At 38.7% G+C, this 72,089-nt stretch overlaps 1 protein-coding gene across 1 annotated transcript; it reads left to right on the forward strand.

Moving 5' to 3' along the window:
- Positions 1–11,851: 11,851 nt before the first annotated feature.
- ANKRD50 (ankyrin repeat domain containing 50) lies at positions 11,852–54,723 on the forward strand. The gene is made up of 5 exons (XM_065062099.1): positions 11,852–12,056; positions 13,195–14,453; positions 37,239–37,468; positions 46,169–49,716; positions 51,731–54,723. Exons 2-4 carry the CDS (start codon positions 13,975–13,977, stop codon positions 49,711–49,713), a joined length of 4,254 nt encoding a protein of 1,417 aa, XP_064918171.1. The 5' UTR covers positions 11,852–12,056; positions 13,195–13,974; the 3' UTR covers positions 49,714–49,716; positions 51,731–54,723.
- The last annotated feature ends 17,366 nt before the right edge of the window (positions 54,724–72,089 follow it).

Raw genomic sequence — 72,089 nt, forward strand, 5'->3', positions numbered from 1 at the left:
TACAAATGCAAATCCCTCCTTTCTGATTTGGCTGGCAGTTTCAGAACTGTCTGTACATACACAGCAAACGTTTTGCCTTTTCAATATCAACCGCCTACCTCCTGAGCATCTGATTAAACCTTCTCATCTATGGCATTCAAAAAATACCTATTGCCATAGCATAATTAAATTTGCCGATTAAATATAATTTTATTTCATTTGGAGGGAATTACTCTCCATGGTGTGGGTGGATCTCAAGGAGCATTTAGAAAAATTGAGCCAGCTACTTAATAAGCTAGTAGCAGATTTAGTGGTGGTAACCCTCTGTTGAGAGTGCTGTCCACAATGCTAAAGGACAGACACATGGTTTGGCTGCTAAGTTTAAACCAAGAAGAAAATTTAAGTATGAAATTATTGAAGATAAACATTTCAACTTACTGAGAGCAGAAAGTCTTGCTGGATGATAAGGCTGGGACAACTGCTGTGGTCAGCACACTTGTATACTAGTCACATCTGACTTGGTTTATGTCAATAGGATTATAGAGCAGTTGATACACATGAATGCTATTACCTTCAGTAATAAGACACTGAATTACTAGTGAAACACTTAATCCCCTTCCACAGAATTTAATGCTGTGAATATAGTGCAAGAGAAAATATGGATGAGTCTAAAATTCCTTGAAAACAGTCACTTAACTATTTACTTTCCTTAAAGGCAAAGAAGAAAACATCTACTTGACTTTCAATTGATTTCTGAAATCTGGAACACCTGTCAAAGAAGAGAAACAATTATTCTTTTCCTCTATTATGGGCATGACACTAAGTAGTGTCTTAATATAGGAAGTTAATATAGCAGCTAAATATAGGGACACCTTTTTTCACTTTAAATTAATTTATTTTCTATTTTTTTTTTCTGTCAAAACCTGACACAACTTCTGATAAAGCTGGCTTTAATCTGTTTAGTTTGATTTACTAGAAGGGCAATGGTGATTACCCTCTTGATTAGCTGTCAATAGGGAAGAATATAAACACATTCTAAAAACTATAGCAAAACATGGCAGATATTATAACAGTCACAGCCACCAAAGAGATTCTTACCACTTGAAAAATACAGATCGATCTGAAAACAGTTGCAAAATTATTCTAAAATGAGATGCACAGCAACAAGATTGAAAACCTGCTGATGACATGAATATGGATACAATCCATGTAATTGATTTCTACCAATATTTGCAGCATGCCTATCCACTGCATAGCCAGCTCTCTTGGTTTTCTTCAGACTAGTTTCAATTGTCTCCATCATAGTAATATTGTCTTTACCACAGTGACTAATGACTTTTTCCAATGTATGTTAAGGTTGGTCTTTCTGTTGCCCTTGTCTTTAATCTAATTGAGTCTCTAGTGAGATACTAATGGTTCCTTCCCTTCTCATGCTAAGAATTATTCCCAGTCCTTATATAATACATATGCAGGTAGACAGAGCTCCAAGCAGTTGCACTACTGTGACGGTGTCATGTGAAGAGAACTTATCTTACAACAGCAAATACAAAAATCCCTTTAGTCCCTGCACTTCCCCAGTAATTCACACCTGCTTCCCACACAGGTAATTTAATCTGTGGAGGCTTCAGGACTCTGTTCATCATCTCTCACTCTTCTCATTTACTAAATAGTTAATGTTATCTCCACTTCCTTCTGCCTGAGTCCCACCACCCACTTAATCCATTTAAATTCTTCTATTATTTTTTTTTTTTCTTCTGCTAAATCCTCAGCTTCAAGGTCCTGTGTGCTGCCTCTTGATGGGTCTATGTATACCCAGCACAAAGTTAGTGGAGTGTTCCTGCTAAGACTCAGCAGACATAGCAAATTAAAGACAAATTATCTTTTGCTCTTTGTTCGCTTCTCATGACTATGCAAAAAAATTGACTTTGTGCTTTTTTCCAGTCTTCCTGCAGGTTCAGGATCACAGGAATTCACCTATAAGGAGGTGAACAGGTCAGACTAGTAAAGTTTAGCTTAATATGCTATTTTCAACACACACCAGTATTAATTTTTTTTCAGAGGAACTGTATCATTATTTTTTTTTTCTCCTTTAACCTCAACTCCATTTGTATTACATTATTTTAGACTTATTTTTTTTAATGAGACTTGCTTTTCAGAGAAAGCTAAAATAAAAAAAATATTAGCCTAGCTCTACATCTAAATATCTTTAATCCTTTTGGGCAGTGTATTCCATAGTCATAAAACATTGTCATAAACCATCTGCTGCATAAGCCAGATCTTCATCTCCCCTCGCAGGTTTAAATTCCATTGTCTGCTTCATAAGTGTTTACAGGATTGTATGAAGATGAGACACTCATGAAGACAACCTGTACACAAGCCCTTCGAGCTTTAACAGTGTGGCCTGGATTTTTACTTCACTTCCACACAGATTTCTACAGAGTGCTAACGCAATGCAGAAGAAGAAGGATATTTGGTAATGCAAGCTGAACAGTAGGAGATGGTTAATAATGAACAGTAAGATGTTCAGTAATGCACCACCCCACCGAATGCTGCTGATGAGCTGCTTCAAGGCCATCATCACGTTTGTTTTCCAGGTTCTCAGTGCACTAGGCTGGTCCAAAACAAATGACATTGAAATCCACCCTACTTTGGAAAAGTCTGTGCCTGTCAATTTAGGGGAACTTTTTGTCAATTACTGTGAAATAAAGTATTTGTGGAAGCTGTTGCTGTTACCAGTATTACTGGTACTATTTAGGTGGCAGTGGCTTACTGCACACTTCACAGGCACAGAAAATATTATGTTTCTCGGACTGCTGCTTCCATGGAAGAAAGCTGTCTGCATTTTCTGCTGCTTACCACAGTGTTTACCGTAGTTTTATACGCATTCTCACGGATGCCATCTATGCACCTGCAGGCATTGCCTGTTGGAGAACAGTGGGTTTTGTGAATTTCTACAAATAATACCATTTAACATCCAAAGTTAGTATCTACCCTGAATCAACTTTTTAACTTAAGCTTTCTGAATCTCTCCTAAGTAACCTTCACCTGGTAAGTTAATAATATAAGTAAAACATCTGACTTCGGTGTTTAGTAGGTACAGAAAGTCTTATTTTACTATTACAATGGGCCAAACTAAATTTTAGCGCATAAACAACTTATTTTGTCCTACTGGAAAACAGCAAGAGGAAAAGTTAGTTTCTTTGATATGAGTCTTCTCTTTCAGTATGTATATAAAGTCCTGAATGATTTTACAGTTTTTGCATGAGGAAACATGACTTGATTCTTCCCTTTTTATCCCCTTTTTAAAAGGAATTACTTTGGATTTTTAAAATCCATTAGAATAGAGACTCTGGAAGATAGAGTGAGTTTCTTATTTAGAGGAAGTGAATCAAGGGACATTAATGACCAAAATAATTCACTTCCACACAAAATTCCAATGCTTTTGTTCAATCAACATTAATTTGTCTTTCCCATTTTATTTTCAAAGTCTAATAGGACATCTCTAGGAATGTATTTTAGCTTCCTCTTCTGGATCCATAACGGCTGCAATTAATCTAAGTAAACTTATCCAAAACATGCTCTAAAAATCAATTATGTCACGAGGTATTTTTTCCATGTTTAGAAATGTGTCAGAAAAGCACTAATCAAGTGATTGCACAGATGCAGCAAAACAGATAAAAAAATAAATCTCTCTTGTAACATTATCCCTGTTGATTACAATTTGCTATTCATAATTTCATTTTCTGAGTGCCTATAACACTGTAGTGGCTTCAGACTGTAAAAAATATAATGTATAGTACAGGTTTTTTTAGAACTACGCTGACTACTTCTATTTATTAACTTTGTAAAACACAATACTACAGGCAATGTGTATGACTTTTTAAATAGACCTCAATGCAGCTATGAAAGATGCCAGAATAGAGTTTTACCTTCGTTGCTGCCTCACCCTGAGCAGGGCACAGGCCAGGGCTGCCCCGTGACCCTGTGAGCAACATTGCCATCAAGAGCCACCAGGCAGCTTGGACCTACTCCTGGCTGCTCCCATGGTTTCACTCAAATGTTGCATGTACTTTGTGTTCCTTGAGTCCCCTAAATAAGGAGGATCTAGTATTTGCTATTTTAAGCACGCCTTATGTTAAGGAATAAAGATGAGCACGATTGCATTCCGTATTCTTTTCCAAAGTGCTGATACCTCTGGATGCTTAGCTTATAGATAAAGCCAAATTTGCATTTGATAGCTGTAGTAGTCTGGCAGCTAATGCAATGAATGGTAGAATGCCTACCTAGCTTTGGAGGGAGCAGGCTGCTCCCCGGTCAGGTGGAGTTTGTTTAAAAGGACAGGCAAAATTAAATCCTGCAATTTTATCACTTCTAAAAAGATGACTTACAGAGTGCCCACAAATTCAAAGGAACAGCAGAAGTGCAACAGCAAGTACTTACTGACCTGAGGGATTCTGTCAAATGGGCAGCTTGTCTGCAGAAGGCTTGCAAAATAGTGTTTAAAATGCATATATTCATAAATAACAAGAAATGGTCTTGAGACATGGTAAACTACATGGTGAGAAAATGAGTTACATTGACTCTATGGTATATCAGCATGAATTCTCACACAAAAGCTTATGAGCTATTATAGGCTTTGGACACAGGTTTGTAAGAGCACACACACAGCAAAAAGTATTTTGATTATTTATTACTTATGGTTTAGTCTGGAGAGTTTTACACTGATTCAATGACACATCAGTCAAACTTAGCCAGTTACAGCAAGTTTATGGCTACATGTGTTACTGAAGTGGTACATAAGATTTTGGCAAATCTTGCTTTAGCTTGTAGTTTGACCAGGCATAAGAAAGGAGATAGGAAAGATTTACTATTTCTATTGTACTGATAGGGAAATAGAAGCAGGTAAGGTGACACGAGTTGCTCAAGATCACAGAGCAGGTCAGGGCAAGCAGTGCTTATGACACAAACTTCTGGGAACAGTGAGAATGCACAGGGAATATATAGTATGCACTTAAGCTATTTATACATAAAATTTCCCAAATCTTACGGTTTCTTCATTTTGCACATCAATCAAATAACATGTTAGATTTCATTAAATCTTGTGTCAGCATAAAGTCTTCTGTTATTGTAGTAATTCTGGTTATTCATATAAGTATTATATTCTTGGGCAACTGGTTATCTTCTTCATACTCAACCTGAGAATGACACTGAACATATTTCTGGTCCAACTCACATAAAAGGTGACTTTTTTGATTTAGTTTTCTCTTATGGCTTACTGCTGCAAATTTTTTCTTTCCACTAGATAGACATTTTCATGCCATCATTTAATGACATTTAAATTCTTCCTAGTTCCTCATATGTTTTCATACAACAGAACTAGTTATCAACTGCTGCACCTGTTTTCCAGAATATTATACTTTATTATTAATTTTGACTGGCCTTGTGTGTTGTCAGCTGTTATTAAATGGAATGGTAATGTTATACAGTAATTCATGTTGCACAAATACTGGGTAACAAGTTCCCTCAGCTTCCTCCTACCAGAGAGTATATTCATGTTCCTGTGTACACAGCAATATTCAAGGTTAGAATGACCCACACCAGACAGACTATAGCACTCCAAGGCACTACATCAACACACTTAGATGCAAAAACCTCTAATTTTGGAGTTGTTTTGTTTAGCTGTCTAACAATTGCAATGCACTTTCCAGACACCCAGCTAAACCCATGCCCAATTAGTATCAGAGGTTGAGTATCAATTATTAAATAGAAGATTCATCTCTTCCTAGTTTTATACAGATATATATTTGGAGATATATATATACGCATATGATGCTGCAGCAAATCTTGAAAGACAATGCCTGGCATTTTGCCCAAGAGGCATAAAAGTGTCTCACAGCCCATTGGCTAAATTTAGTGCACAGTCCAAGGGCTGAAATTGGGAGGCTGGTGCTCTCCTGTCAAAAGAGGAAGAGAAAGGCTACTCCAGAAGCAATTCAGAGCATTTAAACCAAGCTCCTACTTTGAATAGCCATCTGGAGAAGCATTTTTATTGACAGCGTAGCGGTGATGAGCAATTGTAGTACTAGGGTGACAGTATGCCGTGGTAGTAGACATAATCACAGTTATAACTTGTCAATTGATACAAAAGATACTCAAGCTACCAGGCATCCATATCCTTATGGTATCTGCAATGCTGCTGCTGTTTTGCTCTGGTTTTGGCAGCTCAGCTGGGCTATACTTTGATGTATTAATTCTTGCTGATGCTCCTGTCCAGGTAGGGCCGCCTGTCCTGTCTCTTTGCTCCTGTGTTGGGCAGCAGGGTGAGCTGCCAGGCCAGGCAGTGTGGGTGCCTCTCCCCACCCACCGTGTTTTCCAGGCATGGGCAGCAGGTCATTTGAGTTTGTCTCAGTTCTGTTTTTAGCTACAAAATGACCATCTACTACTGCTGGGGTATTTGATGCACATATGTACTTGCACAAAGGATGATGATAAGTGCATGTAAGCCTCCTCCTTTCCCTTTTTTGTGGCTGCAGGACAGATGTGTTTGACGGAGGCCACAGATCCTGGCCCTTGTTTATCAAGGAGCAGTTAATTGCCTTTTCTGATTCAAAGCACAGTTGCTATTTTTCCACCAAAGTGCAACTAGAATATGTTGTGGTGGCAGCTCTGTAATGACCCAGAAATTAATGCTGTCAGCCTGGAAATGGGAACAATTTCCTTTTCAGGGGGAATTAGAATACAGGTCCCTCCTCTCCCAGGCAAGTGTTCCAGCCACCACATTATCCTATCCGGGATCTTTTGTTTAATTTTGCTTCAGCTCAATCATTTTGTGGCCTTTGTTCACAGATATGCAGTTTCAATAGACAGGATAGATAGTACTCCTACCCAAATTACTGGGTAATGAGGGAGACTTGAGGAAGAAGTTGAAAGGAACTATTATATTTCCTAGCTATATTCTTATGTAAAAGAACATTATTGCCTTCATCTATTGAAAATCACAGCGATGATGGGAAGTCCCCGATAACTAGGAAAATAAGAAAAAAAAAAAAAAGGCATTATGTTCTTCTTTTAAAAAAGGCAAGAAGGATGCAGCGAACTAGACGGTCAGTCTCGCACATGAAGCACATCCTCTTAGAGTCCATCTCCAGGTATGTGACGGACAAGAACGTAGCCAGGCAGCCTGCTTTAGCAGCACAACTGACTGAGTGCCTCTGCAGGTGATAACTGGCTGCTGAATGTGATCTAACCGGACCTCATCAAGGCTTTTGACACATCCCCTGTAGCATTCTCATTTAGGAGCTGAGGAGTTATGGCCTGCAGGAACGGACCATCAGATGGGTTAGAAACCGGCTGTACTGCTTGGTTCAGAAAATGGTGACTGGTGGCGCAACGTCTGTGTGGCAGCTAGTGACTCACAGGGGGCTCCAAGACCAATGCCAGGAGCTGGTGTCTTCCCAAATATTCATCACTAGCCTGGAGGATTACACATCAACTCATGGAAGAGCACTTTGCTATGCTGGTGGAGTGGCTGGCCTGGCAAATGGCAGAGCTTCAGTCCAGAGGGAGCCTGCTGAATTTCAAAACCAGACTGGCAGCAGCCTTATGAGGTTCAATCCAGAGAGGTGCAGAGCTCTGTGCGTGGGACAGAGCAAGCCCCAGCATCTCTGTAGGCTGGGATGCAAACAGTGGAGCAGCTGCCCTGCCCAAAAGGGACCCACAAACACTGCAGTGGGTCCAAGCTGAATGGGACACCCCACCTACAGGACTTACAGATCATTTTTGTGAAGGCACCTTATATGATACTGAGAGGCCCAAGACAAAAGTGCATCTAGCCCTAGATAGATTTTGGGACTGAGACCTGAAATATCGGTATTGGAGAAATGCCCATGTCTAAATATTTCATGTGATAAAACTTTCACTATTTGCTTGGAAATTATAGAAATTTTATGTTATGTTCTCATGTTAAACTAAGTCTACACTACCTTTATTTACCATCAGCTTCACTAATTTTATCTGTCATAGAACGAAAGTATCTAAATTAATACATAATTATGCAGGAAGAATGAGTAACTTAAAGTTAGAAAAGTAGTTAAAATAACTACTACATTTTTAAGCGGATAATCATGCCTCAGGCCCACCCTTGCGAAACATTTATTTTTGGATGTGAATCACTGCCTACCAAAGGCTTTACCAATGACATTACGAGCTTGCGAGGATTTGCAGCTCTGCTCTCTTTGTGTGCAGAGCTGGCTCCGAGCTGGCTGTAACACGCCGGCACTTGGACCATGGGACCCGCAGTGGGTCTGAGTCATGCACGAAACAGAAAATGGACAAACTGATAAAAGTGCTCTGAACTAAAGCAAACAAAGCAAACAAAATTTCATATATGAATGTGGTGGGCCAGATTGTGATGACTTCAAGTATCAGCCTCATGCTGCCTTTCTCATCGTAATCAATTATGTTCTCTTGCCCATCAGGTTTGACTACTTTCATATCCAAATAACATCACATTGGAACTGTTAAAATACTTTAAAAACCACATAATAGTATATTCTAATATCCTGTCAAGCCATTTAGAAAGTGTAACAGACTTTTGTTTCATGCACCCCTTAGGTTTTTCAGTGTTGTCATAGATTTCGTAATGTTGTTACTTTTTGTGCAATATTTTTACTAAAAGTTTCTTCTCAGCATTAACTAGTATTTAATTAGCATAAGTACAAAACCATACCTAAAACCTTGCACGACAGAAACTTCTCGTATTTTGAAAAAAGGCCCTGCAATGTGGCTTGGGTTAGGCAGGAAGGTTGCTACAGCTTCAGACCACTGAAACTACAAGAGAGTTGCTTTTTTTTTCTAAGATAAGAAATTTTGATCTGTTTCATCTTCTTTGTGTCTCTTTTCGGTCTTATCTGTCAGTCTTGTAGCCTGCAAGGCTGCATCCAATTATATCCTGGTTGGTTTGCCATCTATGTCAAACTGAGTTATACAAAACCACAAAATAAGGTTTGGTTCTTAACCTGATACTGTCTCATTAACTACAACATTGCACAATTGTATCAGTAATATCTGACTCTCAGCTATAATAATTCACTAGGATGATGTCATCTAAGCTGTCATGTTATATATAGGAGGTACTATGCAAATAAACTTGATAACAAAATGCCTTGCTTTTGAAAGGTGACTTCGAGGTCTTAGTTTTTGTGTACAGATGAAAGATCCTAGCATAAGCAGCTGAGCCTCTTCGTGACAATCTTTTTTTTTTTTAACCCTTTTAACTTTTTTTAGTAGTTTTTTAACTTAAAACAATCATCAAAAGTGCCTATATGCTTTTGCTTCCTGATAGTAATACAGGGGCTCAATGCATGGCCACTACCAGCCTTCACCTTTAGGTCATACATACAACCTTTTGGAAAAAAGTGTGTAGATCAGGCTTTGGATCTTGCAATATTTTGAATTCTTTGGAAAGAAAGACTAAAAATCCACCCAGTGATAAGGGTATAATTATATTGTAGGCCTGCTGCATTTTATTCTCCCCTCCCTTCCCCCTTCCTTCTTCTCCTTGACATTCCCACAAGTACTTAATGCTCCTCATGTTAGTTGTAGGAGTGATGTCCTGAAGTGAAGCTTTGCTCAGTGCACTACCCACAAGTTATCTTTTGTGTGGGTAGTTATTTTGTGTCCTCTGTCCCATGCTAAAATCAAATTACCATCCTCTGCTTGCTTTTAGGATTTACGTATTAGTACGGAAAGGTTAGTATTTTCACAATTATTATCTAGAACTCCATTATGACTACAGTTAAATATCTCTGATTTTAGCAAACCATGCTATTACTACTCCTGCTGCAGTACACTCACATCAGATGATGTGAAATCAGACAGCACCTTTTAATGTGAATCTGGTTTTCATTTGCCTTGGCCATCAGAAAAGCAGAAGCTCTGCTTTCCCTTGGGTCTTACCATTGTCCAATTTATTTTTTTTCCTGGAACATCTACCAGTCTAATATTTGTGTCAAATATCTGTCTCTTAAGATGTCAAATCTGCAATTATTTCCTGTGTTTCTTTAATTACAGTTTCTTTTCCTTTGTCAACCTCTGTTTTGTCTCTAGCCAGCTCGGCTGTCCAGACCTGCAATTTCATCACTCCAAATGCTATCTACCTCTAATCCTCTAGTGTTAAAAGAAATAAAAAGAAAATATTTTACAGTTCAAAGTCTCTTGGAACTTGTGTTAGCATCAGTTTTGGAAGTCTTGAGTTTCCACTAGATTTCAAAATGGGAGGTGCAGCTGGGAAAAAAACCCCACACCACAGAGAAGACTATTTGCCTAAAGTACGTGGTTAAAAAATCCAACCAAGTAAGAAAGCTTAAAAACAAAACAGCCACACAACGTTTCCTTACTTTTAATCTTATTTCTGTTTCTCCCCCACTCCCAATTGCTTTGCGAATTTGTAATTCACTGCTTCCAAAGGTTCTTCAAACTTGTTCTACTGGTTTTCAGAAGCAGGCAGACTTGTTTTTCTAAGCTCTTCAGTATACTAAGCGAATTTATTTAATTTTTTCATTTTGCTCCTACAAAGAATCTTAGGACACTCCTTGAAGGGCCCTAAATCACTCTGTTGTAGCATATGGATATATTCAGTGTGTACTCCACAATACTTTAATTACCTGGTATATGAAACCATACAGAGCTGTGCTAAAATGAAGGCACTATTTAGCAATCATAGAGACCTTGATCCAGCAGTTAATGGAAAGGTGCCTCATCATAAATAACACAGCCACCTCCAATAGGTGCATATTTTAATGTAAACCTTTTCCCCGCTATCATGCAGCCAAAATAAAGGGAAGCTCTACTTTTCTTCTCATGGGTGGAGGTGGCTTCACAGGGGCCTCCCAAAAGTGGCCAGGATGAGTTCTACCCTATTTTCACCCCTATCAAGGCCCATGTTTCCAACGAGATGCACAAACTATAAAGGCGGACAGTCACAATTTTAAGGTGGTGCAAGACAAGGGCCAGGCTGCCCTGACCTCTTGTCTGGGACTGGTCCCTGGCTTCAGCAGCCTGGGAGACATGACTTGTGCCCATCACCAGAAGCAAGAGGGTGGAGGTAGAATTGCTGCTTGTGTTTTGTGAGGCTGCGCTTCCTCCATCGGCATAATGAAAGTCTGGCCGAAACGGGAAAAATGAGAAAAGACAATGGTGTGGCAGAAGGGAGAAAAAATGCTATTAGGCATGAGCTTGGTCAAAAAAAATAAAGATCTTGCCCTGGAGAGCCTGTGCACGCTACTCTCACACCAGCGTTGGGCTGGGAAGTGAGGCGTCCCGGGGCGGGTGTGACGGCTGGTTTGCCCCCAAACGGAACCTTTGTTCTTCGTTTTTCACATGGGGCTGCTCCCGGGCAGGGCCCGGCCGGCGGGTACCGCCGGAGCAGCGCTGGAGGGCCCGGGCCGCGGGCACCGCGTTGAGCGGCCCCCGCCCCGCCCCGCCCCGCTCAGGGAGCCGCGCTGCCGCCCCCTGCAGGGCCGCGCCGGGACGGTCCCGCCGCCGCGGGAAGGCGGGCAGCCCGCGGGGCGGTCTGTGGCCGAAGGGGCTCCGCACTCACGGCCGCCGCGTTTCCGAGGGGCGCTGTGGCGCTGGCAGGCGGCGGGGAGACCGGGACAAAAGCCGGGGCGGCGGTGAACAGAGAGGCGGGGGGTGAACGGATCCGCTACTCGGCGGCAGGCGCTCCCCTCGAGACCCTGCGCCCACGACCACTTCGCCCCAGATGCCAGGCAGCATCTGTCCCCGCCCCCGCCGCCGCACGCGCTGGAGAGGAAGGGGGCGGAGCAGCCGCCGGAGGGGGCGGGCTGGGGCGGGGCCGCGGGCGGTGAGGCGGGGCCGGGCGGAGGGGGTCAAGGAGGCGCCGAGGAGAGTACCACACGGGCTGAGGCGGCCGCGGACCGGGGCGGTGGGGCGGCGGCCCTGGCACGGCGGTGCCCGGGGGCGGGAGCCCAGGGGTCTGGAGGAAGAGGAGGGCCGTGCTGCCGCGGGGAGAGTCTGGAGGAGCACAAGCGGCGGCCGGTTCAGGGGCGACGGCGGAGGTGAGTGAGCAGCGCTGGGGAGGCCCCTCGCCTGGCTGCGGAGCAGGCGGCGGGTCGTCCCTGTCGGGGCGGCGGTTGGGGCGGTTGGCGGCGGGGCGGCCGTTGCAGGGCGGTTGGGGCGGGCTGTACCTGCCGCCCCGTGCGCCGCCTGAGCGGAGCAGGGCGCTGACAGCGGCGGAGGTGCTGTGTGGTGGGCGCCGGGCTGGCAACGGTGCCGCGCCGGGGGCCGGGCCCCCGGGGGGGTGGGGGTGCCGTGCCCGGGATCTTTGTGCGGAGCCGGGTGTGTGTGTGTATGCGCTGGGGGAGGGGAGCGGGGGACAGGGCGGGTGTGCTCAGCGCCGTGGGTATAAGAAGCAGATGAAGGGCGGGAGAGGAGGGGGGAGCTTTGCAGCTGCTCACTTGACTTCGGGGTTTTTCACAGGGGGATGACCGGGCTGCCAGGACGCTGCCGAAGTGACTTTTGAGCCGTGTGTGTGTGCGCGTGTGTGGCTCGGCTGAAAAGAAGCTGGAGCGTGGGGTTGAAGCGCAGCCCGGGATAAAGGGTTTTGTTCTGAGGGGGTGTCATGCCGGAGACGGGGCCGGGCCGTGGGGAATGGAGCGGTGACAAGCGCAGCGACGGGGCGTGAGGTGTCGGCGGTGGGGGTGTGAAACCGTGACCCTGGAGTCTGCCGGGCGCCCCACTGCCTGCGAGCCCTGAACAAAGAAGTGTGCACAGAGCCGTCGGCAGCTCTCGCATGTAAAATAAACTTAAAAAAACAACCATGACCAGCAGTAGAAAATTGGGTGGAGGGAGGATTTGGTGATAAAACCTTGTTAGGAAGAATGTTTCTGAGGTAAAGGGATATCTTCAGTTCTCCTTAGGAGAAAAATGCAAGACTTACTGCTCCTGTGGTTTTGAGGCCACTGTCATATCTGTGCATTGTTTTTTGTTATGGTTTTCTATGTGTGACTAATCATACCTTGTAACAAGAAATTTCTTTAAAACAGATTTTTAGATTAATTTTATTAAATAGAATAAGCCAAAAAAAAAAAAAAAGAAGAATAAGAGACATTGACTGTACTCTTTGTTGTCTGCATTTGCAATTGACTGAATTGTGACTTGCATCTAGGGTTAAAAGTGCTGTCTTCTTTATTTCAGAGCTCTAGGGGAAGATGTTGTCTCTTCTGACATCTTGCGATTAAGATACCTGAGAACAGGTTCAGTAAGAATTCAGATTCCTGGAGAAGACACTTACGAATGTATTAAAATAAGAAGCTGTAACCATATTTTTTTCCTGTCATCTATACTGCATAAGAAACCATAATCTGAAGCACTTCTCAGACACCCGCCCAGAGGCATGAAGTCTGCAAAGCTTGCTGTCCAAACTGACCATTTCTTAGTAAGTGGTACTTATCCACATTTGTGGTATGTATGTAGTGCTCTGAAGAAAAATCACTTTCTTTATTAAATTTCCAGAGGGAACATTTTATTATGGACAGCTTTTTTTCTGGATGTATACCCAGACAGATTAATGCCTAGAGTTGAAAGGCGTTTAACATACACTGAAAAGTTGGCTTCCCCTCAGTTTTTCCAGATGTATTGTCTCCCCTGTATACTGGGGACACACACAACTGCATAAACTACAGATGCAGCCATGGAGCTGTATGAACTTTTGAGCCATATGCGAAGTATTGAGCGTTGGTATCAGACACTACTGCATGATGTCAGCTGAACTGTGATGTGTTATGCTAATCGTATTAAAGCATACAAATGGAGTGACACCCTTCCTGCGAAGAGGCTGTTAAGATTTACAAGAAAGGTTAACTGATTACCTTAACCTCTGTCAAGTTATGTGCAAGATGAACCTGTATCTCCGACTCTGAGATGTTGAAGGTGTACTGCTGCTTATGACAAATCCAAGAGAAGAACCTTTATAAAATGGCTCAAACCAGTTTGCTGCAGGGAAAACAGTTTTACTGTAGGGAGTGGGTTTTCCACAAGCTTCAGCACTGCCTCCAGGAGAAAGCTAACTGCAGCAATAGTGTTGCCAACAAACCATCTCTTGTAGCAAATTCTGGGAATAATACCAGTGGTGTCTCTGGGAAAGGAGCTGCCTGGGGTGTACTGTTGGTAGGAGGGCCTGGTAGTGGGAAGACAGCCCTCTGTACTGAGTTACTGTGGCCAAGCTCGCCTGCAAATATACAACGAGGCTTACATCGTCAAGCTCTAGCCTTCCATTTCTGCAGGGCCCAAGACTCTGACACACTGTGTGTTGGAGGGTTTATTAGAGGTTTTGTTACACAAATCTGCCGCAGTGGACTGATCCAGGGATATGAGGACAAACTAAGAGATCCTGCTATTCAAAGTCTTTTGCAACCTGGGGAATGTGAGAGGAATCCTGCTGAAGCATTTAAAAGGTAAAAACAAATTTTAAAATAATACTGGAAATAAAACCCAAATAAATTCCGGCTTTTGTTTAGGTCTTCCTTCCAAAGAATCTACAATGCAGGTGGTTTAACACATGCTTGTTTCATGGCTTCTTGTCTCTATCAGAGCTTGCAGACTTACCATGGAAAAATCTAAGTTTGACCTTATAGTTTACTTTTAAAACAAAATGTATTATTCATAGTGAATTTATTTACATATTTATATTAATACCCTCAGTTGTAACTGGTGTTTTGGAAAGACTTTAAAGTAATTGACTTCAGAGAGGAAAATATGTGGTCAGTGGTCTTCATGTGATGTAAAAGTAAGGCAGTTCTCCTTCACAAGCTTGAAACAGACCTTTTAGGACCCTGGCAGAAGCTTCCAATGTTGTGCTCTGTCTGAAAGGAAACTGAACTAATGGATCTCTGGGTCTGATCCAGCACATCAGTTTTATGTTTGTCTAAAAATATGTGGTAGGAAGATGTTGATTAACTCCTTATGTTACTTCTCACAATATGTACAGATTATGTCAAATCTTTCTTGCTACTTATTTTAAAGTACTCTGAAGTGTTGAGTGGATCAGAAATTTATCAAGGGGGGTCTCCTCCTCTCCCTCAGAAGTTTGTCAGCTATCTAAGCTGTATGAAAATATGTATTTACTTAGTGTTCTCCAGCAAACCAAAGTCCCTTCAGTATGTCACTGAGAACTTTGTTTCTGTAGGGATACCAATGTGTATGTAAGCCTGCATATTCACAGATGTTTTAGAAGTGTGCTGTCTTGAGCACAGCCTTCACAAGCATGTATCTATCAGTCTTTGTTTCTTTGGATGACAAGAAAAATTCAGAAAGGATAAGGCTTATCTCTAGCAACAGACCTTCAGTGGATTTTGTGGCTAGTATAAAACTTTCCCAGAATATTAGTTAAATTGAAGTTCTTTAGTGCTGTGTAGTGACATAACTTTTTGTGGTACATAAGGGTTTATTGGACAATGTTTGCAGTATAAAAAAAATCCTGGTTTTGTTTTTTGTTTTTTTTCTATCTCTGACTGCTAAGACTGGGTAAACAAGTTGAGGTTGAACTGTAGTGCTTGCTCATTGTCATGGTGGTGTAAAAGAGCATCCCAGCTCTGATGGCTGTTAGGTCCTTGCCTGCTGAATAAAGAGGATGCATGTCTACATTGTTCTCAGTGTAGTGTCTTAAAGCAAAACAAATAGTCTAAACCAAAACTAGCTCTGGATTTTTTTTTTTTTGCTAGTTTCTAAGTGAAGATGCAACTTCTAGCAGCTGTTAAGGTCCTAATTTCAGAAGTATTAAGCCCTCTCAATTTCTAATGACTAAAAATTGGGTGAAATTAAGTGTCTATAAATGGAATAGCAGATTGGCCATCTAGCTTTAGGCAGTCTTTTAAAATCATGGAAGTGGATTAATCTGGTGAGTAAGAGCCTGTTTATGTTTAAAAGCCTCTTACATGGAAATCTTACTAATTTGGTACAGGCATGCTCTCTCTGAGAGCTTGAATCTTTCTTCTGTTTTAGACATAGTTACCTTACTCCAAAGAACAGCAGTTAGATGAATGTCTTCAGACAAAAATGCAATATAGAAATATGAAAGATAATTATGAGTCAGACTCAGCTTTTTAGGTAAGACTGCTTCTTATGAATACAGGGTTTAATGACGGGCAGTTTGAGTATTTAGGTCAGTATACAAGGTTCTTGGTTTCATACTGGAAAAACAAAATATGACACAACATCTGGTACTAGTAGTAGTAACCATGAACTCTTATTATCTTATTATTACAGTAAATATACTTATGTTGAAGTACAAGAGCTTCAGTCAAGATTTTCTTCTTTTTTTCTTCTTTCTTTTTTCTTTTTTTTTTTTTTTTTTTTTTCTTCCTGTATTCCTTTGCTGTCCACCTACCCTGATCTGCTCTCGAAAGCAGATGTGGTAGCTAGTCTTCATTCTCATATTTCAGATTTAAGGGAGATGAGGTGTTAGAGACAAGGTGCTGTGCTGGGAATATAAATTTTCAGCTCTGTGGCAGGGGACCAGGAGATAGCTGTTGACAGCAGTGCTGCAAGCTTGTTCTACTGCCTGTATGATACACTGTCCACAAATACAAGGAACGTGGCAACCCCATTCCCCTTCATCGGATACCTCAATCACTTGTTAAATGAACTTTTGTTAATGTGTAAAGCGTGGAAGAAAGAAATGTTTAACAAAAGCATAAGTTAGCATTTTTCATGCTTTCCGAGACTTTTCACAGAGCATTTCGGTATTCTGGTCTGGTGTGTTTATATATTATTTCTGTGAAGTGAAAGTTGTAATGTGGAATTGAGTTCTAGGAAGACTTAGCAATCGTCTGATTGCCTTTTGCATTGCATAAAGGCACTGAAAAAGCATGAAGCTCTCATCTCAATGTTCCATTGGTTTTACTTTATTTTAATTTTCTTTATTTAAAGAGGAGAAAGAGCTTTTTTTGAAGACACTGTCAGACTTTTGCTCTGCTTTGCACAGCTGCTCCAGACCTGGCTATGTATTCATGGCCTAAAATGGAAAGGCTTCTCTTCATATGTGCTAAACAAGATTACACTATTCTATTTTTGTGCTAATTGTCCTAGTAATAGTAAGCAAGAAAAATTTTCTGATGCCTTGTAATGTGCCAGTTTGTAAACAATGTAACATTCTTTAGTAAAAATACTGAATCTTTTTTGAAGAACTTTTAAAATATGTTTTCAGCAACCCTGATGGTCACAATGATACATATGCAAGTGATGACCTAGAAAGTTAAGACTTTTCACCTCTGTTTGAATGCCTTTTCTTAAGTTTCTCATGTATTTATAATCATAAAGTGCTCTAAAAATTCTTTCATGGGTGGATTTTGCAGATTTGAATAAGCTGAAAGGGCTTCTACATACAAATGTATTTAACAAGCAATTCTTACTGCACTGATAGCTGAGGGGAAGAACTACTACTTACAGCACCGCTTCTGGGGCACTTTTCCTACACATGCAGTTCTGGAGCAGAAAGCAGTCTTAAACATAAGAGAGAATGCTGAGGCCTCACATTCAAATTTTAGGTGGAAGTGGAGCAGAAGGTATAAAGGAAATGGCAAAGAGTTTTACAGACTCTAGAAGTGAGAATACAGTATGTCTTAAACTGAAATAATTTAATCAAAAATCTCTGTTAGGCTATTCTTCTCTATTTAAACAGAAAAGTTGAAATCAGAATAACCTAATTTTACCATACTATCTCTAGTGTTGTCAATAGAAGTTGTTTTTGGTTTTGCTGCAGCAAGTTTATACTTCCAGTGATTAGTAGGAATACAGGCAGCTATTCAAGACCATGAGGACATAGAGGAAGTCTTACGTAAACCATGGATAAGGCTGAATGTGCACACTAGTCTGTAAAAAGATGTGTACCCTTATGATCCTGCTTCAGACAGTAGGGCAAGGCAGGTATCTCCCACAAGTGCTACAGTTAAGATTAGTGTCAGAAGGCAGAGCTTGGTTAATTCACAGGACAGAAAATAGTCTGTACTAGAAGTGTAGACCTAGTTTACCCTGCAGAGTTGATTTATTTTGCAGCCAATGCTTTGAGTTTGAAAGATATCTATGACCAGAGCTCATGAATTCAGAGAATTTAGAAATGGAACAGCTGCCTGTTAAATAACATAATGCTGTTAAACTTGCACTGAACTCGCCTTTAGTGAGCGTTGGTGTAGTACAAACTTAAACCAAAATTTGAATTTTGCTTGGGTGAATTGCTGAAATCAATAAATCCCTAAAAATAGTGATTTTCCATATTTCCTAGCAGGTTGCTGCAGATGGACCTGCTTTGCTATCACTCACAGATGAAGTTTCTTGCTGTCTTCTGCATGTCTTTTCAAGAAACTTCACATCTTGTGAGACTTTGCACATACTTATTTCTCACATACTGAATTGGGTCAATGATGTTCAACTGTTTGTTTGTTCTGTTTTTTTAACTTGTGAAGTGTCCTAAAGTTTATTTCTAAAGTGTATCTAATATATTACTTCAGTGTGAGATGGTCACATCCAAGAGATTTATATTGGGGGAAAGATGAAGCTATGAATTAAGATTTCCACTTATTTGCATTCCTGAAGTTGCATTCCCATGCAAATAGCTGTCCCTGATCAGCTGGGACCCAGGAAAAGAACAATTTAATAGGGGAAAAGAAAAAAAAGCTGCTGAACAATTTGTGATTATATAAGAACTCACAAGTTTTATATAAAACTATAGAAGTTTTATCAAGCTGATGTGTCAGAGTTTATTGCAAGGCAACAGTAAACCGTGGCAGGTACATCTTCTTTACCAAAAATGAGTATAGTGGAAACTGTACCCCAGAACGTAAGTTTTGTTTGTTTGTTTGTTTGTTTGTTTGTTTGTTTGTTTGTTTGTTTGTTTTGTTTTTTGTTTTTTTTTTCAGAACGGACACCAGTTTTATTTTTTTTCCTATGCACACTGGTGCTAAATTTAATGTCATGATTCCTTTTGCAATTTCCCAGACAAGCACAACTTTTCTAACTCCTGATCTCTGATTCTTATATTTGAAAAGAAAATCCCCAGAGAGTTGACTAAACTGAACAGGTGACAAGAGATATCCACACCAGAACTTTAGAATAACACTAATAAAGAATGGTTGGATGTTGCTGTTTCTCTCTGTTGCTGTAACACGCCCTAGTGCTCTGTGAAGCTGTACCAAGTATTTGTGGTATAGTTCCTGTGTGTCTGAGTGCACAACAGATTTGCATTGTCTTGGAACATGCCCAATAATGTTAAGTGATATTAAATAGTAAAACTGTTTTATAGTTCTCTAGCATATGCAAATATCTGTAGACTTGTTTGTAAAAAGTGTGAGAGGTCATGTAAGGTTTTATGCTGACTGCAAGTTTGAAGCAGGGATTTGTCTTGATTAAAACTGAAAGCCTTCTTGTATGAGTCATTGTTTTGGACAGTGTTAAAGTACAGCAAATCTTATGCCAATAGTTATTACCTATGTGAAGTTACTTTTACCTCTTTGGAGGAGAACTCCAAAGGATTGAGCCTGTGATGTTTGGTATTTGGCAATGTGATGGAAAACTCATAAACAGCGGAGTAAAAAAACTCGGATTGTCAACCAATGATAACAAGCATTTCCTCCTCCCAGGCCCTGCACCTGTATTGGCTTTCCATGCTACTATTTTTTTTTTTTTTTTTTCTTCCCTGTTTCAGTCAAGAGTAGTGTATCATCAAAAAGTTGTAAATTGCAGGTGGTTTAGAGAGCCTTTACCGTTATCTAAATGATAAGAGGAAACAAGTTTGATTTCAAGTTTTAAGCTGTCTGACAATGTAGAAAAACACAGGTTTGTTCAGCAAATGTTCTGTGACAGTTGTCCAGGGACTGTACATCTGTACTAAAGTGCCATCTTTCTTGCTGTTTATTTAACATAGATTAAGGAAGAGGCTTAGAAATTGAGTTGTACATGGTAACAGATGAACTGTGAAGAAGCTGTTCTTTTTGGAACTCCTTGTATGATTTTTGAAACCAGTAATATAATTAAAATCATTGATTGTGTAGGCTTTACTGAACAATTAATTAGTGAGCTTTTCACTGTTTTGGAGTAGCTTATTCTTAATTGAAAAAACTTAAGTGGTTTTTGGAGTAAATATGAGAAGTTGAAGGCCAGCTTTTCTTTATTCTTTCCTCTTCTGTCTCTCTTTCCTGCCCTCCCTGTCCCCCCCCCCATCTCTTTTAACTGTTGACTTTTGCATTTTCTATAGCTAACAAAGTTTCGTATCCACTTGAATGGCTGAGGCTAGGGATTAATTAGAGTATCCTGGCTTTCATGGAAGCAAAAGGGGTTGGTCTTTGATATGTTACCCTACAAACTTTGAGTTGTCTTTGCTAGTGAATTAACCGCAGCACATGCATCTGCTGCTGTTTGCAGCTGGCAGAAGCATGACAAGGATGTAACTTCTGACTGTTTTGCTGGCACTCAAAAGTTCTCTGACTGCTGTGAAGATTATAATAGCAGTATTAATTTTGCTCGGGAGGGTGTGAGATAGCAGTGTGTGATATACTCTTCTCTTGCTTTACTTTTTTTTTTTTTTTATGAAATGGATTTAGAAGTCTGGTTTTACCATGAGCTTAGTAGGGTTTGAAATAAAAGATACACTGAGAGGCAGCACATCGGACACAGTTACAGACACCTGAACTTGGGCTACTGGCAATGCAAAAGCTGCTGGGATTTCTACCAATTTGTTCTGTAAGACATTAGTAATTCAGTATTAAAGGCATCACTTTTTTATATAAAAGATTACTTTTCTCACCTAAGTCTCAAAGACTGGGAGTGGTATGTGCCTTTTTCTCTAATGCTCTCCTTTCTTCTGGTAAGGACTGCTACACAGTCTTTCTCTCTACATCTGAAGCTTCGGTACAGTTTTGGTAGCTGTAGCTTTGCAGTGGTTACAAGAAGGGTATGAATGTAGATCTTGTCAGGCTCTCTAATTTCACAGAGTTATAAAATGGTAGAAACAAAGCCGAGGACTAACTATCCCATTTCATGTGAAGAAAGATCTGAATACATAATGAATTAGTTTACAAGACCCTATAAAGAAGGAAGTTTTTAGATTTCCAGTGTGTTTATTCATTTACCATATGTAAAATTCAAATGTGCAAGTGACTGATTTTTATCTCAAGAGAGAGGCTTGGAAGGGGACCTCAGAAAATAGAATCTATCTTCTCTGGGCAGAAGAAACCAAGTCTGTTAGAGAGATGCTTGCTTCATCTGCTCTTACACTTCACAATTCTTATTGAAAAAAAAAATAATCCATACATCTGAGTTTTTTCTTGCTATAATCTAAGCTTATTACTGCTTACGGTGTTCTCCAGAGACCTGGAGAATAGATTCTTTGTTTCCTTTTTTTTTTTTCTTTTTTTTTTTTGGGGGACAGCCTTTTACGTATTTGAGTGCTGCTTTATTCTCACCTTATCTTTAAATAATTCCAACTTGTTAGGAGCCATAACCATTTTTAATTAAAAGCAAGCTCAGATATGAAGCTGGTTGGTGTTTGGTATCTTTTTGTAGACTTCTTGTGGTGCGTTGATTCAAGATCTCAGCACCTGGAGCATGCCGGAGAAGTGCAAGCAGAGCTCTAGCAGGGGAGGTTCTCCACAGGCTCTCCCATGTAGAGTTTTGCCTGTTTCTAGTTTGTTTGAAATTCCACAGAAGATGGGTGTTGGAAGCAAGCTCTCCATTCTGTGTGATTTAAAGCTAGATTCACAAAAGGATTTAAGTGTTTCTGCTTTTTAAGAAACTTAAGACTGTCAAACATATAGCCATAACCAAACATGAGGTGCACATGTTTCTCTGCCACTGGTAGTACTGTGTATTCAATCATAATGTAATAATTACAGTTTGCTTCAGTATCTCATTTCTGGTGAAGAAAGTTTGTGTCAAAAATATGTACCTTCAACATCAAGTGGCTGAAGTACTTTTTAATTTGAAAAGAAGTTTACTAATCAAGATTTTTATTATTTTTAAAACATTACAACTCCTATAGGTTTCATCAGAAAGGCTGGATGGTTTTACGGTCTTTAGCTCCTTGGTAGATTGATGTTCATACTGTGGAGGCTTACACTTAGGGATTGTGTAGCAAGAGACATAAAATATTAAAAATAGTAGACAAACTTCACAGCGCAAAGCTTTTATGAGTCTTTATAGGAAGCAGCTACATGTAAGCTGATATATGCAAGATCAAAAGATCTTTTATGATCTAATGAAGAAAAATGGTAAACAAGACAGCTTGCATGAAAGAAGTAAGAAACACTACAAAAAAAGTTTTGCACTGAACCTTAACTCTTATCTCCTGTGTGGTAGTGTACTGTGAAGATGTGAACAACTACAGTGTGTTAATGCTAAAAGTGAGGTAAAATGCTACTGGATTTCAGTGTAGCTTACTAGTTACAAGAGTTCAAGTACACAGTTTCTGTGCTTTCACTTTTGTGTGGTATGACTCTGTTAATTTATTATTTACGTATTTGTCATGTATATGATAGGGACTTCTACTAAATACAGCACTTATCTACATTTTGATTCTGCACTAACATTATTTATTTTACACTCAAATGATAGTCAGACACCAACTGAAAATCATAGCAAGTCATGGGTGACATGAGAAACTGTTTTTGTAAGAGCATGTACAAGAAGTTAAAAAGAATCTGCCAACTTAGCTTGTGTTTCCAGCTTGATGAAAGTGAAGTTGCAGAAGATAAAGTGGTATTTCATAAACTCACTCTTGTGAGAGCATCTTGACTCTGATGGAGCTTCTGATTCCTAGTATGTCATGTACTGTAAAACTAATGCTTTAGACTTAAAACTGACACTAGGTTTCATAGAAGATGCTGTGTTCTGTTGCTCTCTTGACTATTAGAAAGTTGAACATTGCCTGAGGCTCAAGTACTTTGTGGCATGTTTCTCTTTAGGCTTTTCCCTTAAATGTGTGGAGTTAACGGGTCACATAGCAAGTTGTATGTTCTTCTTTCATTGTATGGAAGCAAGGCATACAGACTGAACATAATACCATTTAAGGTTTTAACCTTTTCAGTTTAAATTACCATAAGAAAGTTTCCCTAAGGCATTTTAAGAATGAGAACTTACATAGACCTTTTTGTCTTCTACTTGTATAGGCATTAACATTTTGTCTTTAATCTATGTGGCTCAGTCTTAAACCTTACAGGTTTTCCTATAAGCTGTTTAGTTAGATGGACCTTCACAGCAATTCTCACTTGTTAATTATTTCCCTTCCCTCCAGTTTTCTATGCACATGTTCATAGCTTGTGCAAGGGTTTAAGTTTCTTTTTCTTTTTTTATTTTTTTTTTCTGTCTTTTTACTGGAAAAAAAAGAGAAGGGTTTGGTGGATTATGAAGTAGAATGGACTTAGTGTGTCTAATATACTGGGAAAAGATAGTATTGAAATATCACCTCCTGAAACCGTTAGTGAAGCAATGCATTGAAGAGTTTTCAGTTTCTTCTGCATGATGATGTGTACAATACACTGGGGATGGTGTGAAATCTATCTTTACTTAGGAGCGAGAACGTTTTTTAGAGTTAATGCAGAAACACTTAATGATTGAAGAATTACTGCTCAAAAATAAATAATTAAGAAAAAAAGGTGTGATTAAAAACAACAAGGAACTATGTTGAAATAAGGATTGAGTTGTAGATAGGTGTTCAAAGGTATTGCAGAGCAGGTGCTGCAAAGAGCATAGATGGGTAGGTTGCTGGAACAATTGATGACATGAAAGACAAACCGAAAATGAGATCAAGAAAAGAAAGCAAATGGGGAAAACTACATAGCTGATGGAGTGAAAGGGGCAAAACCATTGTAATCAAATTCCTCTTTATCTTGCATGTTTGTATACGCCTTCACACAAAGCAAGGACTAAAAAGTCTTTATCATGGATAGAAGGTGATCAAAGTTTTTGGCTGTTCTGGATGCTGCTGTCTAAGTTGACAGGAGTGGGAGGAAGATGCAAGTAAAGGATCGTGTGTGAGTGAACTTTCAGTCCAGGGCCCATCAATGACATCTTTTCCTTGTTTTTTTGTTTCTTTGTCATGTACCAATAAGAGTTGGTAATAGTGGTGTGTGTGTGTGGAGCAGGGACGATGAGCATGTGGCTGCTCAGATGCAAGCTTTTGTGCTAAAGGTCTGTGATATCTTAGCAGATGAAAGGGATGAGGAGGAAGGGGGCATGGCAGCATCTTATTTAAGGCTATTTGCAGAATTATGGAGTTGTCCTGGAAGAAAGAACTGTTCAGAAGAAAATACCAGCAGTACATAGACAGTAATGAGCAGATATAAATGAATCTCTTGAGGAAAAAACTGTTAAGAAAGGGATTACAACATGATTTCCATCTTAAAGCAGTTAATTAAGAAATCTTGCTTTAACTACATTAGCTCTCCTGGAGTGTTGGTGAGCATGATACAATCACTAAGCTGTCCATCCTTTTTCTGCACTTTCATGGAGTTCAACAAGACATAGGAAAAAAAGCTCTATAGGTAAAGTGCAGTTGATGCACAGTAAGAGAAATTGTGTCCTATATGGTTCTGAACTATGAAAGTGGTAGAGAACACAGAGTTGATACTAGATGGAAACTTAAATAGTCAACAACACAAAGAATTCAAGTAAGAATGTTATGAACTCTGTTAACTTGCCTCACTGTTGCACTGGTGTGAGTGATGGCAGCGGTACTGACACATGTGAGTTTTGACTAGTCTAGAAACACTTAAGTAAAATTTCCAAACTTGTACTGCACGCTACTGGTGATTTGTGTGCATCAATTTGCAGTTTGGTGTTGGTTGCTTTATTCTGTGTTGGAGAGTGATGCTTCTGTTTTAGATTATGATAAAGTTGCCATCCACAGTAAATATTTGGCATATAAATTGGCTGGGGGGAGGGAGGGGAAGAAAATGTAGTTTCTGTCTCTTGTTCTATTGTAATTAGGGCTAAAAATAGGTCTTACTAAATATAAAGATGTAGAATCAGTTCCAAAGCTAAATGCATCACTGCTGTAAGATAATGGAATCAGGTTCACATGGTGCTAACCTAACAATGTTTTTTTTTAAAGTAAATTACAGAGAAGATATTAGAATCAAGAGGAGTTTTACAGTCAAATTAAGAGAAACTATATCTGCTTGGGGTTGGAGGAGGTGAAAAAAACAAAACAGGTGTTAACTAATATGGACTCGGGGTGATGCAGGAGAAACATATGCTTTGGTTTCTACTTTGAGAAGTACAGGAGAATAACTTTGAATGGTGCACATGAAAGCTGCTCCATCTGTTGCCTCTTCAACTAAGACAGTGCAAATGTTAGGATAGTCCCTTTTAATTGAGAAAATACAATGGAAAAAGATATGTGGTAACACGAACATAGGAGGAGAGCTGTCTTACGTGCTTGACTAGAAAGCTACAATCTTAAGAACTTCTCATCTGGTATTTGTGCAGAGGATTTTTCTGAAAATGAGGTTGGACAGTATAATCCTGCAATCAATTCAACAGTTGAAGTGTGGGGTGCTTTATGATGATGTGTAAGAAATGAGAAATGCAGGTATATAGCAACTTGATTAGGGAATGATCGAGATTTCAAAATGTATATTGTTGTTCTAGCCTGGTTCCTCTGGGTAGGCAATTCAAGCACCTTGTTTTCTGAAAGAACAGTTTACTGCTGGAGTAGCCACTGCAGCACCTCTTCTTTGCACTTCCTAATCAGTAATGTGTTTTTTTTTCCTACACATTTGAATTGAGAAGAAAAAATCTAGATAGGGTATTGTCAGACTGCAATGCAGTGGTAACTGTGACTGGTTTTGTGTTGTGTGAATTACGCTATTGTATTTTCTTACATGGGCATGGAAGAATAGAACATAGGGCTGGCTGGACAGTGAACCAGAATATAGGCTGAAAGTGACATGACTGAATGCATTCAGTGTAGTTTTCTACCTGTCTCGTCTGTTTTTTTGAGTTTGTTGTTGTTGTTGTTTTTTTTTTGTGGCTAACATTTCTCTCATGCAAACAAATACAATCATATATATGGAGAATAATATCTGTTTCTTCAGTTGTGTTTGTGCTCTGCATAAATTGAGACACAAGAAAGAAATGGATTTTGCCCATGTCCAAAAAATAGGATAATACCAACAACTTAAAATGCTGGTAAAGCTACAAGAACTTTGATTCAGTTGTATACTAATGTCTTCAGGTAACACTACTCATAGAAGAATATATATTTTTGTTTAACAAATAAATATTAATTCTTTTATGGCTAAGGAACCAAGTAGTTCATAGGGAAAACTGAAAAGACTATATATTTCACTTTGTTGTACCTTTGATTTCATAAATGACTTTAAACTAACTTTGCAATTTTAATACTGCTGTTGCATTTATAAACTTGTTAGTTATTCTCATTGTGGTACCCTACCCTTACATATGGCATTTCAGCCACAGAGTTCTGAATATTTAAGAAGTGTTTATCCTAACTTTACAGGTATGGAAAATAAGGTGCAGTACTGGTAATTCTCTCATTTAAACCCAAGAATTGTTTAATACAAAGAATTGCTTAATACAAAGGAAAGCAGCCATTTCACCCCCCACCTCCCCAATAAAAAAGAACTTTTCAACAACACCTGGTGGATGACAAATCCCAGGGGTAAATATAAATAATAGCAACTCAGACAACAGCTCAAAAACTGGAGGTGGAGGAGGAGGGGAAATAGGATTACTCATATAGGGTCATGGGATGGACAAAGAAGAAAAGTGAAGTAGTTAATCAAATGCCTTAGGTGTCTTTATACTAATGGGAAAAAGATATGGAGTACTAACAAGCAGAACTGGAAATATTAGTGCACAGTCAAGGTTGATTTAAATGCCCTGAAAGATCTGTCAGGATAACTTTTATGACTGGTATGTTTAAAAAAAAGCCTTGTTTAGGAGTTGCTTTGTATATCCATCCTATGCTTGCTGGTAGTTCTAGAATAAAGAAGTTAAAGCTACTGAAAAATCTGTGAATAAAAGATATACACTACACATGGTGCTAGTTTCGCATGTATCATATCTACATAAATGTTTCTTTTATGGACTGTAAATACAACTAACTACAAACTACCCTACTAGATCATCTTGCCTATCTAAAAGTTTACCTACTTTGAAAACATATAGAACTTCTCAATAACTGAGAGAGATTCCTACACCTCTAAACCATGCCTTTTCTAAAATACGAATGTTTTACTCTACCAAACCAGGAAGATCATGTTATCTGAGTTTCTTTAAGATATCAAATGGAATTATCCAATGCATAAAATTTGGACAATAATATCTATATAGTTTAAAAATTTGAATAATATAACAAATCTGATATGAGTATCAGCTGGGAAAGCATGATATAAACAGGTCTGTCAGTGACCATATTTCCAATGTCGAAGAAGAGAAAACATCTAGTGGGAAGACGCAGATTTGCTTTGATCAGATTGGAAAGAACTAGCTCTGAAAATGATAGGAGACTTTTGGAGACAGTGACTATGAGAATATCTTAAATGCATGATGTTTAGGAGAGGAGGAGAAATAAGGACAAACTAAAAACTGTGGACTTGTAGATGCTGGTGACCTCAGATAACTTGTGGGAAAGATCTCATGAAGACAAGTATAAAGAAAAGAAGGAATTATCTGCAAAGAACACTGAGGTCTTAAAGCAGTATCTTAAATATTCAATTTAGTGAAACTGAGCTCCCTGTCATTAATGTGTTAGACTCTAGAAGGAAAACTACAAAGAGAAAGTAGATCAGCTAGTAAATATGAAAGTAAAAGAGTAACGTCAAAATGAGGGCAAAACTGAAAGTTCAAGGTGCATTGTTTCTGTTTCTGTACATATGTTAGCAGAAAGAAGTTATCCACCAAGTGTTGGTCTGCTATTCACTGGGGCGGAAAAACTGATAGCTCTGACAAAGCTGAAATGTTCAATCCTTGTGTAAATTGTCCTTTCTTAAGAACAGTCATTTTGCAGTCAGACAGCTAACATAATTAAAACTAGCAACAAAGAAGTAAGATTACAGAAAAAAACATAGCCTGGTCAAATAAACCCCAAACACATAAAATAGGTGAGATATTTACAAATTGTTCAGCCTATGGACTGTTAAAGATAACCTGTCCTTTGAAGATAATCAGTTATCAGGATGGCAGAAAATTCAGACTTGAAAGAAAAAGATGTATATTCAGAGCCTTGCTTTAACAAGGGACAAAAAGGCATTGGGGATTTAGAAGCACGTCAGTTGAAATAAAAAATGTTGGAACAAATGATCAGATAAAGTATTTGCAAGCAGCTGGAAGAGTTGAAAAACAGTTAACATGGGATGACATGGTTTGGTTTCAACAAATCTAATCTTTTTGTGAGAGACAGTAATAGAACTTGTGGATAAGGAATAACCGTAAATGTAATTTTGACTTCAAGACCTGAGTAATTATACCTAAAAAGTAATTATCAGTCATTCATTTTCAAACTGACATAGCACATCATGTTGGGTCTCACAGAGATCTGTCCTGTCTCTGTCTCTTTTCAGTGTGTTTCTTAAGGTTCTGGTTGACTGAGTAGGAGATGTTTATAAATTTTGGATACTACTGGCTTCTTTAATGACTCTTGTGTTTTCCATGGCACCCAAGTAATAGGGCAAGAAGACCCAGCTTAAACTGCAGGAAAACAGGTTAAGGTTAGACAACAGGGAGAGGGAGAAAACATCACAATTATAAGAATACAGAAGCACTGGAACAGATTGTGTGGGACACAAGAATATTGAACACTGGAAGTCTTTTTAGACTAATATCTCTCAGGGATGACAGATTTAGAGCTGATCTGTGTGTAGGCAGGGAATTGGACTTGGTGACCTCTCTATTACCAAAAACAAGAACTGGGATAATTTGTCTAGAATAAAATACTGCTTTATATTACATGTTCAAGAAAATGTTTGCATGGTTTTCTTTCTTCTCTTTGCCTTTGGTAGGAATACAGATTTTTGTATGTCAGACTCTGAGTAGTAGCTAACATATTGTATATGTTAGCACATATGGCAGATATATTCCATTTAAAATTATGTAAAGAGAGTCAACCTGCTCATGGTAGCAGGTGTGAGTGGTTTTCAGCTACAGTTGTACGTCCTTTATAATAGCTGAGGTGTTTGCAAACTGTTTGAGGCAGTCCAACTATTGCACCAAAATATTTGCTCTTAAGGTTTCTATTTTCTGAGATTGAGTAAATCCAACAGGAGATCTGCTGGTAATACTTCATAGACAAAAATCACCTCTATGTTTGTATGAAACAGTAGGAGGTCCGGCATGCTCTGTTTATGTGTGACCAATGGTGCTGGTTCTGTCATAAACTCTGCTTTTGTCTGGCCTGATGCCCTGGAGCTAGCTTTTGTGCTCTTCTTGGGGGACTGCAGTCTGCTTTACAATTACATATGAAATTCAGGTTGCTACAAGACATTGCAAAATCAGGTATGGAATTGCACAACAGGATTTGCCTGCTATTTCCAATTCAGCACTTCTGAAAAGACCAGACCCTAGATTTGCATCCATGTACTGTACCTAGAGCTTCCCTAACAGGTGATTCTCGGCTTGTTATTTTTTTTTCCTTGTTGTTGTGGTGTTTTTTGGTTTTGTTTTGTTTTCACTGCTTTCTGCCTCTTCCTTCGTAAGACTGGGTAGAACTTCCTTTGTGTAGCTGGCTAGAACTGCTAGAGCCAGTTTGTCTTCCCGTGCAGCTTGTAAATAAGTAATTTGTTAGAAACAATCTCTATTACGCTATAGTCCGTGAGTGTGTATAATTCCAGTATTGCGCTCTGTCAGAAAGTTATAATCAGTTGCAGTACACTTAATCACACTGGAAAAATTACAGAACAGTTACCTTAGTAACCTGATCAAATCCGTTACAATGCACACAGGTGTGCCCACGTCAAACTGGGTAATTTCACGTTTGCCGTATGCTGTATTTTGCAACTTTTTAAGTGTAGAAGTGTTCTGTGCTTCACAGCCCTTGTATTTCTTTAATATTGCCACTGTCAGTTAAGGGTATTATATGTTTTTTGGGATGTTATTACCAGTATGAGCAACTGGGCAATCAGTATGAAGCAGTGGCCCATGGTATTCATGCACGGAGTGCCAAGAATTGGGGTGGTATGGTACAGAAAGCAGCTATTGAATTTGACCATTAGAACTTCCCTTTTAATCATTAGCCAGAATCTATTATGAGGCAGGTAAATAAACTGTTTACTGTCAGTTATCTGTAAGACATAAATACCTTGTCATAGGACAAAGTAAAACTCACTAATCTGCAAACATTACTGCAAGTAGTGCGTAAAGATTCCTTGTTTTCTCTTCCTGTGTGAATATATCTGCTGAAAGTCTTCTTGGAAAGAGGGTAATATTTCATTAACTGAGCAGCCCAAACTTCTGATTTTATTAGAAGTGAAATTTACCTTTTCCTGTTTTACTATGACCTATGCCCCATATGCAGTTTGGAAAACAAAAGAAAAAAATTAAGCTACTGGCATTTGTCTGGCTTTGCTGATGCTTCTGACAATCTTTAACAGTTTTATCTTCACTGGTTTCATTCTTTTAAATGCAAATTTGAAACTGTGGTGGCACAGCTTTAAAGGATTGTATTTAGCTAACCAACCACTGGATTATTGTAATCTGCAAATGAACATGTGTCTGTAAGCTCATGAGGCAGTGGGGAGCAAGGTGGAATATTTGTTGTTACTGGTGAGAACTGAAGTGCAGATGACTAAAAAATGTGGAGTTTTGCATTTTTATCATCTGTTCTTATTTACATTATATACATTATAAAGCTTTTATGTTTGTCTGCTCATGAAAGTAGTGAAAACCCCATTGTGTATAGATTTGTGCCCTTAGGTGCATATGTCCTTGAGTATCTCGCAACGGCCTGGGCTCCCCTCTGTCATGTCTGTATAACACAATTCCTTCCCCTTCTGATGTTATGCAGCACTTCCAGCTGTTAATGGCCTTAGAGAGCCTTCTCCTTCCCTGTGTGTCCTCCAGCTGTGGGCTCGGGAACATGGAGCTTCTGCTACACCTGATCCAGAGCTGGTAGAGGCAGCATCAGGTGTCCTCTTACTGGTTAGGATTTTTGCTAGGTTTCTGTGTGTTATTTTTGGGCAAAATTCCCACTACTTCTTATGTTACTGGCAAAAATTACTACAATGTTATGTAAATAGAGTTGACTTACTTGCAGTTTCACTAAGTACTTCATTTTCTGTATTTTCTGATACAACATAAATGTGAGTGTCTTAAAAATTACGTGGTAAACTGCTGTGATAAATCTTGTTGTAAACCACCCATAAGAAGGGAGATGCTTGTCTGTTTTTCTGAAGATTGAGACTAGTGTTTGAAGAATTGTCTATTTTGTTATAAACTAGGTATTGGTAAACATTGTTAAACTGTGTGTACATATATATATAAACAAATATATCCATCAATACGTGTATACATGTATATGTGCATCTTCTGCCATTACTTTAATCTTCAATAATTCTTTAGATCAAATGAACAAATGAGTGATTTCCTTGCAAACTCTACAAGGCATTCAGATCCCATATGAAGGACAGCACAGCATTGTCTCTCTCGCATAACGTTAATGTTTTTTGAGGTTCTCTTGGCAAGTTTTTGTCAATAGATAATAAATTCAGGTAAAACTCAATGTAACTTCAGTTACTTACATCAGTTGATCAGCTCCATCATGTTGTTAGTAATTCTTGAGCCTATTCTTCCAAGGTATTATGAATACAATTTTTTCAGTGTATGCTAACAATTCCCAAGGAATTACTTCAATTCAAGGAATTACAATCCTCATGGAGTTTGCCGCTATTTTCTGTTCTGTGTGATCGCCTGCTGGCACTACCATTTCTTTTGATTCAAAATAAAGGCATTAACTCAATTGTAAATATCGCATATGAACTCTCACTAGCAATGAATATTGCTTTCCCTTTTGAAACACAAATAGTCTTTAGGAAAAAAGGCGTTCTGAGGAGATCTCTGCAGGGAGGTGCTGCTGAACTCAAGCAGGCAAATACAAACTTCCTGAAGTTCTAGAACTGCCATAAACAGAGTGAGAAGGACAGATGAGCTTAAATATAGCATAAGGGCAACCTTACCTGACAGATCGCAATAAACATCACTTGGAGCTTTTAACAGTTTTTAAAAATCACTTTGGGAAGTTTAACTTACTTTTGTGCTCATGTCCCATAGTGGTGTTTTTTAACTTGCATCACCACAAATGAGAGATTGTTCTTTCTAACCTGACAAAACAAAATCTTCAGTCTGATAATGTCACTCATGATCCAAACCATAGCAAGCACAGCACAGTGCTATTCTCTTGGTACGTAAGCAAAAAATTAAGCAAGGAGAGCAGGAGTGGAGGAGAACATGTGCAAAGTCTGAGCATAAGCTAGCTGCTAGTTGAAAAGTAAGTGCTGCTGGTGTGCTTGGGCGTTGTCCATGTCCTTTCTTGCTCGCCAGCTTGAAGCTGAAGGCTTGGCAAAGGTAGCAGCAAAGCTTGGGAAAAAACAGTAGGCTTCGCTCTGTAACACTGGTGAAAATGTTATGGTTTTGGTCTGCAGATGCAAAATCAGTTTTAGATTCCAACGTTGTCCCACCTTTGTGAGAGGGCAGCATGCATGCCTGCTTTCAGAGTTAATCCTAAAGCTGGCTCCCTTAGCTGTAGCTTATAGAAATAGTTTCTTCTGAATTAAAATGTTTGGAGGCATCTAATAGTTTAAAATTAGGAGGAAAAATTAGTCCCTCAATAATTTAGGGAGGAATGGGGGGTGGGAGGGAAGAGGCTAATTTAATATGCAGGGATTAGGAATATGACAAATAGCTAGTGAATTTGCTCAAGGAATCTGGTGTAGAACCATTTGTAAAAATGCAGGAGAAGAAGGAAGGCTATGTATGTGATTATGATATTGTTTACTTTTTCACAAACTTTCTTTGAGGACACCAAAGTTTAAATTTTCAGTGCAGGCCTCTGGGATAGGTCTTCTTGTCATCAGTGGCTGTAACTGAAGTACATGTGCTGGACAATAACTTTTTGATGAGAAGGTGACTCAAAAGGCAGTTTGTTTAAGAATTGTCATACTAAAGTAGAAAAAAAAAACCTGAAGAGCTGTAGTAGTCATTGAGTAAAATTTCCAAATCAGTCATTTCTATCATTATGAAAATTGAAGTATTTTGTGTTTGTTAAAGGTAGCAGCACTATGACAAATACTTTGTGGGTTTTTTCTTTTTTTCTTTGCTGCTTCTGACTTGCTTAGGAGATGAGTTTAATATAATTGTTCTATATGTTTGGTAGCAAACGCAAGCAGATGGATACAGAAAAAGGAGCCATTTCAGAGATAACCTTGGTTTATGCTGTAACAAGCATCAAAGAAATATTTCAAGTGGGGACATAACAGAATTTCCTATACACCAGAGACAATCAAATATGAAGAACACATTTATAAGACACTAGGATTTGTCACTACTTTTGCTCCTAGAACTGCTTATATGACGTTTGCTTTTTTTTTTTTTTCCCCTTTTGAGCAAGTGTGTGCATTCCACTGTTACTCTCTTTTCGTCCTTTGTGGATAACACCGTTATCTTTCTACTTTGTTCTGTTGTGTCTTAGTATTTTTGTGGATCCAATCTAAAAATCTCAACATTAATCATAAGCAGAACTTCAGCATAGACTGTAAATATTCCTTCCATATGTGGAAAATTGTGTTTGCATGGGTTCAGTCAACTCAGTAGCAATCCTGAAGAACTCTGTGGGATGGTTCGTTGTTCTGAGGACTCTTTATTTGCTAGAGAGCATGTAAAACATCTTTGCTCTGCATAAATAAGCCATTACATTACATTGTCATTAAAATGAATTCTGTCATTTCAAATACCTAATTGTGCTGTTTTCTCTGGAGATTTTCTATTTTTACTAATTTTTTTTTGTTTGTTTTAAATCATGATTACTATTTCAGTAATTTTCTGTAATGATAACCACTTTTATATCTGTATTGAATATAAAAGTTCTAAAGATAATATGTTTGTTATCCTTTCAGAAGGTAAGAAAAACTCAACTTCTGATCTTTTGAGTGGCACTTTGTTGTAACAGATTGCTTAATTTCCAATCTGTAGATGAATCACCCTTTATGGAAGTACTTTAAGACATTGTCAGTTGTGTGTTGATGTATGTAATTTTCCTATGCAAGCAAGAAATTGTAGGGGAGTGGAATTACTAAGTCACATTATGGAGGTAAACATGACGTGACTTCTGGTAAATTAGCACAGCACTTACCGTCTCTGAAAAGTTTCACTATTGTATTATTTGGCATCTACTCTGATAACAAGAGATATAAAATGTCTAGAAGGAACAGAAGTTTATCAAACAGTTTCTAAGGGCTTTTATCAATGTCTTGTCAGTGTCACAGTTAATATTTCTGTAAGCTAGGAAGAAATCACTTTGCCTTGTTTCCTGACTGCATATGTGTGTGTCTGTGTATATATCTATATATAGATAGATAGATATAGGTATCTCCATGTATTTTTTCCTAGTGGAATTTAAGTTATGTTAAGGTTCAGAAACAAAAGTATTGTGAAGTGCAGCAGAGTACAGGGAGATGAGGGTCTGTGGAATAGCTTTTTATGAAGCACAGTCAGTATGCTAGGACTCCTCTGCTTCAGCTCAGGGAGGCTGTTATAAAGTCAGAAGATTACAGATGGCATGGAGGAGGTGAATATGGCATAATTCCTTGCTGTCCTTCCAGTATAGAAGCAAAAGGCTGTCAAATGAAACAAGGATGTTTTGGATTTAGATCTACAAAAAAGTGATTTTTTTTTTTATTTTTTAAATTTTTTTTTTTAAATGTTATTTTTTTATGTGGTGTGTAACTCAGCTGCAAAAGCCCTTGCCGTGGGATGTTGTGGATGCCTGAGGCTTAAATTGGTTTGTAGAAGACTTGGACAAACCCATGGAAGAATGGTCACTTGAGGGATGTTACATGCAGAGACTGATTATCATGTTCAGAAGCTCCCTGGAAGCACTGTTTGCTGCAGTCCCTGGGAGTTCTGGGGAAATGTGGTTTAATTCTTGCCCAATGCTTGTGTTTGTTCTTTACACATTTGCTTTCAACCTTGTTTGGAGGCAGTGTGAACCTTTTGATTTGACCTACTACAGCCAACTGCTATGTCCTGCAGGAATTAAGCAGACTCCTTCCCAGACACGACGATTAGCTGTTCTAGGTGGGATTCTCAGCGAGTAAATACTGACACAAGAACATGGTTAGATACTCCTAAGATATTTTGTCAGTGTTTTGGTAGCATCACTCGGATTTTAAGTGAGATTTTAATTTAAGATACCATTACCATTTCTTCATATCTTGTAGTAACGTTTAAAAAGTAATTTCATATAGAGAACAATGTTTAAAGAAAATTTGTGTTGATAGAAAAATAAGTGTTGCGGGGAAAATGCTGTGACATAAATAGCTGAGAGGGCAAGGCAGCATTTTGGTGGGAGGAAAGAGTGGAAAATGTGGCCATTTCCAGCTGCCTCCTTTCATTGTGGGATTGGCATGATTTAGGAAAGTAATTTTAACCTTATGGCTACTTTAATTTCCTGTTCTGTAAATTGGTAGCTGCTTAGCTTCCCAGCTTAGTGAACAATGATTTTTAGTTGTACTTCAGGCATCTTCTGAAAGAGTAACTAGCTGTGAAAGTACCGAAGAATTCTAACTAGTATTGTGAATCTGGAAAAAAAAGAATGGGAGGGCTGAAGGGCATTGCAGATTTAAAATCCATCAAAGTACTTTTAGAACACAAGTATTTTGTACTTCCTTTTTATACCTTTGGGAAAATTTCTCCAAGTGTAATAGATCACCTAGTCTGCTTCACTATATTCTACTGTTACTGTTGGACATGAAAGGTGCACCACTCTGTTTCCATTTTGCGTCGTTCTCAGGCAGAAAGCCAGAAGATAAGAAACGTTCCACTAACAGTGTTTACGAATAATTTCTGAAGTGGGTTGTAGTCTTCCCTTAACAGGCAAGATTTGCCTTTATTCGAGTTTGAATGCCTGGTAGGTAATAATGTATTGACCAAAGTCTCCTGAAGATAAATTTGTTCAGTAAAACAAATGAGAAAAAATTATTATGGTCTTGAGTAAAAGAAAAAATACTTGTGCATACGTTCTGGACACATGGAAATAACAAGCCTACGAAAGACAGTGAACTGCTAGATAAGTGTTTTTCTCAACTCTTTTCATTTTCTGAATCTTTTTACTGTGAAGTCAAAGTTTGCTTGCCAAATGTATTTAAAGATAATTTAGTCAGTGAAACTTAAGAGGCCTAAATCATTGTGAAGTTTCTCAAAAATCAGTAGTGTAGCATGGAAATACTGGATAGAAACATGACAGTTATGTAGTAGCTATTCAGTAAGCTTTCTATTTAAAGATGCATGTAAGTGCAGAGTTAGATATATTCTGAACGAGTACTGTTAAGGATGGCAGCAGTACATGCAAATTTGTGATTTTCAGCTGTGTAGTCAGATGTGTTGATACAGAGGATGCAGATAGTCCTTTTGTAGTAATGGGAACTTGGCAATTTCAGTATGAATAAAAACTGATACATCAAAGTTACTACCAAATGCCTGAGTCTGCTACTAAATTAATTTCCATTTTATTTGTAGAGTTACGGTGGAAATTCTGTTCTTTGCAAAACTGGTATTCATTCGGGCGTGAACTATTTGAGCTGTGATATTTCATGGGTCTTTTATTTAGACTTTTGTTTCATGACCAACTATTGTTTGCTTTTAGTTTCTGGTAAGCAATAATAACAGCTGTGGCAGAGACAACAGTGATGAAGTTCTTAAACTTTAGGCCAGGAAGCTGCTTTCTTAGTGAAGCTGCATTTTTCCAAGTCTTTTAATGAGCTCTGAACAACATAATACTTTTAAAATGATGTTATAAATATTAAGTTCATGAAAAAGTAATATTGCCTAAGCAAGAATTACATCACTGAATGTTCAAACACTCTTTTTGTTAATTCAGCCTACCTCAGTATTTTCCGTAGTAACTATTTTAAAAAATTAACTTTGCAATTTAAGTTGATCATAGCTTCAACTTGAACGACTGCAATTGTCAATGTATTGTTAAATGTATTTAAAATACTGACCTTGTTTCGTGTTCCTTACAGGTGTATTCTACTCCCTCTGTTGGGAATGAAGCCCCCTCAGCAGAGCCTCTTCCTGCTCATAGATTCCATTGATGAGGGCTGTAATGTTTCCGAGGGTGAACAGACTTCTACAAGTTTATCTGGAACAATAGCAGAGCTTTTAGCTGGCCACTTTGAGTTCTTCCCTCCCTGGCTGCTCCTCCTGTGTTCTGCCCGCAAGCAGAGTAAAGCTGTTACAAAAATGTTTACAGGTAAGTACAGAGCATAGGAGGTGCTTGTTACCTGTGCCTGTAACTAGGATATAGCATTTACAAAACCCTCGGTGATCATTGAAAGCACTGAAGCATGCTTAGTTCTAAAATATGACAATCACAAAAATGGTATTTCTAAAAATCACACATTTCGGTTTACTGAGGACTAGAGAAAGCTTAAATTGGCCAAGTATGTTGGTGGTAAATTATGCCTTTGCAGTACATCTGCAAAGAACGGGGCTGCTCTGAGTTTTTCTCTTGCTTTGCTAGTTTTAAAAAGCTTTGCATCACTGTAGGTGATATGTAAGTACATAAGCATGTCAGCAGCATGCATTCATTCCTTACAACCTCAAAAGTTGTTTGTTGGTGTTTTTTTCCATCTCCAGTTAAAAATTCTCCCTTTATTTTCAGAAAGCAGGGAATAACCTTTGAAGGTGGAACTTCACAATGTAGATGTGGATTCTTGGAGTATACTTTTGGCAAATGTTGCACAGTAAAAAAATTCTTCACAGCTTCTTCATCCAGGCTTTATTGTGTCATGAGAACATTTCTTCACTATAATTACATTGTTACTGGACATTCTCTGAAATTTAATAAGGGGCAATATCTAGACTGGATTCCAGACCTATGTATAAAGCCTGTGTGTATTAAGGCAACAATTAGGACAAAAATGCGGTGTAGAACAGAGACCCATAGGCTTGTTCGTTTCTACAGTGGCAAAAGGTCAATGGGATAATTGCATTTTGGAATGAAGTACTGTATTAATCAGTGGCAGACGTGAACATTGGTATTTTGGAGTATGTGAGAACTAGAGGAAACTTTGGGGTACCTTCACAGAGCTCCTTTGGATGTTCATATGGGAATAGTTTTGTCAAAGCTTGGCTGATTAGATGCGTTGTCGTTGCCAAAAAAACAGACAGGACTTCAGAGCTGTTTTATTTCCTTTCCATTGAATCTTATAATAGTTCAGACTAGTCTTAAAAAATTGCTGTTGTCTTCTAAGTATGTTTCCAGATGGGATTCCTGACAGGAAAAATCAGCAGAACTAATGGATATGCCCTTAAAATAAATTTCATTTGAACGAGTTAATTTCTCATTTCCACAGAGGATGACTTGATGAATTGCATAAAGGAAGTTGCCTTGTGATATTATAATCATATCTTCACTGTGGAAAAGGTACAGCAAAGAAAAAACGAGTCCCAAAATAGTTCAACACAAATGGAGCAAAAATTTAGGGTCTATTTGGAGGAAGTGGTGCTTTTTCTACTACCAAAGAAAACTGTAATGTTACAGCAAATGTGACAGTTGCCCACTTAATACACCACTGGATGATTTTTCTGTTTACAGCCAATATTCAGGTTTGTGAGAGGTACAGTGACGATGTGAGGAGCGTGGCTGAACTTCAGATACATTGCAACTTTGTGTTGTAAAACTTAAGATAATGTTGATCTTTTATTCCATTCCCCCCACCCCACCTGGTTCTGACCTGTAAAGAATAGACTGTCATTAACACTGCTTCTGGGTCAAACTCTTCTCCTTCCTTGTGGTATTTGAATGTTTACTTTTAACTGAGCCAATTTATAAAGCTATTTAATTGGTAGACAGGCAGAATTCAAGATCAAAGATGAGTGTTTTTCACACTTGCGACTGAAGAAATAAATGGTGTATAATGTATGCTGTATTCTAGGACTCTGCTATACAGAATTACTTATACTTCCAGTTTCCCAGCAAATAGTTTGCAACCATAATGATGATACAATCACTGTACATTTTCTTCAAATGTATTTCTTTAATTTGGAACCAATAAGTCGGTTTCACTGTAACTTAGTAAGTTACATTGGAATCCTTTTAGGATTATTTTAGGAAAATGAGTCCCAACTGTAGGGTTTTTTCTGCTAAAAATTTTAGAGTATGATACAAAATATGTACTAGCCAATATTAATTTGCTTACAATCAGTTTATGTTAGGTTTCGCTTAAAATTTTCATGCAGTGAAAACTTTTCCAGAAATCTCCTGAAATGAGAGCTAAACCTATTTTTCAGAAAGTGTTATTGATTTGGAGCCAGATAGCTGCAGTGGCCTCATCCTGATGATGCTCTTTTTTTGGGTGTCCAGTGCAGACGAGAGTTTGTCTTTTGTCTTTTTAGCCAGAAATAGCGATGACATTGAAGAAAGCGTCCAGTCCTTCTTACCCACTGTCATTTTGCCACTGCCAGTGGTGAATACATCATCCCTACCACTCTAAAAATGAGAAAAGGAGGAGGGGTGTTCTATTTGGTCCCCTCTGTTACTTCACTTTTGTTGCTGACTTAGTTATGAAAGTTAAATAGTTGTGCCTATATCTACTGCAGCTTGTGTTCCAGGCCCTTGTGTATTCCCAAATTCTGTAGTAGCGCAATGTGGTCCATATTTTTCCCATTACTCAGATACTCAGCTTTCATTAATTAAAATTAAAAAAAAAAAAAATAAAAGGTTTTGCCTCTTGTGGCTGCAAAGACAACCTCAAAAATATGAACCAAACATAAAATGATGCCTGCATGAGTCTGTGGTCACCCTCCACAGTGAGCAAAAAGCCAGCCAATTGAATAAAAAAGGAGGGGAACAGATAACGCATGTCCTCCTGTCTTCACTTGTATGTGCTCTGTCACCAACTACCACATCATACCTGTTTGTTTTTCTTATGGACTTTTTCCCTAAATTTAACAATTCTCTTTCTTGTGCCCATAATTATCCACATTATCTCCCACATCATAATTTGCTATCATTTGGCTACAAGTATGGACAGTCAAGCAGCTCCATCAAATACAGTCTTTCCAATCTTTGTGTTATAGTATTACAAAATGTTTCCTTGTATTTTTAAATAATTTAAGTCCTCTAAACTGAAAGTGGCACTGAAGACACTTTTTTTGATGCTTCAGCTAATTAGCTAATAAAGATGCTTCTTTTAAAAATGATGCTAAGTCTTGAAAGCATAGCAGTTGTCCTTACAAAACTAAATTCCTTTTTTAAAGATGCATCTTGTTAGTTTAAAAACTTTGGGCTTTTTAAAATCAGGCATTTTTATTTAGATACATTTGAGTGAAAAGCAGATACTTTCTCATTAACAGCATGCAGGTAAATAGACAAAAGTGCTTATGTACAAATGCTCTATTTATTGGTTTGAAGAGGCTTTTTAATAGGCACTTATTTTTTTCTTTTTTTGCTACACACATAAATATCTGTGGCATCTGGCTTGATTAAACACTGACCTTAATTAAACACTTTGTTCATCCAAAGAATTCCTTCTCATGTGTGAGGCATGAGTGCACCAGTATGGTGCAACCCATGCAGACATCACATCTCAGGGAGCCATAGTTTTCATGAAGTTAATGTTAGATACTGGAAAGATATTGGAAACTACAATCAAAAGAATCAAAAATGTACATGAAAGAGTTCAGTCTAGCCTCAGAGGCAGCTTAAGCTCTATTCACGCACATATCCATAGGCAAAAGCAGACAATCTGTCATTCATTTTTTACTCTTCCTTTTATGTATTTTTCAGCTCCAGACAGCCAGTTATTATTTAGAGCTGATATTTATCCAAATTTATTCTGGATGAGAAATCATGGGAGTATAAGCCTTTCTCATATTTATCTACTTGCTGGTTCTGGTCTGAATAAATGTGGGGGGTTGTTTTACTTGTAGCCTTTCCTAAAACTAAAAACTAAGCAAAAATGTAAAAACTTAAGAGAAGTCTAGTAAGAAATTACAACCCAACTTCTCTGCACCCACAAAGCTGATACTGTTTGGTAATTGAATCTACTCAGGTAGTTGTATTGCTGAATCCTCAAATCAAATCAATTGCCCGATCTGGAAACAAACCTTTTCTCACCAGCTGCCATTCCAGAATATAAATGGTGTGACACCACTTTAGGAGAGATTGCTTCAAAAAAGAAAATCTGACTTGTCCTCGCATTTTTCATCATAGGTTGTATTTGGGTGGTTTCATGTTAAAGTTTTTGTGGGAGCTGGATTTTTACTATAAAAGATAATATTTATAAATTTATATAGTTGTAAAATTTACTTCTATAATAGTAAAGCTTTGAATATGTTTGTTTATTAGTTTGGGGGAAGAAAGTATTTAAAAGGCTTGGGAAATAAAATGGGAGTTTTTAATTACTGTTTTCTTTCTACTCATTAGCACTTTCTTCTGATTACCACTTTGAATTTCATATTTCTTAGCAAAAAGTTGTGTGTGCATTTTGAACTTACTTGCTTTGTAATTAAAGACAGAAGACTAAATTGTTCTAAATGGGCTGTTACCTGTAAGCCTAATTAAATGAACTTCTGTGCAATGACTTGGACCACTGAAAGAAGCAGGTTTCAGCCTCACTGTCTCTTAACATCTGTAGCAGGTGCAGTGAAATTTGTAATGCATGGTATACTGCAAATGCACTAAAAGCTAAGTATGCTGTTTGAGTCTTCAGGTGCATTTTACTCAGCTGGATATGTAATTCTTTTTGAGCAGGTGTGCATAAACGGCCATAGAAATACCTAGTTTAACATATGCTTGGGTCAGCAGTTAAATTATTAATGCCAAAACATTGCCATGCTTTTAATTATTTAGGTTCCTTTAAAGTTAACAATTCAGTTAAATGAAATATGTTAAAATGTATTTAAAACTTCTGTAATTTACTTATGTAAATGTATTTAAAGATATGAAAGTAGAAGGATATTTTTAAGTATTTACTGGAACATGCTAGTTAATAGCTTATTTTTTATTATTTAAAGTTTGAAAAGGTTGACATACTGTAAAAGTATTTATGCAGCCAAGACACTTCTTTTATTATTTGAATGACCCCCAGATTTGGCCAAGAAGTACATTTGGAACTGAGTTGTTTACAGAACTGCCAAGAATTTAATAAGTCAGGAAAATCCATATTGGAGCTCCCATTGGGTTGAAAGTTACATGTTGTAGGAAAAATTTTAACAATGCAAAAAGCAGGATCATAGGACTGCAAGCTCTGTCTGTTGCACTCCTGTTTTGCTGAGCTACAAATAGTTCATAGGAATGCATCTGAAACAAAATGAGCTTTCTCTTAATGTTTTGATGCTGCTTCTCCATGAAAGTGACTTATTGTATCTGGTAGAGTTGAAAAGCAAGTTTGCGGGATCTTTGTTTAGAAATGTAAAAAGACCTCATTTTATGTGCCCAGATAGATGTCTTGGCAAAAAAAAACCATGTCTTTGTTTTACTCCATCAAGCTAGCAACAAGAATTTGAGATTTTTTTTTTTTTTGAAAGATTCTCTCTAGAAGGCTTTTCTTTATTATTTGCTTATCATAGTATGGCATGGTGCGGTGGTTAAAATTAGCAATGTATTTCTGTTTAAAAGTTTGTTACAATGAAAGCTTGTTAATCCCAGCCTTTAAACAGCAGATTTGCCTTGGGATATGTGAAGATCTATATGACTGTAGTGTGCTTGTTTCTATATGAACTTGTCTGCAGATACGATTTCATTAAGAAGGAATATCTGGAAATATTCCAAAAGAAAAGAAACCAGTTTTAGCTTTCATGAACATACAGACACCCAAATAGTTTCAGTTACTGACTTCTGGAATATTCAGTGCTCTAAGTCTTCTGAAATTTATTTACTTGGCTGAAGTACTTAGTAATTTTGTATGTCTCAGGTGAGTACAGAGTAGGGCAATATTTTTAACCCTAATATGGAACAAGGTGATGATACAGCTGTACTTTAGGGGTTGGGAGGGGGGAAGCCAAACCACAAACACTTGTTTACTTTTTTGGAGGGTTTGGAGTTTTTTGTTTTGTTTTTTTGTGTGGGTGGCTTACTTGTGGTTGGTTGGTTGGTGGTGGTTTGTTGTTGGTTTGGGTTTATTTTTGTTTTTGTTTACATATATACATACATATTTATTTATTTATTTTAATTTATATCCAAAATGGTTCCCATTTTGGGAAGCAAAATAAAAATTGATATTCAAAGAACATTGCAAAATAAGCAAGAGGTTTTTTTGCTTTTGAAGCACACATACAGGGCCTGAGATGCTTACACAGTTATTACCGTTTTGCAAGTTTTCATGTTAAGGCTGGGAGTCAGGGGAGCTGAAGTGTAGTCATTAGTTGGTCAACACTGAAGTTCAGCTGAAATCTCAGGATTGCTGTTATGCAAATCAAGCAGAGGTTTTCTTGATGGGGAAAATGAAATCAACTACTGCGAAAACTGAAAAAAAAATAAATAAATATTTATTTAAAACAAAAATAACTCATGTAGGCAGATATATATCGGAAGGAAGGATGTGGACATGGGAGAGACTGAGGATGTTGTGAGGACAGTCATTTCTGACGAGACACGTTGAGGAGGAGTTTGCAGAGCTCTGTGCCTGTTCTCATTCAGCCAAGTGGCAAGTACATATCTGATTAGGAGAAGCAGAGAAGTTCAAAGAACTGGCAGGTGGGTGTATGCAGTGGTTGCATTTGCCCTGCGTTGAGCCAAACAGAGCTGTTCCCTGCATGCATGAGACAACCAAAGGGGCACTTGTGTCTGATGACAGTTCTGCATATGCATAGGACTGCATGCATGCACCAAGAAATGCTCTGGTTTTGATGCTTTTGTTTTCACTTCTGTAGCTTCTGAAGGATCTTAACGTAGAAACAGCCTTTCACTTGAAATGAAAGCTTGACATCTGCAGAATCACAGGGCACTGTCTGTTCTTACTCAGCAAAGTTTCTTATTTGGCATATGTGCAAGGATTAAGGGCTTTACAAAGTTGCATAAAGAACATTTTAATCAAATACACATTAAGTTATGAATTTATGAATTAGGCCATGCTGCAGGTCAGTTTAGGACATTACTTGAAGTAGTGACAAATTATGGTGGATAAAGATGGTTCTGTGTTCCTTTCGAAAGAAAAAAAAAAGTTTCTATGGAATGGAGAAAGATTTCCCCCAAATAATTATTTTCTTACTCCTTGCCTTCTCATTCAAAAATCTGCAAGTAGACAATCTTATTAGTGTGGCCTTAGCCTGAGAAGTGGCTGTGCCAAAGTGTGCTATCCAGTGATTTTATTTTGGGGAGGAGCATGCTTCTGATTTAGATGTTCTCTTTGATTTAGTCCTGTTAGATTTGTAATGCTACCATAATTAATATAGGAGGCAAAATATTTTTGTAATGCTGCCATAGTTTGCCTCTCAGTTCTAATCTGTTGTGTTTGTACAATGCTCATGTAGACTAACAAAGTGAGCTTAATGTCACTTTACAACCTCTGCTGAAGATGCTTAAGAACAAAAAATGCGGTTCTGTTATCAGGCTGAGTTTTTATTCAGAACAAGCTCACAGAGTGAGCAGTCTGATCCACAGAGTACATATATACAATAAAATCATAGATCTGAAAATAACATTCTTTAGAGTCTCACTTAAAATTATTTGTTCCATGGAGATGGGGCCAAAATTGCACCAAATGTGTTGCTCTGTCATTGCTTTTCTTTCAATACAGTTTGGAGGTTAGTAACTGCTGTGGTTTGAAAAACAAAGTTGGGTGTTTTTTGACTGATGAGCTGACTATAAGGAAATGCGTGCAATCTGCTACACTGAAGGAAGAGATTACAGTCTGTCCTTGGAGAACTGAGGTGCAGTTCTGGCCTAAAACACAGTAGTTTAAGCTGCTGTATCTGTGACCTCTGTGGTATTCCCATAGCTTCTGGAAAGGTAGTGTTCAAACAATTAGTCAAAGAAGGTGCTTTGGCACTACCACAGTAAATGTTTTGGATGACCGAGATAGCCATGTAGTCCACACAACTGTAGCATCATTTTTATGTTCGTTCTGCCTCGTTCCCAAGAGTCTTATTGGTTACTGAGGCTGCCCTATGGGCTGGTAGTCACATGCTGCTAAGAACAGTGTTCTTTGCTCTGGGGGGGTCGTGTGTACCTGTATAGGGAGCACAAATACAGAGTATGCATGTATGAAATAATTTCTCTTTTTCCTCTAAAGAGTAAACAAGTGGGAAAAACAATGGGGTCATATGACTGAGAAAACCTGTTTTCTTATTCAGTGAACCTCCTACCAAAGAACTGAAGTGTTTATCTAAAACTCAGTCCTGACTTGAAAAACTAGGTAATTTTCAGTGAACAGAAGTGTAAAGATAATTAAACCTATTTTTGAGCGTCTCTCTTCTGTATCATAACAGCTTTTAAAAGAAACTAAGGTGATCAGGATAAAGTGATTTATGTGTATTTCATCATGCATATGCACCAGGCATGAATAACCTCTTCTGTAATGACATTAACATAATAGCTGTCTTAATCTAAATAGCTGAAAATTATTTGAAATTCCATTTTTAACCACATTGGAGAAGGGATTATTCCTTTAATAATATAATAATACTTAATCTTATTTTGGTTGCAGTTCGGGTGGTTTTGCTCAGGTGTTGTCCAAGGTAGATAAACAATGCCTGATTCAAAAGGATTTTTAAAATTTTCTTTGTTATTAACATCTGTTTCTTCTTATAGTAGATGATGATAAAAACGTGTATATTATCAAAGTTCTCTGCTATTATTATTAATTTACATTCATTATTTGTATACACAAAATATATTATTGCAGGTGTTCCCCTACCCAGAAATGTCTGTCTCTTTTTTTTTTTATAAAAAAATTGAGTTAAGCAAGACTTGATCAGAAATAATAACTTTCTTCCTTTTTGATAGGTTTTCGAAAAATAAGTCTGGATGATCTACGGAAGGCTTATATTGTGAAAGATGTGCAACAATATATTCTGCATCGTTTAGATCAGGAAGAAGCACTGAGACAACATCTTACAAAAGAAACTGCAGAAATGCTGAATCAGCTTCACATCAAAAGCAGCGGTTGCTTTTTGTATCTGGAACGTGTCCTAGATGGAGTTGTGGAGAATTTTATTATGTTACGGGAGATCCGCGATATTCCGGGAACATTGAATGGCCTATACCTTTGGCTCTGCCAGAGACTTTTTGTGAGAAAACAATTTGCAAAGGTCCAGCCTATTCTTAATGTAATTCTTGCAGCCTGTAGGCCGTTAACCACAACAGAATTGTATCACGCAGTATGGACCAAAAATATGACGCTGACGATGGAAGACTTTCAACGCAAATTGGATGTCCTGGCAAAAGTCCTTATTGATGGACTTGGAAATACAAAAATCTTGTTTCATTACAGTTTTGCAGAATGGTTGCTAGATGTAAAGCACTGTACACAGAAATACTTGTGTAATGCAGCAGAGGGACACAGAATGCTAGCAATGAGTTACACTTGCCGAGCGAAGGACTTAACACCATTAGAAGCTCAAGAGTTTGCATTGCATCTAATTAATTCAAATTTACAGTTAGAGACTTCTGAGCTGGCTCTATGGATGATATGGAATGGCACACCTGTCAAAGACTCCCTGACAACCTTAATTCCTAAAGAACAAGAAGTATTGCAGCTGCTGGTAAAAGCTGGTGCTCACGTCAACAGTGAAGATGACCGCACATCCTGCATTGTTCGGCAGGCTTTGGAGAGAGAAGATTCCATTCGTACCTTATTAGACAACGGAGCATCGGTAAACCAGTGCGATTCCAATGGGAGAACGCTCTTGGCCAACGCAGCGTACAGCGGCAATCTCGATGTTGTTAATTTACTGGTTTCAAGGGGAGCAGATTTAGAGATAGAAGATGCTCACGGGCAAACAGCACTTACCTTAGCTGCTCGGCAGGGACATACCAAGGTTGTCAATTGCTTGATTGGATGTGGGGCTAATGTTAATCACACTGATCATGATGGCTGGACAGCATTGCGATCTGCAGCGTGGGGTGGGCACACAGAGGTGGTTTCTGCACTCCTTTACGCCGGAGTCAAAGTGGACTGTGCAGATGCTGACAGTCGAACTGCACTGAGAGCAGCAGCTTGGGGAGGACATGAAGATATTGTACTGAATCTACTTCAACATGGTGCTGAAGTTAATAAAGCTGATAATGAGGGCAGAACAGCTCTGATTGCAGCTGCATATATGGGGCATAAAGAGATCGTGGAGCACCTGCTGGACCATGGTGCAGAGGTAAACCATGAGGATGTGGATGGAAGGACCGCGCTGTCTGTCGCTGCACTTTGTGTGCCAGCAAGTAAGGGACATGCCTCAGTGGTTAGTCTTCTAATTGATCGTGGTGCTGAGGTTGACCATTGTGATAAAGATGGCATGACTCCACTGCTGGTAGCTGCTTATGAAGGACATGTAGATGTGGTTGATCTACTTCTAGAAGGAGGAGCTGATGTTGATCACACAGACAACAATGGTCGTACACCACTTCTGGCAGCAGCCTCCATGGGCCATGCTTCAGTTGTAAATACTCTTTTATTTTGGGGCGCAGCTGTTGATAGCATTGATAGCGAAGGGAGAACAGTTCTGAGCATAGCCTCTGCGCAAGGCAATGTTGAAGTAGTACGGACTCTGCTGGACAGGGGGCTAGATGAAAATCACAGAGATGATGCAGGCTGGACACCTTTGCATATGGCAGCTTTTGAAGGTCACAGGTTGATATGTGAAGCTCTTATAGAACAAGGTGCTAGAACAAATGAAATTGACAATGATGGACGTATACCTTTCATATTAGCTGCACAAGAAGGTCACTATGATTGTGTGCAGATATTACTGGAAAATAAATCCAACATTGATCAGCGAGGCTATGATGGGAGAAATGCTCTCCGGGTTGCTGCTTTAGAAGGTCACAGAGATATAGTTGAACTACTGCTCAGTCATGGAGCAGATGTAAATTACAAAGATGCTGATGGCCGGCCAACACTTTATATCTTAGCGTTAGAAAACCAGCTTACAATGGCTGAGTATTTTTTAGAAAATGGTGCAAATGTAGAAGCAAGTGATGCTGAAGGAAGAACAGCACTCCATGTTTCCTGCTGGCAGGGCCATTTGGAGATGGTACAGGTGCTGATTACATACCATGCCGATGTGAATGCTGCAGATAATGAGAAGAGATCTGCTTTGCAGTCTGCTGCATGGCAAGGTCATGTGAAGGTAGTGCAGCTTCTAATTGAGCATGGAGCTCTGGTTGACCATACATGTAATCAAGGTGCTACTGGACTCTGCATTGCAGCCCAAGAAGGGCACATTGACGTTGTCCAAATATTACTAGAGCATGGTGCTGATCCAAATCATGCCGACCAGTTTGGGCGCACTGCTATGCGTGTTGCAGCTAAAAATGGACACACTCAGATTATTAAATTACTGGAAAAATATGGTGCGTCTACTCTGAATGGTTGCACTCCATCTCCAGTCCACACAATGGAGCAAAAACCCTTACAGTCAGTTTCCTCTAAAATGCAGTCGTTAACAATGAAGTCAAATAGTTCAGGGAGTACTGGTGGGGATATGCAGCCTAGTATGCGTGGCTTATCTAATGGGCCTGCTCATGCCTTCAGTTCTCCTTCAGAGTCACCAGATTCTACAGTTGACCGTCAGAAGTCATCTTTATCAAATAATTCCCTGAAAAGTTCCAAAAATTCTTCTCTCCGCACCACGTCATCAACTGCAACTGCTCAGACAGTGCCCATTGATAGTTTCCACAGCCTGTCATTCACAGAGCAAATACAGCAGCATTCCCTGCCACGCAGCAGAAGTAGGCAGTCTATTATTTCTCCTTCTTCCACAACTCATTCCCTAAGTCAAAATCATAACTCACCAAGTAGTGAATTTGAATGGAGCCAAGTAAAACCTAGTTTGAAATCAACTAAAGCTCATAAAGGAGGGAAAACAGACAACTCCAGCAAATCTGGGTCAGCTGGAAAAAAAATAAAACAAAGTAGTTCCTCCCAACCAAAAGTGTTAGAGTATGAAATGACTCAGTTTGATAAGCGAGTACCTATTGCCAAATCTGGGACAAATGTGCCACTTAAATCAATGCCGGCAGAGCCACAGTGCAAGATTTTGGTCCCACCAGCTCAGCAAGAAGTTGGTCGATCTCAGCAACAGTTCCTAATTCACCAACAGAGTGGAGAACAGAAGAAGAGAAATGGAATTATGACAAATCCGAACTACCATCTTCAGAGCAATCAGGTTTTTCTCGGCAGGGTTTCAGTCCCGCGAGCAGTGCAGGACAGAGGGCATCAGGAAGTCCTGGAAGGCTATCCTCCCGCAGAGACAGAACTCAGCCTTAAGCAAGCCTTAAAACTTCAGATTGAAGGTAGCGACCCCAGTTTCAATTACAAGAAGGAAACACCGTTATAAAAGGTAACCTATGCAGTCACAAATGAAGCAAATGCATGTATTTCATCATGTGTATTTTATGTACGCTAAAAATACGCTTCATTTTAGTTTATCATTGGAATTGTTTTCTTAACGCAAATCATGAATGTCATGAATGGCAGATATTTTTGATGTTGCTTAAAAAGCATCAATCTTAGAGAAATTGGATCACTGTCATATTTTCTGTTGAATCCTGATTGCTCAAATTTTATCCCACTGTCTTTGATATGTAACTACAAGTTTCATATAGCATTGATTTTGAATTTTCTTTTCGAATGTGAGGACAACTTGAATTTTAATGTGTGATACTTTCAGATGCTGTAATTATTTCATTTTTTACAAATATGCTTTTGGCATATTTATCTACAAAGGTAAAAGGTAAAATACTACACTAAAGCCTTAAATTTATATTCTGTTACTGTGAAGGTAACCCTCTTATAAAAGAGAGAGCATTCCTCAGAGCACAGTTATAGTCCATGTTATGGTACCAATTTTCTGACCGTTTTCTAGTTCTTAAGTGGAGTTCTTTTCTTTTTCTCCCTTTCTCCCCCATATCGAATTTAAGCTGAAAAAGAAGTTTTATGTAGCTTTTTCAGACTTAAATTGTCAGTGAGTCAGCTAAAACAGCCTTCTTTTTCTCCCTCTTCTTGATGAGGTCTATCTTTTTTAGGATATTGGGAATGTGTTAATAATTAATGTTTTATATTTGAATTTCAAAGAAGCAGCATCTTTATGAAATGTGTGCACATCTCTTATTGCTTATTTTCTTATTTCTGAAACCGTATTTTTTGTTTGTGTAAATGATGCGTTTTTTGACAGAGCAGACTGCTGCTCCTGAGAACAAGAATGTTCTTACTAGCTGACTCAGTTCTGCTGCAAGTCATCAAAGACTGCAGGTTTCTAGGACAATTGCAGGTGGTGCAGAATCCACAAACGGGAGATTTTCAGCTGTCAAAAACACATAGACAAGTCTTTTTTTTTCCTGAAATAACCTGGAAATGGATTTCACTTTAGTGGAATGACTCTCTCTCTGGATGTAGCTGAGGTCTGTTGTGAATTAAGGTGTCGTGCAGGACTCCGAGATGTTTCCTTGGGTTCTACATCATGTCCAAGAGAGGATTTAAATCTGTCTGTAATCTTTTTTCCTGCCTCTGTAAAATGGATTAAAATGTATAATTAATAATTTTATTCCCTAACTCTACCTGCACTTGATATGTTCAGTGCTTGCTTTCATGTTACATGTTACTGTAAATAAATTGTATGGTTCCAACCTAGGATGCATTGATTTGACCTGACTTGTCATCAAAAAACTAATTTTGATGACCTTTCCCTCTTTGTTGGTTTTAAAATACAAAGAAAGTATGTATAAAAAGAAAAAATTAACATTTCACATATAATTTTAAAATTCTAATTGGGCTTTGCTTTATCTGGAATAAATAGTGCTTTATTGCAAATTCAGGGGTTTCCTCTGTGGAGTACTTGTTTATGCAAATGGCTAAACACATGAGGTGATGGATAACTAAATGGTTCCTTTAGCTTTTTCTCCAATGATTTTTTTGTAGCTTCATTTTAAATATGGAAGTTTCAAACAATTTTGTGTGGATTATGAATTGCTTGGCGCAGGCTATAATTTACCTCCTTTTGTGCCAGGTCTCAAGCACAAAAACAGTAATTTCCCTGACCGGTGAATAAGTTAGTCACCTGTGGAGAATCACATCAGAAATACGCCAGTGGAGCACCTGAGGAATGGTTTTCCTTCCCCAGCTGCTGCTTCTGAGCTCTGTTCAGAAAGCTGTCCTGCTGGGGCGACCTTGTACCTGCTGTGGATGGTAGAGAGCACAGGGAATCTAATCATGGCATTTGAGTTAGGCAAGAAATAATTTCCATCATTGCTATGTTGTTGTGTGCTTTTAATTAGAATTTATATAGGTCTCTTTCTGACAACACTGTATGTATTACGGAATATTTCAAAACTTAATGGTTTTTTTTGTACTTTTAGGCCAATTCCATGATGCTGTGAACAGAAGTGCTTCTGCTCCGAATGATTTATCAGCTGGCTGGGATGAAAGCATACAATGCTTGTTTAGTCCACCTAAAAATTCAAGAATGTGATTACTACAGTACAGTTACCTTAATTACTGTAACGTGCCTACATTTTCAGGCTGCCTTCTCAGTATAACCCTCTGTGCTTCAAAAGTTTATTTTGTGTACTTTGTATTTAATACACAGAATGAGCACTTGTTTTTAATTGCAAAAAGATAAATGCTGTATTTCCCTGACAACAGCTGAAAATCGTAAGAACAAGGAATTCTGATTTCCTATAACAGAATGCTTGGTAGAGGTGCATGTGCCACAGTGAACTGTGTATGGAAAGGCAGTGCTTTTTGTATTTATTTTCCTGTGGCTGAAGAAAATAAGCAAACGGTTTGTCACATTTGCATTGTTGTAATGTATGGTCAGTTCCCTGTGTACTTCAAAAAATTCTCTCAAGAAATACAAGTCTTGTAACAGTATTTTATAAATACTGCACTTGTGTGTTCTGTTTGTGTAATAGCTGTTCAGTGGTAGCAAAGGAGTCATACTACAACCTTCTGCAGTGTCTTTGGGATTTTTAAGAGACAAAATCGACTCTCTGCTACTATGGCACCAAATCTGGATGGCAGACTGTGACCACTGATAGCAATAGGTCTTGGACACCTGTTCTTAAATAGCCTCTGTTATTGTTATGGTAATGAGGTAAATGAATATGGGTATCTTTGAGGTGCTAAAGTAAAAGGTCTGATCCTGCTTTCATGTATATCTTTATATGTTAGAAACAGCTCTTTCTTTTTTCTAAGGTAAAGGACTGTATTGCGAATGTCGGTAAAACAAACCACAGAAAATACACTGTGTTAATTAGGCTGAGAGAATATACAGTGAGAGTACAATGCAAAAGCAAATAGTTAGTAATACCATTGTCTGGGAAGTACAAAGATTACTGGGTTAGTCCTGTCCTGAGACAATAACTCTTTAAAGCACAAACTTGTATGGGTGTGGTGACTGCTTCAGATGGATTAAGTAGAGCCAGCGTGAGTCTCTCTGTACCTGGAGCATGGTTAATCAGCAGCCTTGGATAGTGCATCTACAGATAAGTGAAAGCTGGCTCCTCACTCTGCAGCTTATACAAAGGAGAGCAAAATCAAGGCCATTGTCATGAAAGTGAACAGTATGATTTTTCCTTTAAATGGGCACATCTTACTTGCACAGCTCTATGAGGGATAGAATGAAACAAGTGGTTATTTTCTCCTAAGAATGCAAGCTATATTCTACTATTCACCGTTACACAGCCTTGCTCTTTAGAAAATAAGCCTATTTTTGTATGTATTTCTTCTAAAGGCTTGGGATTCATCTTTTTCATACTCTAACTCTGATCATTCCACAAATAAGATGATAGAAAGCTGAGGTTATTTTTAATAGAGGATTAATTAGATGTATGGCTTATCTTTCAACTTTGATAAATGGCCCCTGGATGTATATGTAGTGCATATTCTGAGGCACTAAAGGGCTCAGTGTCTTGTTATTATGATTAACAGTCATCAGAGCATTTTTCAAGTTAGATTTTTTTTTTTAAATATCTCACACCTTCATTCTTATTCACTTGTTACTAAATGTAAAAAGAATCTTTTATAGTCAGGCATTCAGCATGTAGTAAAATTAGATGTTAAAAGTTGACACATGGCAATATTGATTATTCTGAATGTTTCATGTATTGAATTTCTTGTCCCTGTGGGACAATTATAAAATAAATGTAACAGGAGTCTGGCAGAAATGGCCTTAAGAGTTAGTGGCTCAGTGAAGAGAGAGTACCAAAATGTTCTCAGCAAACTTGTTCCGAACCTCAAGTACAGTACACTTGCAATACTGTGCAAGAGTACAGCTTTTCTTAGTTATTAGATGTATGTTTTGTTCTCTAGAAAGGGATCCCTGAATGCTGACATTTTTCTACTGACCTTGACTGTCATTGGGATTATATTTATTTAATTTTATTGTGGTGTTATTAATTGCACCTTGTGGACAGAGGACATAAGAATATGGCCAGTTTCACAAGGGGCCACAACTTATAGGTAGCCTGATGGTTTTTGTGTGAATAATATTTACATTTGAAATGGTTGGTGGGGAAACCTTGTGTCCAAATCAGCAGAAGTAGACCTGCTGAAAATGTTTTCAGAATCACAATTCTTAACAGATTTTGAATATCAACTTGGAACAGAGCATGGATTGCTCTAAAACATCTGCTTTCTCAGAAGGTCTGTGTAATTCCATGTTGCTGTTATGTGTGGTTTTTATATACCAGCATTTGTGAGGGTTTTGCATACAAAGAAAAGTTGCTGTTCCCCCTGTTGTTTGCTCTTTCACGTCTGTACAATCAAGTAGCGGTGAATGGAGTTGCATCACTGTGACTCAGCACAGTTTCTTCTGGCAATATAGCAGTTCTCAAAACCTAAAATTCCTGAATAAAACACGAATCCTCTTTTTCTTCATCCCATTTCACTGGTCCTTCCAAGGTCATCTCCACAAGACACCTAAAATTCTTGATGGGAGAGCTAGGGAAAAAGCTCTTCTGTGGACACTGATATCATTACTGTATGCATGTGGAAAAACTCTTCAAAAGAGAAATGCATTAAGACATATAGAGGCACAATTGATACATTTTTGTCTTCTCTGTGATCAGTATTGAAAACATTACCATTTATTTAAAAATAAAAAGGTATTTTCCCTCATCAGTTACTCTGCTATGCAAATGTCTGTTATGCTTAATATTCCCCATCTGAACTCCTCAGTTAACTTGGTTTGCAGATAGACTGTTTTTCCTGGAGTAGGTTGTAAATAGCCTTTAATGTACATTGAATGAATTTCACATTGTAAAATTTTTATTTTATTCCTTGTATTATATTAAGCAAAAATCCCTGTGTATATGAAAGTGCATAATAAATATATTTGCTTTTCAGCAGACATCTAACTGTTTTAATTTTACTACCTTATTTCCTGGGACATCTCAGGAGAAGGTTGTTACACTTGATTAACATTTATGTAGTACTTGATGAAACACAATGTGTACATGCAGTGGGAACTTTGGGCTAGCAAAACTCAGACTGTCAACATTAATTCCTATGACTCTGCTTATCAGTCGGCTGACCTTTTTCACACTATTCTAAGTTAACCCAGAGCATTTGCCGGAGAAAGATCACTGCATGTTTTTTTCTTTAAAATTACCATTATATACTGTATATACCAGGATGGCAAATAAATATTTCAGTTGCTTTAAGTTCTTTACCACTTCAAATGGTATTGATTAATTGTCTCTGTGATCAGCCTTTATCTGTAGTATTTTCAGTTTAAGCAAAAGCTTACTTACTGATGGTGGCTACTCATTTTTCTTGAAAGGCAGGAGAGTGAAGTTTTCCAGTCATAGCAATTACCCCATTTTCCCCTGTGATCTTTTCTCACTCTGCTTTAGGTATTATATACCAATCTCAGTTTCTCTGCAGACACTGAGAGTGGAGGAGGAGGTTGGCTGTGCCTTCTGCAAGAGCTGGGTCAGGTTTAGCTCCACATGTTCTGGTTCAGGCTGATTCCAGCTGTGGGTGCTCAGGGGTCAGCTGGTGACATATTACAAGAATGAAGAACAAAATTGTTGCTAACTGATGACTTGTGTTCTCTGTATTTCTCTGGTTTCTCAGAATAACTATTGACCCTCTTTTGTGAGGTTCTTTGTCTGAAATAACAAAAGTATAAAATGCGTTGGTTCAGCAGCTATATTTCATTGTGGCAAACAAGTATTTTTACTGAATTAATCTTTGAGAAGTTTTATTATGTTCCAGAGAAACACATTTTCTTCAGATAATCAGTGCAAAATAGTTAAATAAAATTATTAAACATCTGGTTTTAATCTCTTATTCTATGAAATATAAACAGTCACGCTTGATAATGCTTCAAACCTGTGAGATCTTTACAACTATTTGACTCGTGTATCAGATGCATGTGACTGTGACTGGTTGGCACAGTCAGCTAAAGCTTTTCAGTTGGAGGCCCTTTGAGAGACAGCAATGAAAATTTGGCATTGATCTAAATGCTTACTTTATATGGCACAGAGTCACAGAAACAGGGTATGGAACTGAGAAAGCTACTTGGCAAATCATTTTATTAAATAAGTTGCCAAATTTATATGTAGATAATACAAACAAATTGACCTTTAGAATAAAACTCTAATTTGCTGGTGTCCTGGAGAGACCTACTGTTCTCACTTCTGTTCTTGCAAGTTTGAATTAGACTGGCCAAGTCACAGAACTGCAATTACAGGTAGGTTTTAAACTAGAAAAAAATTAACTTCTAACGGACACCAGTGATAAAATCTTGAGTCTTCAGGAATTTGTTGTGCATCCTTTTGGAACTATTTCTTACGAGCTTAAGAACACGGTAGATGATTTTGTGGTTTGTTTTGGGATTTTTTTTCATCTCTGTGCCTCATTAGTTCACCTTGAACTCCCCAGTGTGTCCTGTAGGTTCCTTTTTGGGGCTTGTTGCAGTGTTTGCACAGGGGACTGCTGGTGCCGCAGCAGTTTTCAGCCATCGCTCTTGTGTACCCTTGAAAAACTGGGAGATGGGAAGGATGACGGAGGAAATGGCTATGCCAAACAGATCTAATCAGAAAGATAATTGCTGCTTCTTTGAATCTGGAAGGTTTCAGGCTTTTATCTCTGGTTTAAGGCTTTCTTTCAGTTGAAGCAGTTTCAGGCTTTATGTCCGAATCCCTGCAGGCTCCCGGGCAGAGGGGCGTTGGGTCTGTAGCCAGAGGGTGGGCAGCCCAGCACCACTCATCCTGTCAGGCAGATGTGCATGTCAGGTAAGAGTCCATCTTTGCTGAAGGACCACATTTATTCAGAACACAGTCAGCTTTTTCAGAGGGGAAAATATATTCTTCTTCGTGAGAAACTTTTTGAAGAAAATGTTTTTTTAAAGAAACGGTACATAGCTTGTCTGCCTATCCTGTTTGTGGGGACTAAAATATTTGGCTTTCAATTCCACAACCGTGTTCAGAGTTGTTCTCATTGCATTAGTCTGCTACAGAGGGTCTTGTGCTTTACTTGCTGCTGGCCTGTGCTAAATAGACCAAGTTCCAGAAACCTGCACCTCAGTATGTTTACTATTTGTACATTATTTTTATTTTTTAAATGATAGTTTGCTGAGTTAAGATGAGAAGTCTGACTTGCATAATGCAGACAAGCTGCAGCCACTTCAGCAGTGGTTTTCCAGCTGTGGTCTGCAAAACCATAATGATTCATGAATGAATTTTAAGGGCTTCATAAAAAGGTAGCCAAAAAAAAAAAACAAATCTATTATCAGATGACTTGAATTCATAAGGGTGTCTGCCCCTCCTTGCCAAATGCTCTCAGAGAGCATTTGCAAATCAAAAAGCCTGAAAACCGCAACTCTAAATTTCAGCTAAACAAGGTAATGGCTTTAAGGCTAGAAATTTTTGAATCACAAGTTGGTTTGAGAGCAAAAAATAGTGTAAAAAGTTTGAAAGCTGCTGTTCCAGGGGTCTATTGCAGCTTCTTCAGTCAATGCCTGGCAGCTGAATTGTGATTTGATTTAAAGACACAGTTGTATTTCTAATTCACTTTTGTCCATTGCAGGCCTAGGACAGATTGTGAACAGTTTCTGTTGGGAAACAGCACCTGTACATAGGCTGACGTATTCTTTTTTTCTGCAAGCAAAACTATTCCCAAAAAGGGAATAAAGTACCATACAGGAAAGTGTTGGTCAAGTTAGCAAGTAAGGGGTGTAATAGCAAGGCCAAACCAGGGTATCATAATATTTTCATTTGACCATGTCGTTAAAGACTTCCCATTTTTTTTGCTGCCAGAATGTCAATGATCATGTACATCGCCAGGTCTGTACTGAGAAAGGCAGTCTATTTTATTTGGAAGTGCTAGAGAGGACAGGGAGTTTGTGAAGAATCCTTTGCAAGATGGTTGGTGTTTTACTAAAGGGGCTTGCCAGCAGAACCACCTCTCAGTTCCCAGTGACATTATGGATTTCTTGGTGACACTGTTACTTCAAAAATACCAAGACTGCAGAGAGGAGAGTCTGGGAGACAGAACAAGATGTTGGATCTTTCTTGTGGTGTTTTGGTTTGGCGGGGGGCAGGAGGGGTGTTTTTTGGTTTTCTGTTTGTTTGCTCTTTTTGTGGGTTTTGTTTTGTTTTTTTCCATTCAACTTCTTTCATGTAACTTGTTTTCAGCCCTCATCTCCGAGGGGGCAAGAGAATTTAAAAAAAAACAAAACAAAACCCAAAACTCAACAACAGGTAAGTAATACAATCTTCTTTCCATTACAAGTTAAGGCTGTGAGTACAGCTGTTGTGTACTTGCTATGTCTTGGCAAATGTTAAGCAACCTCATAGGGAGACTGTTTAAAATTCAGAGCTTTATCCATAGATGATAAAGACAGAGTGGACCTTTTTCTGTCTTTATTCTGGATTTATTTCTGGATTTATTCTGTCTTCTTCCATTATACTGGCTATTCAGTTTACCGTTGTATTTTCCCCAAGTATAAAACAATCCAGTCTTATTCAGCAGTATACCTGGACAAAATGCAATGGTACAGTGCTTGAGATTGCTTTAATAATAGTAATGTAATAATTACATTGCTGTTCTGCTATATCGCTCTTCTAGGAGGTGTTCCTTTTTACCAGCAGATCCCAAAACACTACAGAGAAGACCAGAGGAGCACTGACATAAGGAGATCTTTGCCCTCTCAGTCACTGAACAGGCCAGAAACAAAGTCAGGAAAAGCCCCTGGGTCTGCCCCAGCACCAGGCAGTTCTGCCACCTTGAATAACCCCTTGTCTGGCGTTAACTCATCTCTTGCTTTTTTTAGTGGCTTTTTGTGCATTTGCAGTATAACCTGACTGACAGATATGGAAGGACCCTGGAGATTTTAAAACTTTGTGAGAAGCAGTACTGAGCATGCATCACTGCCTTCATGTTCTGCTGCCAGTTTTCTCTTGATGTAATGCTCTGAATTGAATGAAAGACAAAGCAACGTGGATGTTTCTATCTCTGGTAGCATTTAATGTCTCCTTTGTGCCTTGGTTAGCTCTCTGTCTTCTGACAAACTAACATGACTGTCTGTTTCTGCAGGCTGTCATTTGAAGGTATTAATGCTTTTGAGACACAAGATCTTCTACAGGCACAATGTTCAAAGCGTAGACATTTTTCAGAAGCTGAATAGGACTAAACTGTCTATGAGCCTTTCCTGTTGAAGTTTTTCTGAAAGGCTGGAGCAAAAAGGAGAAGAGCCATTGACATACAAGATTTGGTTGGATGAGAGAAAACATGGACGGGAGGCGAAAGGTTCTTGTCATCTCAGAAGTCCTCAGAACACTATTTACTGATTGCCACATCTAAAAAACTTTATTGCTAGAGCATACCATGACGTTATTGCTGGGAACATAATTAAAAGCAAGAGTCCTCATTTGTCCACAGGATGTGTTCATTGCAGACCAGGGACAAGGCAAAGTGCCTTTGGCTTTGTTGTAATGTTTGCCCTGGTAACACTGTAGTTAATTCAGTCTACCTGTCTTCTGTTGAGATTTCCCACAAGAGGACTGGGTGAAGTTGGTTTTGAAATTATTTTGCTAATTACCGTTTAACATATGAAATTAACAAACAAAATTATTTTAAGGCGTTCTTATTTACAAGGGGTAGAGACCCCTGCCTTGAGCGGAGACACTGATTTACATTGAGTGCTTCAAGGGTGCAGTTCCCTTCATTTGAAGGAAAGGGAGCAAGATCTTCACATAAATTGATAATTACAGTGCTTTTTGGCTCACACGGGCAGCTCCTTTACATGAAGCCTATTTTTATAACGGGTAAGTTTTTCCCCTTTGCCAAGATGAGGTGATGAATTTAAGAACAGCCATTTCAGGACACATCAGAAATTTATCTGGCCTGGCAATCTGTCATTAGTAATGACCAATATCAGGTATGAAGAGAAGACTATAAGAACAGGGTAAACTTTTAACGATTTTTCCTCTGAATGCTCTCCAGCAATTTGTGGTTCAAGGATTTCCAAACCTAGAGACAGTGTCTTTGTCTGTAATATTTTATATGTTGGTTGATATTAACCAAATCAGCCAAGAATGAGTGGCTGAGATGGAAAAAGCACATTGTAGGACCACTGAGCCGTCAGCACCTAACACAAACTGTAATCCCTAAGTAAGTTTATATTAGAGCTCTATATGTCAAAGAAATCTTGTTTGGTATGGAATACCAGTAGAGCACTTGATATTGTCATTATACAATGCAGAAAATAAAGATATTACTTGAGACAAAAGGACTTCCTCACATCTGCTGAAAATCTGTTTTGTAACAAGTAAGAAAAAACACAACACCCTCCCAGATCCTTGTAGGGAAGCTAATAGGTCTTTTTCCTTAGAGACAAGACAATCCCAAGAGTGAAAACAGCAGAGTTACTGTTTCCTTGTTACTGGTTAACAACATGAACAAACTTGAATGTTCATTCACCATCTCTTCAACTACTAGTCAAAGCCATCAAATGTCAGTAATAAGGAATGCATACTCTCAAAAATGAGTGTTTCCAAAATTGAAAGTGTGAGTATAAATACAGAAAAAAAAAAGAAGTGTCCATAGCACTGTGTAAGAAATGGTGTCCCATTCTGAAATTTTGCCTTGTTGTAACAGCTGTTTGTAGCTGAAGAACAGGACAAAAACCTTTATTTAATGATAGGAATCAGCTACAGTTCAGTATTACTGATACATCTGGAAGTATTACCAATATATACTTGGGAGTGTTACTGGTACGCTCAGGCCAAAGGCTTTGTGGCTCTAGCAGAAGGAAGAAGCTGACCAAGCTCACACCAGGCTAAGCTGCTGGAGTGCACTCAGTTTCAAGCACTGATTCACAAATTCTCATGTTCTTCTCAGCAGGATACAGTAAGAGTTCTGTGCACGGTGGGGAACACAGGTGCAGGAGACTATTTCCCTCACGCTTCTCATCAGCGTAGCCATGCAGGACGATAGTAACTGGGAGAAGAGGAAATTTAATTTAGCAGATTTACTCCCTCCTGTATTTCCTGAGCTCCTAGTTTGTCAAACCGTATTCCCAGGATCAAGCTCTTGCCCTGCAGAAATAATCACTGTTTGCCTTTTCAATCTGTTTTCAGTTTACTCTGATTTTCATAGATCACACGGACAATGACTAGAAGTTGCCAAGTGCTGTCAAGCTGGTTTAAAGTTGATGTTCCCCACACTCCTAATCTCCTTTAGAAATTAGAAAAGTTTCCACAACTTGGATAACACCATGGTCAAAGTATTCCCTGGCTCCTTCAGCTTTCCCACTCCAGCAGGACCGCTAGTATGTGGACACCATTCCTCGCACAGCAAAAACACACTCTCAATTAAACCTGCTCTCTTCTTCACTTAGGCATCCTATTTAGGGGCAGAAGTGCTGCTGAGCTTGGAGCTGGACAAAGAGAACAACATGCTGTTGCTACAGTGGTACAGACCAACCCTGGGTAACATGTAGGCTTCTCCTAGACAAGGAAAGAGCCAAGCAGCAGAATTGATAACAGTATTTATTTTTTTTTCCTAACAGCTCAAGTTTTATCTAATGTTGACTGCTTCAATGTACAAAAGATTTTTAAGAATGAATGTAGAAGAGGAAGTCTCGGTCTTAATGTGCATATTGTACATGAAGAAGTGCAGATTAACTTGCTGGAACATGCAGCTCCATGACTCACAGCAGCAGTGGACAGCACAGGCTGGTCAGAGTGAGAGGTGACCTTTTAGTAACAAATGAGAGATAAGAGTAGGAACTGCTGGTCTGAGGAAATTGTTTGGGCATCAGGGTGCTGCTGTAGCATTAAGGTAAAAAGCAGGCCAGCACTTTGTGACCACTCCCTTAGGATGTGGATTTTAATGCATGCAGTCATTAGTTTGAAATTGTGTAAGGCTATTTAAGCTGGTTTCTTCTATTTTGGGGATGTCTGTCCAAGTCTATTGTGCAATTGAGACCAGCAATAGCTTGTTCTGTGCAGCACAGCTGGGACTGCAACGTGGTCACTGCATCCAGCGCCAGCAGCCGCCAGAGCAAAGCAGCCTTCCAGATCCACAGCGTCTCAAGTAACTCCCAACCCGCCCCCTGCACCGCGGGCTGTGGGGAGGGCTGGCTGGCTGGGAACAGACTCAGTTGTTCAGGGCTATTCTCTTTCTAAATATGAAATGCAGCCAGTTTATGACACAGTTCATTTTCTGTTAGTTGAGATTAACAAAAGGCTGGGAGTCTCCCAGGTGCACTCCCTCGAACATTAATGCTGTGGGATGTGTGTGGGAATGCAGTGCGCAAACATCCATATATAGGCCAGCAAGTTTATTAGCCCCAAGGCAACACTGGCTTTTCCTGACCTGTGCTGGCTGCTGTGGGGAGAATTAGTGCAGGCTGGAGACAGCTGAGGCCAGGGCTGCTCCTGAGCTCATCACACGGCATCCTCGAGGAGAGCACCAAACGCAGAGACCCTGCACGACTCAGTCTGTCCCCAGGGCCTCTCTACCCCAGCCCAGCGTGGCTGTGGTGCAAAAGGCATTTGGGTGACTTTGCTTTGCCTGGATGACTTTTGTGGGTCCTTGTGCCAGTACCAAGAAGGTCCCACAAGTGCCGTGGAGCTGGTAGGGAGGCAGCAGCAGGGTGCCAGCACAAAGGCAGGGCTAGCGAGCCTGTGGGAGCTCAGGTATTTCTCTAGGTGCTGCTGCCTTGCACTCCCTCTTCTAAAAACAGAGAAACAGCCAACCTGCTGCTCAAGCTCACCTTTGAAGTGGTGGAGAGCTGATGGTGAGGCTCCTTGTCTGGGCCAATGCACCCTGTCTCATCTGCGACAGTTCTGTGCTTACCAGCTGGGCTTATGTGACCGAGTTTAAGCAGTGAGACCTGTCAGCATTGATCTAGGGGTGGTGGAGCGGCACAGGGTGCCCGGGGTGGCCTCAACACTGGTGAGCCCCTTCTAGTCCCTGGCGGCCGGTTTTAGAGTGAAGACTTGCTGCTTCCATCTCACGTAGGCTTTGCACTAGGTCTTTCTGTTTCAGTTTGACCCATGCTTTTGTGGTTCACAAGTGAACTTAGTTTCCAGTGGGAGGTGTGTGCTGTGATTAGCTTGGTGCCCATCTCTGCTTTATTTTTGAGGTAGGCAGTTACCAGTTTCTTGGCAGAAGTTCCACTCTGTCATTAGGTTGTTTAGGAGAAACCAGAACAACGTATCTGCTCATTTTACAGACTGCTTTAATACCCAAATATCTGTTCAGACTGTTTACTGTAAAGTGAGAATCAGTTTACTTTAAAGCAATCCAAATGGAGCATGATTGAATACTGCTTAGCTAACTGTTACTACATCAACCGCTCATGGGCTGGCAGAGGGTGGAGGATCTTTACGAATGTGGAACAGGCTGACTAAAAAGGAAAGCTATTTCACACAGCAAGAATCTCCATATTGGTTTTAAAAAAAGAAAACAGCAAAACCCGAGCTCCTTTCTTCCTCCCAGAGGCTGCAGGCATATCAATAAGAGTAATGTAGTATCATGTGTAAAAACACAGGCTTAACTGCCAAGCATTTTCCGTGGCTTTTTTTTTAAATTGCCGCAATAGCGGCTTATGGAATGTTAGTGTAAAAAGACTCAAAACGAGACTGAACAGACACAAAAACCAACTCAGAGCCCACATGAACACCTCTGCCACTGTGCTCGAGTATTCTCTTGTTCAATGTATAGACGCAGAAATAATGACAATAATTTGTCACTAATTGATGAAATTGCTGTGTTACTAGTCACTAATATAGGAGCTCTGTAACAGAAATTCCACTGAAAGAACAGTATTTCATTGCGGAGTTCAAAATCTGTGACAAAAGACTCTGAGAAACATTTATGATCGCATTTTAGCCTGTGACAAATTACAATGGAATACTGTTTGGACAGTCCTTGGTATTAAACAGATGCAGTGGAATTCATGCTTCTCCATTGTAGGAGAAAATGACTCACATATTCCTCTTTCATCCTAAGGGACAGATGAAAAACTGATTGCAGGTTCTTGCACTGATATCCTTTCATGCTGTTTGGCCCATCCTGTACTCAAGCTGGGTTTAAGGAGAAGAAAAGATGCTTGTGTGGAAGAGATTAAATATGTTCAGACTGTAATCACTAGTTAGTCCTGGCTGCGGCGCTGTGCTAAATTTGTGGTGTATTCCAATCCCGAGGCATGATTACAGACTGAGCTCTAAGTCTTCGCTCCATCTCGTTTTTACACTGGTTTTGCTCCACTTGCTTTGCAGGCTTTCTTAACCGCATGGCACAGGAGACTGCTCTGGCAAATTGCTGCTGCTTTAATCTAGATTCTGTTTCAAAGATAAATATGCTTTCTTTTCATGGACTTTAAGTCTAATGGAAGTTTGGCCCAATGAACTAATGTTTATATTTCTATATTTTGAGAAGCATAAATGCTGATGAGACTCAAAGCCAAATATAACTGCAGTCAATACAGACCGAGAGAAATTGTCTTCAGACTCATGCCAACAAATTGTGATTAATTTCTTTGTTGTGGTGCAAGCTCGTTTCTAAACATGTTCCCCATTAGCTCTGTGAGCACCAAGTGCAGTCACTGGCACACTCTGCAGTACAAATCCACCCTCATTTCTACAAGGCTGACTGCAAAATGCAGAACCAATCTCACTGAAAAGCTGTGCAATGCTTTCTTTATCTTCACCTATAATCTCTAGTTTTAGAAAACACTTTTTTTTTTTTTTAAACTGCTCTGAGGAGGTGTTTGGGACCAGCAAAGACTAGTGTCATTTATCCCCCTGGTCTGTTTTGTTAGCAATATGACTAGTAACAGACTATGTTAAGGTAACAATGTTATGTTGACAATGAAAAAGGCGCCTATGGATAAAACTGATTAGCTCTTCAAATCCTATCTTTATCCAAGTACAGTCAGAAAGCGTTGGAAAGCTTCATATCGCCGACAAATTTTATTGCTGAAAGCACTGGAGTTCATGGAAAACCCAGGGAAAATCTGTTTTTTTTTTACAAAATTCTCTTGGAAGGGACAGTGCATATAAATTGAAACTGTTCAGCAAAAAGCACAGATACAGAGAGACCTCCTGTTTGTTTTTCTGTGAAGTGTGAAATCACTGAAGTATATTCTTTTGTAATTTTGTTACTTCAAATTTTTTAAAGCAAAACTTACAATAAAATGAAAGTAGAAGACAGGCATAAAAACCTGGAGCTTAAGATGAGTAGTCAGATTATTTTTAGGTGCTCTGATGCAGTTTCCTCCTCTTTAGATTTCTGAGTCAGGGTAGCTTTCAAACGTTGATCCTAAAGTCTTGAAAGACCTAAAATTTAATACGCACCCAACTTACATTTTCATGTCTTTTACCCTGTGGGCTTCCTAAATCCACAGAGCACCACATATTCCACAGTGTAGGTTTTTGCCTCCTTTGAACTTGCTTTTTTTGTCCAAATCACTCGGAAGTATGAACAAGCGCATTCCAGTCTCTCATTGCTCCACTCACTGACTTTCCTCTGGCTGACGTCCGCTGCAGAGAAGAGGCACAGACATGATTTAGCTTTATGGGAAGCAGCGGTGAGATTTCAGAAGTGAGACAGGACCAAAGGGAAAAAGAGCGTGGGGGAGGAAACTCATTTCCTCCTCTTGCATATTTTTCTCCTGATTTAATCATTCCAAAAACCCTATAGGTATAAAATCTGAGAATGGGTGTCTTATCTGCTCACGTATAAAGTTTCAGAGCTTCTGCTCAGCACAAGCAAACTGAAACATATGTACTTTCCCGGAGTATATTAGTTCAGATTTTCCTGAGTATTTCCTACCCTCCTTGGTCAAACCGAGGAAAGTCAGATTCATGGCCATAAAAATACAGAAGCCTGGAACATGACACATCCACCAGACAGAGAGTAAAAAGCCTGATGCCTTGTTTGGGGACAAAGGTACGTGGCAAGATCATCTTGGATTGTCAAGAAAACTCAAAAGTGCTATAATCCTCAAGTAGAATCAAATTTCCTTTACACTACTCTAAGTCTAAACTGGGTTCACTTAAGTTAACTTTAGATCAATGCGTGATTAGAACCACTGTTTAAAATCAGTGGTGAGAGAAAGAAACGTAATCTCTATTTTTGGAAATAATGAACTCTGCTGACTTGATATACAATAAAGGAAAAAAAAAAGTATTTGTTCCTCTAAAATAAACAAAATTATCCACTCTAATAATCACAGTAATCTGCTTGGAGATAACTGCAGAAGGAGATAAAGTAATAAGTGTATGATCTCAGTATGCATGATTCAGGAGTTAAATTCTTTTGTCCTAAAGACTCCATAAATACCAGCTTCTAAACAGTTAATGTAACTGTTAGAAGATAACATAAATTTGGAATCTAAGGTAGCTTTAGCCTGCCTGAAAGTTATGTGGTATAGAACTCCTAATGCTGTTATTTACTCTACTCTTCACTTACTGTACTGCTGTTATTTTTCTCTGTTATTTAGAACCACGGCTCTGCCTTAAGTCGCATCACCTTATGCTATGGTCAGATTTCACAAGTTAAACAGAGTCACACCGGATCTGTGTGTGGATGGGAGCCCTTGAAACCACATCTGGTGCTGCAGGCAAAGGCAGCTGAGTCTCAGCTAGATGGTTATGCTTCCTCTTCAAGGTCTCTCCATATGGATGAAAAACTATTGTCTGCACACAACACAGCTGCAATAAGAAGGGTACAGAGAACCCTGCTCCTCTTTTCTCACTTTTTAATCTCCTTTTACCTTTGCAGCTGGTCCGTCTTCCTCATAGACAGGAACCATTGGTTTGAATCTCTTCAGAATAATGGCCAAAAAATAAAAAATAAAAAAAAAATGGGCTGAAGACAGGGAGGCACCTGTTAGCACTGTAACACCAAGAGCTTTGGTATATTTGCCCCTGGATCAATTGCAGGCAGTGCTTGGTGGAGGAAGCTGAGGCAGGTGTGAAGACAGGTCCTGGCAGCCTCTGCTGAGCCCTCCACCAGCTGTGTGAGCAGGAGTGACACAATTTTCACACCCAATGCAAACCTGGTTGCTAGTGACATTATCATTCTTTACTACGGTCATTTTAGTTAATAATGAATTTGTCCTTCTGTCTTGTGTAAGGTATTTAGAGGTTCCTTGTGTGCCTAAGACCTACAGAAGATGACAGTTCAAATCCTTCTGGTTCCTTGTTTTATTGAATAAAGTATTTAAGCTAATTATATAGACTCCTCGGCAATTACTGGCTCCATTCAGAAAGTGACAGCTGCAATGTGTGTTAATGAGAATGATGCTTTTTTCTTCACCGTAAAACTAGGCCTATTGCCTCAGGTCCCCACTGCACAAACTCCAGGATGTATTTTTATAACTTTCAGTTTGCTTTAGCATTGTCTTGCAGAGAGCGTTTGATAATAGCCTTTAATTTGGGTAGAAGCTGCTGCAGACTGTAATTAAGGCAGCCAGCCATTTGGGGTTGTTTTGAAGAGAGAAAAAAAAACCAAGGCAATTAACCAACAGCAGTATCCTTCTAAAGAACAGGAGACCTCCTCCTTGTTGTTTTGAGAGGATATCTTTAATTAGGACATCTCCCAGAGAAGTAATATGTTCCAGCTACTGTCTTAAGCTAATGAGAAAAAAAAAAAGGCATGCAGCATTTTTCCTCAAGAAAATGCCTTTCCTTTTAAATATACACAGGTATTCTACAGATATTCCTATTGAAGATGACTTCTTAACAAGTCCTTGCTAATGTAAGGAAAACAAAGTTGGGAAGTGTTTTGATTATGGCTAGGCTCAAAGTTCATTTTGAAGGGAAAAAGCTTTTGATTATTTCTTAAATAATTGCTTGTCATAACACAAACTCCTTTGTAACTTTTAGTTAGAAACAGTTTATATATAAATAGAGCCATTTAGTGTAAGATCATGGTTTTTTGAACTGAGATACTTCATGTCCTACAAAAGGATCAAAAGTTTCTCATTTCAGCAGATAGCTGTTTAAAAAACAGTTTTAATGGTAGTTGAAGATCTAATTAGTTCCTTTGTAATACTGAACCAATATCTTTACCACTTCAAGAACTGGTAAGAAAGAGAGGAAATATCTCTGACAACTTAAGCTAAAGGAACTCATAAAATATTAATTTAAACAGGCTATTTTAGAAAGGGGAAAAGATTCTCTGATTTTAAAATATGAACTAAATAAGGAAATGGTTTTAGCTTTACAGAGGCTCTGAGAGTAGCAGTAACTGCATCAATGGTTTCACCACAAACCACAGAGGAGGTCAGTATTGTGATTCTTGTTTTACAGAGAGGAAAATCAGCATGTGGAGGAGGGGGTGACATATCTAAGACTGCCCCAGTGACCATTGGGAGACCCAGGAGCAGACACCAGCTCTCCCACATTCAGAGTCCACCCCCTCACCCGCACAGAAATGATGAAGCTAAGGGTGTGTTGCTGCCCTACAGTGATGACGGAGCTGCCAAATTCATCCCATCTAGATGATAAGGTAAGAGCAAATGACCAAGTTCTCTCCAAGTCAATATGTACAAAAGGGCATCCTTCTGACCTCCACCTATTTTGCATCCATGGACTTGTTACATCAGTGAGGATTATCAGGGATCTCAACACATGGTAAGAGGTTTCATAGCAATCTAACAAAATGGATGAAACTAAATATTGCTAAGAAGGTTTCTGGGTATAGGGCAAGGGAAGATGTGAGATTTGTGATATGGAAACTGATATCCAGGCAAAATGTTCAGATTTGTTTTATCTATGCTTCTCGACAATGTTACAATCTCTATTTATTAATTTTTTGCTTCTGTGCATACAATATTCCTTGGATGAAGAAGAAACAGTTCATACCACATGCTTTCTCCAAAACATGCTCATCCTTGTAATGGAGATACGGGTTTGTGCATAAAACACACCCTTTTTTGGAAAACATTTTTATTTGTAGGGTTCTAAAATGTGATCTACATTGTTATGAGTACCAGATGAAAAAAGCATTCATAAATATGCTTCAAGAGGGATTTCTGGTCTGCTAGGAAACAGGTTTAAAGCCTTCAAGCTTCAGCTATCTTTAGGATTATACAAGTTGAATATCTCTGAAGAGACCTCTTGTCATTAGCTTAATGCTTACAATGTGCTGTGTTAGGGATTATAAATTCCCAGTTGTATTGCTCTAAATTGCTTGTGACTTGTTTTAGCAGAGGAAAAAGGTTTTGACATTGCACCAGCTACTTTTGACATAAACATAATAGTTCATGCCAGCCAGCTGCGAGCCATTGTGTAGGAAAAACAGAAAATGAGATGTTTTAGATGTGAAAGCAAAGTGTTGAAGAAAATTAGGCACGGCAATTATGATATATGTATTTTTAATTAAATTTCATAGATTTTAAATGTTGTTCAAAGAGAGAATTCCCAAGGCTAGCAATTAATTTGAACAACATATAATATCTGCTACCTTTCATCAAGGCATTGCAAAAAAAAAATCTTTGAGGGAAGATTTATAGCACTGGAAAAGTTTTCAAGAATGCCAATGTTGATATCAAAACTTCAATTTCAGCAAAGCTTGCTATTCATTTAATCTTTTTGCTTTAATGTCTGCTAATGAAATTGACTTAAAAACCTCTGATTTTTGTTACTATCCAAGCTAATTCTAGGTCCAAAAAAATCTGTGATGAATATGCCTGAAGGATCTTAGAAACTGCTGTTTGACATTTATATTAATGCAGGGTGTGCTTTGTAAAATATATGCAAAAGTGCTACTGGTTTATCATCATATGCAATCTTTTTATGTAATTTTTTCCTGGTGTTTTTGTTTATATTTAATTTCTCTTTAGTATGTGTGGAACACAACTTTCCAATAGCAACATTCAGTCGGCCTGTTAAAAAGCCTAAGGGCATTTTTCTACTAAGCAAAATCTCTGAGAAGAAAGGGACAACAGACAAAGTACCACCACAGAAACAATTCCTCTAGAAAATTCTGCTATTAAAAATATAGAATTATACAGTGTCTTCCATCCTGGTATGAAGCACACAATTAGTTGGCATCTTCCTTTCTCTTGAAAGGGAACAAATGCTTCATGGATTCGGTTAAAAAGTTATTTAATAAAAATATTGCTGGAGTTCAGTGCAAGGAGAAACCTGAATGATTCAGATATTTCTTTTCTACATCCCAGCATAGAAAACAATCATGTCAGCCCTATCTTTTCATTTGCTCAGAACAAGAACTCTAGCAATGCAGGAAGGCAAAACATGAATCAGGGAAACTGTTGTGTAAATAGGCTGGAAGACAATGCCAACCAGAATACATTTAAAACAATAAAGTTAGGAATTACTCTTGTTCACCTCTGAACTTGAAATTTTCATTAACATGGCCAAGAAAAACTATCTGAGCAAGTTCCATGACCTCTTCAGCAACAGTCATTAGGCAGTGTGGTTTATATCATTTTATATCATTATGAACTGAATTAGAACAGCAGCATACTGAAATATAAGAAGGCTACAATAATTTTTAAAAGCTAATAGTATATTCAGTATATAATGATTTATAAGTTTATATAGTGAAACATTATATACTTCAGATATATAGTAACTATGACTCTGGCAGGTACTCATTTATAACTTAGTTTCTGTGAGATCAAAATTAATGGAAAAACTATTAAGAGAAGAATCTGAAATCTGCCAGAAAATAATGCTACCATGTGCAATAAGAAGTATTGAGCCTTAGCTCTTAATCTCTCCCTTGGCTTCCTTGTGTCTAAAGCAGATCTTTTGCTAATTGAATTAATGAAATTAAAATGGCAAGCAAAAGACAACTGCATGAGATACTATTCTTTTTAAGTTATTTTTATATGTGACATATAAGAAGAGAGAAGAACTAGAATAATTATAATTAAATGCACTTTGAAAAACAGATGCAGATGTAAGCTTATCTTTGCATATGGAGGTACAACTAGTTAAAATTCCAGCTGCACAGTTCACTTTCATAACTCAGCAATCACAGCACAGGAGTTTCATGCACAGCAAATCTGCATCTGTGATCTGGAGTCAACGATGTACCCTGTAAGAGCACTTTTCCATAATCACAGTTATTTTTCCAGTACACGAGCTCTGAATCTGGTTCCATTTTTCCTGGCTGTGTGCATCAAGTATTATTCCTGACAAATATTCTCTCTCTAAATGTCTGGCTGGGTTTGGGGTTGCCGTGTGTCACAGCAGTGCCCAGCTGTGGGATTGAGCTCCCCAGCCACGTGGAGTGCAGCAGTTTGCACTCTAAGGCCTCTTTGGAAATTGCCAGGTATACCTATACTAACAGTACAGATAGAGAATTATACATAGGCATACAGACCTATATAATATTTAAATGTAGACAGATATGTATGTAAATCTGGTTTTAGGTCTATGCAGAGCTTATTCACTGTAAATATCATATTGTAATGCTACAACTCTCTCTGTGCTGTGGGTTCAAAACAGACTTTGTCCTGTTGTCATTTCTGAATTTTCTTTGTTACTACGTAGAATTTTTACGTACTATAATGCACAGAGCATCTTAAGAAAGGTATAGGAGTATTAAGAGGAATGCAATTTTATGACAGCTGTAAAAATAGTTGATTCCGTGTACCTTTATGCCTTGCAAAGCATTAGTAACTGGATCCTGGCTACAGTGTGTAATTACATTGCTTGATGCATTGTTGGACATTAGGATTCCTTCCATCTGTCTGATATTTCCTGTCCAAGAATACAATCACGTTTTATTACAGCCATTGAAAAATTCCTGGTGCTTTTCCAGGCTCACTATGGGTATGATAATACAGAATTTCACCCAAAACATTTTAAAGGAAAATTAAGCACTATGAGGCAGATGAAGGTAGTATTTTTCTTACCAATGTCTCAAGTTATGCTTTGGCTCACGTAAAATTTTTTTGGTTCATTAAGTATGACCAATATTTTTATTATTCTTTTTATTTTCTCAGAATCAGTAGTCAAATACAAAAATGCTTTTAAGTGACCAGGGGCTTCAGAAAATAAAAATTTAATTAATCCATGTTTTCCCACATTAAATACCTATTAAACTAGCTCACTGTATAAGTGAGTAACTTAAAATCAGATCTGAAGAGGTGTCAGTTGTACCAAAGTATCGATTAGTTTAACAGAGGAAGGCAAAAGCCTGGCCCCAAATCCCTTGCCATCCCTTGTCCTTTGTTCCTCCTGTAGCAGCTGGAGACACAACGTTCACTTGAGT

Source organism: Columba livia, chromosome 4 (genome assembly GCF_036013475.1).
Source record: "Columba livia isolate bColLiv1 breed racing homer chromosome 4, bColLiv1.pat.W.v2, whole genome shotgun sequence".
Classification (NCBI taxonomy): Eukaryota; Metazoa; Chordata; class Aves; order Columbiformes; family Columbidae; genus Columba; species Columba livia.

Bases quoted from the DNA above. Each gene is read 5' to 3' on its own strand.
- ANKRD50 (XM_065062099.1), top strand. From the start codon at position 13,975: ATGGCTCAAACCAGTTTGCTGCAGGGAAAACAGTTTTACTGTAGGGAG. The intron at 14,454-37,238 runs GTAAAAACAAAT...TGTTCCTTACAG, and splicing joins CCTGCTGAAGCATTTAAAAG to GTGTATTCTACTCCCTCTGT. The intron at 37,469-46,168 runs GTAAGTACAGAG...CCTTTTTGATAG, and splicing joins TGTTACAAAAATGTTTACAG to GTTTTCGAAAAATAAGTCTG.